Source organism: Mustela nigripes, chromosome 6 (genome assembly GCF_022355385.1).
Source record: "Mustela nigripes isolate SB6536 chromosome 6, MUSNIG.SB6536, whole genome shotgun sequence".
Taxonomy (NCBI): Eukaryota; Metazoa; Chordata; class Mammalia; order Carnivora; family Mustelidae; genus Mustela; species Mustela nigripes.
The window spans coordinates 83,490,526-83,562,614 of NC_081562.1; the positions used below are offsets into that span (position 1 = coordinate 83,490,526).

At 38.5% G+C, this 72,089-nt stretch overlaps 2 protein-coding genes and 1 pseudogene across 2 annotated transcripts; all 3 read right to left on the bottom strand.

Annotated features, from left to right (window-relative positions):
* Positions 1-10,212: 10,212 nt before the first annotated feature.
* On the bottom strand, positions 10,213-48,840 carry LOC132020324 (olfactory receptor 8S1-like; annotated as a pseudogene).
* Positions 48,841-49,404: 564 nt separating this feature from the next.
* On the bottom strand, positions 49,405-50,317 carry LOC132020325 (olfactory receptor 8S1-like). The gene is given in 2 exon segments (XM_059404506.1): positions 49,405-50,142; positions 50,144-50,317. Coding segments are annotated over 2 exon segments (912 nt in total).
* An 8,411-nt stretch (positions 50,318-58,728) lies between these two features.
* Positions 58,729-59,633, bottom strand: LOC132020671 (olfactory receptor 8S1-like). The gene is given in 2 exon segments (XM_059404814.1): positions 58,729-59,237; positions 59,240-59,633. Coding segments are annotated over 2 exon segments (903 nt in total).
* Positions 59,634-72,089: the final 12,456 nt, after the last annotated feature.

Consider the following 72,089-nt stretch of genomic DNA (forward strand, 5'->3'; position numbering starts at 1 on the left):
AAACCCATTAGCAGATTGAAGAGAAGAAGAACAGCAATTCTAGAAACAGAAAAACAACCACTTTCTGAAAGGTAGGACTGGCAGAGAAGTGAATCCAAAGCGACGTGAGGATAGACCTCTGGGGGAGGGGCCAGCTCCAGGCAAGCAGCGGAGCAACGGAGCACAAAATCAGGATTTTAAAAGTCTTTTCCGCTGAGGGACATCGCTCCAGAGGCTAAACCAGGTTGAAGCCCACGCGGGGTCGGCGTGGCCTCAGGTTCCGCAGGGTCACAGAAGGATTGGGGGTGTCTGAGTGTCACAGAGCTCGTGGGTATTGGAACGGGAAAGCTGGCTACAGAGACAGAGCCGACAGTAAGCTCACAGCTCGGTGTTACCTTGAACCGGCCACAGCCTCGGTGAGCTCGGAGTACAGCCGGAAGTCAGGCAGACGGGAGTAACTGGGCCCTGTTCTCTGAGGGCGCACTGAGGAGTGGGGTCCCGGGCTCTCGGCTCCTCTGGGCCGGAGATCAGGAGGCCACCATTTGTATTCCTGTCCTTCGGAACTCTACGGAAAGCGCTCAGGGAACAAAAGCTCCTGAAAGCAAACCCGAGGGGATTACTCAGCCCAGCCTCGGGTAAGGGCGGTGCAATTCCGCCTGGGAGAAAGACACTTGAGAATCACTACAACAGGGCCCTCCCCAAGAAGATCAACAAGAAATCCAGCCAAAATCAAGTTCACCTACCAAGGAGTGCAGTTTCAATACCAGGAGAGCAGCAGAATTCCAGAGGAGAAGAAAGCAAAGCACCGAACTCATGGATTTCTCCCTGTGATTTTTTTAGTCTTGCAGTAAATTTAATTTTTTTCTTTTTCATTTTTTTTCTCTTCTTCTGCTAAAATTTTTTTTAACTTTTACCCTTTTCTTTTTTTAACGTTTCTTAACTAGTTTATCTATAATATATATATATATATCTTTTTTATACTTTTCTTTATTCATTTTCTTTTTAAAATTCTTTATTTTTTTTCTTTTTCTTTATTTTGGAACCTCTTATCCCCTTTCTCCCCCCTCACGATTTGGGATCTCTTCTGATTTGGTTAAAGCATATTTTCCTGGGGGTTTTGCCACACTTTTAGTATTTTATTGCTCCTTCATATACTCTTATCAGGACAAAATGACAAGACGGAAAAATTCAACACAAAAATAAGAACAAGAGGCAGTACCGAAGGCTAGGGACCTAATCAATACAGACATTGGTAATATGTCAGATCTAGAGTTCAGAATGACAATTCTCAAGGTTCTAGCCGGGCTCGAAAAAGGCATGGAAGATATTAGAGAAACCCTCTCGAGAGATATAAAAGCCCTTTCTGGAGAAATAAAAGAACTAAAATCTAACCAAGTTGAAATCAAAAAAACTATTAATGAGGTGCAATAAAAAATGGAGGCTCTCACTGCTAGGATAAATGAGGCAGAAGAAAGAATTAGCGATATAGAAGACCAAATGACAGAGAATAAAGAAGCTGAGCAAAAGAGGGACAAACAGCACCTGGACCATGAGGGGAGAATTCGAGAGATAAGTGACACCATAAGACGGAACAACATTAGAATAATTGGGATTCCAGAATAAGAAGAAAGAGAGAGGGGAGCAGAAGGTATACTGGAGAGAATTGTTGGGGAGAATTTCCCCAATATGGCAAAGGGAATGAGTATCAAAATTCAGGAGGTTCAGAGAACGCCCCTCAAAATCAATAAGAATAGGCCCACACCCCGTCACCTAATAGTAAAATTTACAAGTCTCAGTGACAAAGAGAAAATCCTGAAAGCAGCCCGGGAAAAGAAGTCTGTAACATACAATGGTAAAAATATTAGATTGGCAGCTGACTTATCCACAGAGACCTGGCAGGCCAGAAAGAGCTGGCATGATATATTCAGAGCACTAAACGAGAAAAACATGCAGCCAAGAATACTATACCCAGCTAGGCTATCATTGAAAATAGAAGGAGAGATTAAAAGCTTCCAGGACAAACAAAAACTGAAAGAATTTGCAAACACCAAACCAGCTCTACAGGAAATATTGAAAGGGGTCCTCTAAGCAAAGAGAGAGACTACAAGTGGTAGATCAGAAAGGAACAGAAACCATATACAGTAATAGTCACCTTACAGGCAATACAATGGCACTAAATTCATATCTCTCAATAGTTACCCTGAATGTTAATGGGCTAAAATGCCCCTGTCAAAAGACACAGGGTATCAGAATGGATAAAAAAACAAAACCCATCTATATGTTGCCTCCAAGAAACTCATTTTAACCCCAAGGACACCTCCAGATTTAAAGTGAGGGAGTGGAAAAGAATTTACCATGCTAATGGACATCAGAAGAAAGCAGGAGTGGCAATCCTTATATCAGATCAATTAGATTTTAAGCCAAAGACTATAAGAGATGAGGAAGGACACTATATCATACACAAAGGGTCTGTCAAACAAGAAGATTTAACAATTTTAAATATCTATGCCCCCAACGTGGGAGCAGCCAACTATATAAACCAATTAATAACAAAATCAAAGAAACACATCAACAATAATACAATAATAGTAGGGGACTTTAACACTCCCCTCACTGAAATGGACAGATCATCCAAACAAAAGATCAGCAAGGAAACAAAGGCCTTAAACGACACACTGGACCAGATAGACATCACAGATGTATTCAGAACATTTCATCCCAAAGCACAGAATACAAATTCTTCTCTAGTGCACATGGAACTTTCTCCAGAATAGATCACATCCTCGGTCCTAAATCAAGACTCAACCGGTATCAAAAGATTGGGATCATTCCCTGCATATTTTCAGACCACAATGCTCAGAAGCTAGAACTCAACCACAAGAGGAAGTTTGGAAAGAACCCAAATACATGGAGACTAAAGAGCATCCTTCTAAAGAATGAATGGGTCAACCAGGAAATTAAGGAAGAATTGAAAAAAATCATGGAAACAAATGATAATGAAAACACAATGATTCATAATCTGTGGGACACAACAAAGGCAGTCCTGAGAGGAAAATATATAGCGGTACAAGCCTTTCTCAAGAAACAAGAAAGGTCTTAGTTACACAACCTAACCCTACACCTAAAGGAGCTAGAGAAAGAACAAGAAAGAAACCCTAAGCCCAGCAGGAGAAGAGAAATCATAAAGATCAGAGCAGAAATCAATGAAATAGAAACCAAAAAGACAATAGAGCAAATCAACGAAACTAGGAGCTGGTTCTTTGAAAGAATTAATAAAATTGATAAACCCCTGGCCAGACTTATCAAAAAGAAAAGAGAAAGGACCGAAATAAATAAAATCATGAATGAAAGAGGAGAGATCATAACTAACACTAAAGAAATACAAACTATTATAAGAACATACTATGAGCAACTCTACGCCAACAAATTTGACAATCTGGAAAAATGGATGCATTCCGAGAAACATATAAACTACCACAACTGAACCAGGAAGAAGTAGAAAGCCTGAACAGACCCATAACCAGTAAGGAGATTGAAACAGTCATTAAAAATCTCCAAACTAACAAAAGTCCAGGGCCAGACGGCTTCCCGGGGGAATTCTACCAAACATTTAAAGAAGAGCTAATTCCGATTCTCCTGAAACTGTTCCAAAAAATAGAAATGGAAGGAAAACTTCCAAACTCATTTTATGAGGCCAGCATCACCTTGATCCCCAAACCAGACTAGGATCCCAACAAGAAAGAGTGCTATAGACCAATATCTTTGATGAACACAGATGCGACAATTCTCACCAAAATACTAACCAATATGATTCTACAGTACATTAAAAGGGTTATTCACCACGACCAAGTGGGATTTATTCCAGGGCTGCAAGGTTGGTTCAACATCCACAAATCAGTCAATGTGATACAACACATCAATAAAAGAAAGAACAAGAACCATATGATACTCTCAATAGATGCTGGAAAAGCATTCGACAAAGTACAGCATCCCTTTCCTGATCAAAACTCTTCAAAGTGTAGGGATAGAGGGCACATACCTCAATATTATCAAAGCCATCTATGAAAAACCCACTGCAAATATCATTCTCAATGGAGAAAAACTGAAAGCTTTTCCACTAAGGTCAGGAACACGGCAGGGATGTCCATTATCACCACTGCTATTCAAGATAGTACTAGAAGTCCTAGCCTCAGCAATCAGACAACAAAAGGAAATTAAAGGCATCCAAATCGGCAAAGAAGAAGTCAAACTATCACTCTTCGCAGATGATATGATACTATATGTGGAAAACCCAAAAGACTCCACTCCAAAACTGCTAGAACTTGTAGAGGAATTCCGTAAAGTGTCAGGATATAAAATCAATGCACAGAAATCAGTTGCATTTCTCTACACCAACAGCAAGACAGAAGAAAGAGAAATTAAGGAGTCAATCCCATTTACAATTGCACCCAAAACCATAAGATACCTAGGAATAAACCTAACTGAAGAGGCAAAGAATCTATACTCAGAAAACTATAAAGTACTCATGAAAGAAATTGAGGAAGACACAAAGAAATGGAAAAATGTTCCATGCTCCTAGATTGGAAGAATAAATACTGTGAAAATGTCTATGCTGCCTAAAGCAATCTACACATTTAATGCAATTTCTATCAAAGTACCATCCATCTTTTTCAAAGAAATGGAACAAATAATTCTAAAATTTATATGGAACCAGAAAAGACCTTGAACAGCCAAAGGAATATTGAAAAAGAAAGCCAACGTTGGTGGCATCACAATTCCGGACTTCAAGCTCTATTACAAAGCTGTCATCATCAAGACAGCATGGTACTGGCACAAAAACAGACACATAGATCAATGGAACAGAATAGAGAGCCCAGAAATAGACCCTTAACTCTATGGCCAACAAATCTTCGACAAAGCAGCAAAGAATGTCCAATGGAAAAAAGACAGCCTCTTTAATAAATGGTGATTGGAAAATTGGACAGCCACATGAAGAAAAATGAAATTGGACCATTTCCTTACACCACACACAAAAATAGACTCAAAATGGATGAAGGACCTCAATGTGCGAAAGGAATCCATCAAAATCCTTGAGGAGAACACAGGCAGCAACCTCTTCGACCTCAGCCGCAGCAACATCTTCCGAGGAACAACGCCAAAGGCAAGGGAAGCAAGGGCAAAAATGAACTATTGGGATTTCATCAAGATCAAAAGCTTTTGCACAGCAAAGGAAACAGTTAACAAAATCAAAAGACAACTGATAGAATGGGAGAAGATATTTGCAAACGACATATCAGATAAAGGACTAGTGTCCAAAATCTATAAAGAACTTAGCAAACTCAACACCCAAAAAACAAATAATCCAATCAAGGAATGGTCAGAGGACATGAACAGACATTTCTGCAAAGAAGACATCCAGATGGCCAACAAATACATGAAAAAGTGCTCCATATCACTCGGCATCAGGGAAATACAAATCAAAACCACAATGAGATATCACCTCACACCAGTCACAATGGCTAAAATCAACAAGTCAGGAAATGACAGATGCTGGCGAGGATGCGGAGAAAGGGGAACCCTCCTACACTGTTGGTGGGAATGCAAGCTGGTGCAGCCACTCTGGAAAACAGCATGGAGGTTCCTCAAAATGTTGAAAATAGAACTTCCCTATGACCCAGCAATTGCTCTACTGGGTATTTACCCTAAAGATACAAACCTAGTCATCCGAAGGGGCACGTACACCCGAATGTTTATAGTAGCAATGTCCACAATAGCCAAACTGTGGAAAGAATCTAGATATCCATCAACAGATGAATGGATCAAGAAGATGTGGTATATATACACAATGGAATACTATGCAGCCATCAAAAGAAATGAAATCTTGCCATTTGAGACAACATGGATGGAACTAGAGCGTATCATGCTTAGCGAAATAAGTCAAGCTGAGAAAGACAACTATCATATGATCTCCCTGTTATGAGGAAGTGTTGATGCAACATGTGGGCTTAAGTGGGTAGGAGAAGAATCAATGAAACAAGATGGGATTGGGATGGTGACAAACCATAAGTGACTTTTAATCTCACAAAACAAACTGAGGGTTGCGGGGGGAGGGGGATTGGGAGAAGGGGGGTGGGGTTATGGACATTGGGGAGGATATGTGCTTTGGTGAGTGCTGTGAAGTGTGTAAACCTGGTGATTCACAGACCTGTACCCCTGGGGATAAAAATATATGTTTATAGAAAATAAAAATTAAAAAAAAATACCTGCCCCCAAACAAGAGTCCAGGACCTGACGGATTCCCTGGGGAATTCTACCAAACCTTCAAAGAAGAAATAACACCTATCCTTCTGAAGCTGTTTCAAAAAATTGAAGCAGAATGAAAACTTCCAGACTCTTTCTATGAAACCAGCATTACCCTGCTCCCCAAACCAGGCAAAGACCCTACCATAAAGGAGAATTAGTCCAATATCACTGATGCATATGGATGCTAAGATTCTCAGCAAGATCCTAGCCAATAGGATCCAACAGCACATTAAAAAGATTATCCACCATGACCAGGTGGGATTCATCCCTGGGCTACAAGGATGGTTCAACATTCACAAATCAATCAATGTGATACAACAAATTAATATGAGAAGAGAGAAGAACCACATGGTCCTCTCAATTGATGCAGAAAAAGCATTTGACAAAATCCAGCATCCGTCCCTGATTAAAACCCTTCAAAGTATAGGGATAGAGGGAGCATTCCTGAACCTCATCAAATCTATCTATGAAAGACCCACAGCAAATATCATCCTCAATGGGAAAAAGCTTGCAGCCTTCTCATTGAGATCAGGAACAAAACAAGGATGCCCACTTTCACCACTCTTGTTCAACATAGTATTAGAAGTCCTAGCAACAACAATCAGACAACAAAGAGAAAAGGTATCCAAATTGGTAATGAAGAAGTCAAACTCTCTCTCTCGCAGATGACATGATTCTTTATATGGAAAACCCAAAAGACTCCACCCCCAAACTACTAGAACTCGTGCAGCAATTCAGCAATGTGGCAGGATACAAAGTCAATGTGCAGAAATCGGTGGCTTTGTTATACACTAACAATGAAAATAGAGAAGGGGAAATTAGAGAATCGATTCCATTTACTATTGCACCAAGAACCATAAGATACCTGGGAATAAACCTAACCAAAGAGGTAAAGAATCTGTACTCGAGGACCTACAGAACACTCATGAAAGAAACTGAAGAAGACACAAAAAGATGGAAGACCATTCCATGCTCTTGGATCGGAAGAATAAATATTGTTAAAATGTCTATACTGCCTAGAGCAATCTATACTTTTAATGTCATTCCGATCAATATTCCACCGGTATTCTTCAAAGAGCTGGAGCAAATAATCCAAAAATTTTATGGAATCAGAAGAGACCCCGAATCGCTAAGGAAATGTTGAAAAACAAAAATAAAATGGGGGGCATCACGTTACCTGATTTCAAGCTTTATTACAAAGCTGTGATCACCAAGACAGCATGGTACTGGCATAAAAACAGACACATAGACCAGTGGAACAGAGTAGAGAGCCCAGATATGGACCCTCAACTCTATGGTCAAATAATCTTCGACAAAACAGGAAAAAATATACAGTGGAAAAAAGACAGTCTCTTCAATACATGGTGCTGGGAAAACTGGGTAGCTATATGTAGAAGAATGAAAGTCGACCATTCTCTTACACCGTACACAAAAATAAACTCAAAATGGATAAAAGACCTCAATGTGAGACAGAAATCCATCAGAATCCTAGAGGAGAACATAGGCAGTAATCTCTTCGATATCAGCCATAGCAACTTCTTTCAAGAAATGTCTCCAAAGGCAAAGGAAACAAAAGCGAAGATGAACTTCTGGGACTTCATCAAAATCAAAAGCTTCTGCACAGCAAAGGAAACAGTCAAGAAAACAAAGAAGCAACCCACGGAATCGGAGAAGATATTTGCAAATGACAATACAGACAAAAGGTTTATATCCAGCATCTATAAAGAACTCCTCAAACTCAACACACACGAAACAGGCAAACATATCAAAAAATGGGAAGAAGATATGAACAGACACTTCTCCAATAAAGACATACAAATGGCTATCAGACACATGAAAAAATGTTCATCATCACTAGCCCTCAGGGAGATTAAAATTAAAACCACATTGAGATATCACCTTACACCAGTTAGAATGGCCAAAATTAGCAAGACAGGAAACAACATGTGTTGGAGGGGATGTGGAGAAAGGGGAACCCTCTTCCACTGTTGGTGGGAATGCAAGTTGGTGCAGCCTCTTTGGAGAACAGTGTGGAGATTCCTCAAGAAATTAAAAATAGAACTTCCCTATGACCCTGCCATTGCACTCCTGGGTATTTACGCCAAAGATATAGATGTCGTGAAAAGAAGGGCCATGTGTACCCCAATGTTTATAGCAGCAATAGCCACGGTCGCCAAACTATGGAAAGAACCAAGATGCCCTTCAATGGACGAAGGGATAAGGAAGATGTGGTCCATATATACTATGGAGTATTATACCTCCATCAGAAAGGATGAATACCCAACTTTTGTAACAACATGGACGGGACTGCAAGAGATTATGCTGAGTGAAATAAGTCAAGCAGAGAGAGTCAATTATCATATGGTTTCACTTATTTATGGAGCATAACAAATAGCATGGAGGACAAGGGGTGTTAGAGAGGAGAAGGGAGTTGGGGTAAGTTGGAAGGGGATGTGAATCATGAGAGACTATGGACTCTGAAAAACAATCTGAGGGGTTTGAAGTGGCAGGGGGGTGGGAGGTTGGGGTACCAGGTGGTGGGTATTATAGAGGGCATGGTTTGCATGGAGCACTGTGTGTGGTGAAAAAATAATGAATACTGTTTTTCTTAAAATAAATAAATTAATTTTAAAAAATTTAAAAAAAAAGAGTGTCTTACGGTTTGCCTCCCTCTCTGTCTTTATCATCTTCTTTCCATTCCTTCCCCTATATTCATCTTACATTCCACATAAGAATGAAATCATATGGCATTATCTTTCTCTGACTGGCTTATTTTGCTTAGCATAATACACTCTAATTCCAGCCACATCACAGCAAATTGCAAGTTTTCATTCTTTTTGATGGCTGAATAATATTCCAGTGTGTGTGTGTGTGTGTGTGTGTTTGTGTGTGTGTACATATCACATCGTCTTTATGCATTCATCAGTTGATGGACATTTGGGCTCTTCCCATGTTTTGGCTATTGTGGATAGTGCTACTATAAGCAGTTGCACTACTAAATATCTATTCACAGGATACAAAAATAGTGACTCACAGAAGCACATGCACATACTATATTTTTATATGTAATCCCCCAGGCAGGAGAGTTTAGGGAAAATAAAATAGGCACAATATACTGACTTTTAGTCTTACAGTCTATTAATTTTTATTTTTTAATTTTCTGTGCTGTATTGGTCATGCTTTTCCAGAAAACAGAGTGAATAGAATAGAATAGAATAGAATAGAATAGAATAGAATAGAATAGAACAATAGAATAGAATAAGAGATTTGTTATGATAGATTGTCTGTCATGATTAGGGAGGCTGAGAAGTCTCATGCTCTACTGTCTGCAAGCTGGGCACCCAGAAAATCCAGTGATGTAATTCTAGTCCAAACCTAAAAGCCTAAGAACCAGAGGAGCCAGTGGTGTAAGTTCCAATCTAAGTCTGAAGGCCCAAGAACAGGAGCACCAATGTCTGAGGGCAGGAGATGGATGTCAAGCAGAGAATGCAAATTCACCCTGCCAATGCAGTTTGTTGTATTTGGGCCCTCACCAGATTGGATGATAACCACCCACATTGGTGAGGGCACTCTTCTTTACTCACACCATTGATTCAAATTCTTCTAGAAATACCCTCAAAGACACACCCAGAAATAATCATTTTGGCCAGACACCTGCTCTGCTCCAAATACACTTCACTTGCTATCTTCTCAGATGAAACCAAGATCCCTCTCAGAATATTTTTCAAAGAGCTGATAAGTAGGAGCCTGTGCATCAAACTCTTTTCCCCCAGCTTCCATTTTTGTGATCCTTTATTTGCTTTGAAGTCCAGGCAAATACTTGAATTTAACTGAAATGCAATTTCTCTAAGTGCTCTAGGCCTATCAAAATCTATCTGCTTTAGAGATAATTTTCTTCTATTTCCTGAGCAGAATCACACAGCTTTTTTTCTACCCTAAGGCACTCTTTTGTTGCTTCAGTATCCTCTGCAGAGCTGCCTTCCACTCCTGGTTCTTGAGGCTGTAGATGGGGGGGGGGTTCAGCAAGGATGTGATCACACTGTACTGGATGGAGATCACTCAGTCCAATACTGAGCCTGAGGTGGGACTGATGTGCCTGAATAGAGCTGTCGCATAGAACAAGAGCACCACAGTGAGGTGGGAGGAATGGGTAGAGAAGGCTTTGGCTCGGCCATTAGGGGAGCGGATGTTCAAAATGGCAGAAATGATTCTGAGGTAAGAGAAGAGGATCAGAGGAAGTGTCATCAGTCCTAGAAATACACATGACACTGCTAGAAGAATCTGATTGACAATGGGATCAGTACAAGACAGAGGAAAGAGTGGAGGTAGCTCACAGCTAAAATGGGGGATGATGTTGGACTCACAGAAACATAACTTATGGATGAAGAGACTATTCATCAAGGAAATCAGAAATCCCACTGTCCAAGCTATGCTCACAATCACCATACAGAGAGGTCTGTTTATGACCATGGTATAGACCAGAGGGTGGCAGATGGCATCGTAGGCCATGGCAGAAGGCAGATAAAATTCTGTTCCCCCAGAGAGAGTGAAAAAGAAGTTCTTTTCTTTTCCAATATTCTTTTCTTCTGAGATAGGAAGTTCTGCAGCATTTTGGGCCCAGTGACTGAGGAGAAACTGAGATCCAGGAAGGATAGGTGTCTGAGGAAGAAGTTCATGAGTGTGTGGAGGCAAGAATCAACCATGATCTTCAGGATCATCACCAGATTCCCCAGCAAAGTCAAGAAAGTAAATCCCCAGGAACAGCACAAAGAGCATGGTCTGGATCTGGGGGGTCAATAGATAATCCCAGAAGGACAAACTCAGTAATTATAATGACATTTTTCAAGGTTGCTTAGAGATTCAGTCCCTTTAAAGAAATGAATGATTTTTCTACTGGGAAGATATTGATCTGAGTCTTTCTCAGTGAACAGGAGTTTTCTACTCACAGACAATATACCTCCTCACCTATGGACCAAAGCGGGAAACTCAGGATAAGGAAGTATCTTCTCAAATACAATTTCTTCACTTGCCCTTCTTTTCGAACTAGTAGCACTGTTTTGTCATGATCTCTATACCTTCATCACTCTTTTAATAAAAATACCATGCATGTGTAAGTCAGGTATGTCCTGGAATCAAAAGGGAAAAGAGCCCCAGTGGTTAAGCCTGGAAAACCTTTTATGGTTAAAGACTAGGAGGTCCATGGACAAGTGATTCCTCTTCAGAATAGTAAGGTCACAGTAAGGGAGGGTGGTGTCATAGTGGACTTTAAAGCCTTTATTTTACACATGGGCAGAACGCATTGCCTAAGGTCTCATAACAAAATGATGTTGGGTTGGTACTAGACCAGATATTTCGACTAGTGTGGTATTCTCCCAATGCACTACACTTGGTGTTGTCAATTGAATGTTACAAGTTGAGTTTTGTGTGATTCTGGGGTCATAAGAAAATTTTCAAGTAGGGAGTTCACCTAAAATATATTTCAATATTTCTTGGCTCTAGTACTTAGACAGTGGTCTCTACAGTTGTATGACAGCTGCTGTTGAAGTGGAAAAAGAACTAGTCTTAAAGTAGTAATCTTAGTTTGAGTCTCAGCTCTAACATCTAATAGCATCATCAGGTTAAAAATTTTTATTTATTTATTTTTTTTTAAAGATTTTATTTATTTATTTGACAGAGAGAAATTACAAGTACACTGAGAGGCAGGCAGAGAGAGAGAGAAGGAAGCAGGCTCCCTGCTGAGCAGAGAGCCCGATGCGGGACTCGATCCCAGGACCCTGAGATCATGACCTGAGCCGAAGGCAGCGGCTTAACCCACTGAGCCACCCAGGCGCCCCTCATCAGGTTAAAAATTACTGTTTCTTTAAGTCTTACTGTATTCATCTGTGATATTGAGTAAATGAAACAAATACTTTTGTAAACCATATAGCTTATAACATGATGTGCAAAAATCAAACTTTTGTTTGTAAGAATAAAGATTGATACAGAGTACTGAGAAATAGTAAAGATGTCCTTATTGGGTAGTATGCTTATGGCCTTTTTTCTCTTCTTTTTTAAAATTTAATTTTATTTTACCAGAGTTCCAAGATTCATTGTTTATGCACCACACCCAGTGCTCCATGCAATATGTGCCCTCCTTAATACCAACCACCCAGGCTCACCCATCCCCTCACCTCCTTCCCTTCCAAAACCCTCAGTTTGTTTCTCAGAGTCCACAGTCTGTCATGGTTCATCTCCCCCTCCGAGTTCCCGCAATTCACTTTCCCTTTCCTTCTCCTAATATCCTCCATGTTATTCCCTATGGCCTTTTTTCTTTTAAGATGTTTTTCTAATGTTGTAAAATTATTTTTCCACTGCATATTTCTCTTTTTGTAAAGAAATGACTTGGAGAATTTCAGGAAACTCCCAGCCTAACTTTGTTATCTCCAGGGAGGATGGCAGAGAGAAAACTGGATTGAAGTGAGAGAGAAGACCTAGGGCAAAGGAAGCTGAACTCCTAAAGAGCAAATTGTTTTGCGGTCTCTTCCCCATCACTGCTGGGCATCTCGGTAGTTTGGTTTTGCTTGGGTAAATGGACTGAAACGGTACCCCCTTGAAATCCCTCATACCTTGGATCCCAGAACACTACCAGGGCTGTGTTTTCAAAGTCTGTTGAATGGAACTCTATATATTCCATTGTAATGCCTGAGGGGCCACTCTTAAGTGTTGTGGTGGTAAGGAATTAGAGGCATCTTTAGGCCCTTGCATCTGTCTCAATTGCCTCATTTCTCCTTTCATTTATTTATCATACTTGATTTGGTAGTAGGATTTCACTGAAGCAAAGGGTTCTATTACAAAAAGCTGTCTAAAACACAGTGAACTAGGGATTCCATTGCCAGAAGCACTAGGAATCTCTCACTCTCTATTCTTTACCTTTTTCATTTTTAATCCCCTGGGGAAACTTTCCTACTCTTCATCTGGCTTTGTAGCCAGTAACACATTCCCATTTAAAATAAAAGCCTAATGTTGTGTGTGTGTGTGTGTGTGTGTGTGTGTGTGTCCAGAACCTGATACATAAAGAAAGAGAACAGAAAGACCCCACATGGACAAAAGGGCAGAAGACTTAAACTTACAGCTCAGCTCTAATGAGAAGTAGCTATGTCTTATTTTGAGAAGGATACTACCCTAATCTAGGTCCTGTGTAAACTAGAGGGGGTTGGGCCCCTACTAGATCTGTCTACTAGATCTTCCCCAGATACATATACCAACGTGCCTCTAAGGCTTTCACCAACCTTACTGAGCAGGACTGCTTTTGGTCCGATGTAACATCTGGTTTTCCAGCCAGGCTGCCTTGCCACAGGACACTGTTGCTGGAAGGAGATGTGGTTCCAACAGCTTGAGATGAGAGACCTCAAGCCAGGTCCCATGAAAAGTAGACTTTGTTTTCCAGCCAATAATATGAGCAGAGACAGATACAGACAGGTGTGGTTAAAAGTCAAAGTATTCTGGTGCAGGTCTTTCTGGAGGTGACTCTTAAGACTTGGATTTTTCTCTTCTTTTTTCTCTGAGTACTCAGAAGAGCTCCTGGCCAGTTTGTGTGAGTTGTATTTCTTCTTTCTTTTATTTATTTATTTGTCATATAGAGAGAGATCACAGTTAGGCAAATAGGCAGGCAGGGGTGGTGGGGGGACGCAGGCTCTCCACTGAGCAGAGAGCCTGATGCGGGTCTCGATCCCAGAACCCTGAGATCATGACCTGAGCCAAAGGCAGAGACCTAACCCACTGAGCCACTCAGGCACCCTGTATTTCTTCTTTCATTAAATCTCTGGGATCTTGTGCCAGGCAGGCCTTGGGAAGGTAATGAGAAGAGCTTCTGGAGAGTCAGGAATTGTTCACTGCTCATGGGGAAGGGAACAGTAACCAGAGCCAAAGGTGTCACCAATCATAGGACAAAGTGGCTACTAACATGGCTATTACCAAAAGAAGTCTGGCCGAAAGTATAGAAGTGCAGAAAGTTTCTGGTCACAAATTGCTTTACTAACTAAGAAGCAGGGGATCAGGAGGCTCTGTAAAGGATTTGTCTTTTCTCCGACAGCTTTTGGATTTTGAATGTGAAAATGTGCACAACACAAATAACCAGGTCTATACAATTTAAAAGTTCATTACTCCTACAAAGACACTCCTTTCTCAACCCTTGCTTCTCCAGCTTTCAGCTTAGGGTCTTGCCTCCTACTTCATTGAGAAAATGTTCCTTTCTCTAATTTTATTGTATTGCTCTCTATGGGGCTTTAGCACTGTTATTGCTAAAGTCATTCCCATTTGAAAACATAGTGGGCAGAATTAATATCCCTTACTACTCCAGAGGGAGTCAGCTTCCTTAGGGCCAGTGCTGTAGCAGGAAAGGACCTACTCTGCTAAGGAAACAAGTAGTGAGTATAGTCAGAAGAAAAGATGAAATGAAAACTTTGGCTTACCTCTACAAACTAGATTTTACTCCTCTGTATCAGGGAATGAAAGAGAAGGTAATTGGAATATATAAGAACGCATATGAGACATCAGACTGGTGGAGTTCCCAAGAACTTCTTTATTTTTTTTTCTCTTTATTGCCAATTTTTCTTTTTGGGGGGGTAGGAGTACACTTTACACTGTAGTCTCCTCGTTATTCACTTCTCAGCCCACCAGCATACCTTTTTTTCTGTTACCTCTATTGGGTAACTTTTTTTCTGTTACCTACTGTATTCAGAAGCCCACAAGAGAAATAAAGACTGTGGTTGATTGGTGAACACTGGTGGACTCAGTGAAGGGTTTGCCTTGACCCCCAGAAAACTGGGTGCCCAGGATATTCTGGACTAGGAAAAGAGGCTTAGGGATACTTTATGAGCCCCACATATGGAAATGGCCTCACAAAAATTACCTGTTAACAGTAAGCTCCATATTGGGTGAAGGAGGAGTGGAGGCAGCTCAGAATTGAAGAGAGGCTAATGGACCTACAGAAGGGGAAGTTGAATGTAGCAGTCAGCCTAGGCCAAGTTATGCTATGATAACAAGTGACCCCAAATTTCAGTGGCTAACAACAATAATGATTCACTTCTGATGCTACATGTCTATTAAGATGGCAGTGCTTTTGTTAGTACAGTCTTTACTCCAGGATTTAGCCTTATGGAGCAGCCTTTATTTTATTTTTTATCTTTTGGATTTTGTGGTTATATTTAATATGATTTATGGGATGTTCAAAAAGAAGTACGTGAAATCTATGCAACTGTTTGATAAACAACTATAAAATCTCGAGGGGTTGTTTCATATATCTTTTTTTTTTTTAAGATTTTATTTATTTATTTGACAGAGAGAGATCACAGTAGACAGAGAGGCAGGCAGAGAGAGAAAGAGAGGGAAGCAGGCTCCCTGCCGAGCAGAGAGCCCGATGCGGGCCTCGATCCCAGCACCCTGAGATCATGACCTGAGCTGAAGGCAGCGGCTTAACCCACTGAGCCACCCAGGTGCCCTGTTTCATATATCTTTATAAGAATAGCTAAGTTACTCTTTTTTAAAGATTTATTTATTTATTTGACAGAAAGAGACAGAGCGAGAGAGGGAACACAAGCTGGTGGAGTGGGAGAGGTAGAAGCAGACTTCCCACTGAGCAGGAAGCCTGATGCAGGGCTCGATCCCAGGACCCTGGGATTGTGACCTGAGTCAAAGGTAGATGCTTAATGACTGAGCCACCCAGGTGCCCCTTTTTTTAAACTTTTTATTTAAATTCCAGTTAGTCAACATAATATCAGTTTCAGGTGTACAATATAGTGATTCAACACTTCCATACAACACCTGGCACTCATCACAACTATACTGCTATACTATATACTATACTGCTTGAAGCAATCTACACATTTAATGCAACCCCTAACAAAATACGAACAGCATTTTTTTTAAAAGATTTTATTTATTTATTTGAGAGAGAATTATTGAGAGAGAGCATGAGGGAGGAGAAGGTCAGAGGGATAAGCAGACTCCCCAAGGAGCTGGGAGCCCAATGCAGGACTCGATCCGGGAAGTCCAGGATCATGACCTGAGCCGAAGGCAATTGTTCAACCAACTGAGCTACCCAGGCACCCCGACCAACAACATTTTTCACAGAGCTAGAACAAACAATCCTAAAATTTGTATGGAACCACAAAAGAGCCCCTGAAAAGCCAAAGCAAACTTGAAAAAGAAAAGCAAAGCCAGAGGCATCACAATAATTTATTTTTGCTTTTGTTTTCTTTGCCTTGGGAGACATGTTGAAAGAAGTTGCTATGGCTGTTGTCAAAGAAGTTACTGCCTGTGTTCTTCTCTAGGATTCTTATGGTTTCAGGTCTCACATTTAGGTGTGATTCATTTTGAATTTATTTTGTGTATGGTGTAAGAAAGTGATCCAGTTTCATTATTTTGCATTTAGTTGTCCAGTTTTCCCAACACCATTTGTTGAAGATCTTTTCCCACTGGATATTCTTTCCTGCTTTGTCTAAGATTAATCGACCATATAGTTGTGGGTTCATTTCTGGGTTTTTTATTCTGTTGCACTGATCAATGTGTCTATTTTTGTGCCAGTATCATACTATTTTATCACTTCAGCTTTGTAATATAATTTGGAGTCCAGAATTGTGATGTCTCCAGCCATGCTTTTCTTTTTCAAGATTGCTTTGGTTAATGGGGTTTTTGGTGGTTCCATATAATTTTTAGGACTTTTTGTTCTAGTTCTGTGAAAAATCCTTCAGTATTTTGATAGGAATTGCATTAAATGTTTAGATTACTTTGGGTAGTATAGACATTCTAACAATATCTGTTCTTCCAACCCATGAGCATGGAATAATTTTCCATTTCCTGTGTCACCTTCAATTTCTTTCATCAGTGTTTTTCTTTTAAACAATTTAAAAAAGATTTTATGTATTTGTCAGTGAGAGGGAGAGATAACAGGGGAGCAGCAGGCAGAGGGAAAGGGAGATGCAGGCTCTTTGCTGAGCAGGAAGCATGATGCAGGTCTTGATCTCAGGACCCCAGGATCATGACCTGAGCCAAAGGCAGATGCTTAATGGATGAGCTACCCAGGCACGCTTTCGTCAGTGTTTCATAGTTTTCAGAGTAGAGAACTTTCACCTCTTTGGTTAGGTTTATTCCTAGGTATCTTATGGATTTTGATACCATTGTAAATGGGATAGATTCCTCATTTTCTCTTTCTACTGCTTCATTATTGGTGTACAGAAATGCAACAGACTTTTTATGTTGATTTTGTATTCTGCAAATTCACTGAATTAGTTTATTGGTTCTAGCAGTTTTTTGGTGGTCTTTCAGGTTTTCTGTATAGAGTATCACATCATCTGCAAATAGTAGAAGTTTGACTTCTTCCTTGTCAATTTGGATACCTTTTCTTTCTTTCCTTTTTTTTTTTTTTTTTTTTTTTTTGGTCTGATTGCTGTGACTAGTACCTCCAGTATTATGTTAAACAACAGTGGTGAGAGTGTACATCCCTGTCTTTTTCCTGACTGTAGAGAAAAAGCTCTTAGTTTTCCCCCATTGAGAATGGTATTAGCTGTGGGTTTTTCAAATATGGCCTTTATTATGTTGAGGTATGTTCCTCTAAACCTATTTTGTTCAGGATTTTTATCGTGAAAGAATGTTGTACTATGTCAAATGTTTTTCTGCATCTATTGAAATAATCATATGGTTCTTATCCTTTCTTATATTAATGTGGTCTATCATGTCAATTGATTTGCAAATATTGAGCCACACTTGCAACCCAGGAACAAACTATGGAAAGAACCAAGATGCCCTTCAACGGACGAATGGATAAGGAAGATGTGGTCCATATACACTATGGAGTATTATGCCTCCATCAGAAAGGACGAATACCCAACTTTTGTAGCAACATGGACGGGACTGGAAGAGATTATGCTGAGTGAAATAAGTCAAGCAGAGAGAGTCAATTATCATATGGTTTCACTTATTTGTGGAGCATAACAAATAGCATGGAGGACAAGGGGTGTTAGAGAGGAGAAGGGAGTTGGGGTAAATTGGAAGGGGAGGTGAATCATGAGAGACTATGGACTCTGAAAAACAATCTGAGGGGTTTGAAGTGTCGGGGGGGGGGGTGGAAGGTTGGGGTACCAAGTGGTGGGTATTATAGAGGGCACGGATTGCATGGAGCACTGTGTGTGGTGAAAAAATAATGAATACTGTTTTTCTGAAAATAAATAAATTAATTAAAAAAATCCCAGTTGATTGTGGTGAATGATTTTTTAAAATGTCTTGTTGGATTCAGTTTGATAGTATTTAATAGAGAATTTTTACATACAAGTTCCTCAGATATATTGGTCTGTAGTTCTCTTTTTTGGTGGAGTCTTTAACTAGTTTTTGTAACAGAGTAATGCTGACCTCATAAAATGAATTTGGAAGTTACCCTTCCTTTCCTATTTTTTTTATTTGGTAGAATTCACCTGTGAAGCCATCTGGCTCTGGACTTTTATTTGTTGGAAGTTTTTGATTACTGATTCAATCTCTTTGTTGGTTATCAGTCTGTTCAAGTTTTCTATTTCTTCATGTTTCTGTTTTGGTGGTTTACATGTTTCCAGAAATTTATCCATTTCTTCCTGATTGAGCAATTTGTTTTGGTGTATAATTTTTCATAATCTTCTCTTATAATTGCATTTCTCTGATTTGTGATTTTATTTATTTGGGTCATTTTTCTTTTTGAAAGTCTGGTTAGAGGTTTATCAATTTTATTGATAAATTTTATTAATCTTTTCAAAGAACCAGATTGATCTGTTCTATTGTTGTTTTATTTTTTTTTTTATTTTTTTTTTTTAGTTTGTCATTTATTTCTGCCCTGATCTTTATTATTTCCTTCCTTCTGCTAGCTTAAGGCTTTGTTTGTTGTCCTTTTTAGTTCCTTTAGCTGTAAGGTTAGGTTGTTTATTTGAGGTATTTCCTGCTTCTTGAGGTAGGCCTGTATTGCTATATACTTCCTTCTCAGGACACCTTTTGCTACATCCCAAAGGTTTTCATTTTCGTTTGTTTCCATATATACTTTTAATTTCTTCTTTGATTTCTTGGTTGACCCATACATTCTTTAGTAGCATGTTGTTTAACATCCATCTATTTGTGGTCTTTCCAAGTGTTTTCTTGTGGCTGATTTCAAGTTTCATAACATTGTGGTCAAAAAAGGTGCATGGTATGATTTCAATCTTTCTGTATTGTTGAGGTCTGATTTGTAACCTCATACATGATCTATTCTGGAGAATGTCCCAAGTGCAGTTGAAAAGAATGTATATTCTTCTGTTTTAGGATGGAATGTATTGAATATACCTGTTAAGTCCATTTGGCCCCATATATCATTCAAAAACATTGTTCTGTGCATATTTTCTGTTTAGGTGATATATCCATTTGGTGTAAGTGGGGGTTAATATCCCCTAACATTGTATTATTATCAATGAGTTCCTTTATATTTGTTATAACTTTTTAAATATATTTGGGTGCTCCCATGTTGGGTGCATAAATATTTACAATTGTATGTTCTTGCTGGATTGTCCTTTTTAATATGATATAGTGACCTTCTTTGCAAGAGACTCATTTTAGACCTAAAGACACCTGCAGATTGAAAATGAGGAGGTAGGGAAACATTTATCAAGAAAATGGATGTCAGGGTGCCTGGGTGGCTCAGTGGGTTAAAGCCTCTGCCTTCAGCTCAGGTCATGATCCAAGCATCCTGGGATCAAGCCCTCATTGGGCTTTCTGCTCATCAGGGAGCCTGATTCCCCCTCTATATTTCTGCCTGCCTCTCTGCCTACTTGTGATCTCTGTCTGTCAAATAAATAAATAAAATCTTTGGCAAAAAAGAAAGAAAATTGGATGTCAAAAAAAGCTGGAGTAGCAATACTTATATCGGACAAACTAGACTTTTAAAAAGTTTTTACTTATTTAAGTAATCTCTACACCCAACAAAGGACTCGAATTCATGATCCTGAGATCAAAAGGTGCATACTCCTCTGACTGAGTAGGCCAGATGCCCCAAACAAGATTAAAACAAAGATGATAACAAGAGACAAAAATTTTATATCTTGTCATCATTGGTTTAAATTAAGTGTCTTCTCACAAGGAAAACTCCAGGCTCAATGGCTTTACCAGTGAATATTCAAAACTTTTAAAGAAGTAGTGATACCAGTATTACCAAACTCTTCTGGAGACTGAAAATAAGGAACACTTCCCAACTTGTCTTATGAGGCCAAAATAACTTCGCCAAAACTGACAAAATCATTATAAGAAAGGAATATTACAGTGGTGCCTGGGTGGTTCCATCAGTTAAACGTCTGCCTTTGGGTCAGGTCATGATCCTAGGGTTCTGGGATTGAGCCCCTCATTGGGCTCCCTGCTCAGTGGGGAGTCTACCTCTCCCTCTCCCTCTTCTCTGTCCCCCTACCTTATGCCCACTCTCTCCCTCTTTCTGGCAAATAAATAAATTTTTTTAAAAAAGGAATATTACAGGCCAGTCTCTCTAATGATCCTAGATGTAAAATCCCTAAAGCAAAATGTTAACAAATCTAATCCAGTAATATAAAAATTATAATTCAGTATTACTAAGTTGAATTTGTAAAGAAATTGGTTTAACATCTGAAAAATCAATCAGAATAAAGGAAAAAATAATAAGATAGTATCAATAGTTGCAGAAAAATTATTTGATAAAGTATATCACCCTCTCACTTCTGTCAGAAAACTAAAGATAGGGAATTTTCTCACTCTGATATGAATGTCCTCAAAATCTACAGCAATCAAACTTAATGATGAAATATTCAGAACTTTTTCTCTTAGACTGGGAATGAGACATGGATGTCTGCTGTTACAGCTTCAACATTATATCAGAGATACTAGCCAGTGCAATAGGCAAGAAAAAGAAATAAAAGGTGTAAGTGCTGTAAGCAACAAAAACTGCCATTTCTCAAGATAATGTGATTTTTTATATAAGAAGTCAAAAGAAGCTATAGATAAATTATTAGATTAGTAAGTTATTTAGAAAGTTTGGCACTAATAGTATCAATATATAAAAATTAAATTTTTGTATTTTTATAAATAAGCAAACTTTCCAAAATGAAATAAAAATGCCATTTTTAATCACATCAGCAAACACCGAATACTTAAAATGTATCTAACATAATACTCCATAGTGTATATGGACCACATCTTCCTTATCCATTGAAGGGCATCTTGGTTCTTTCCATAGTTTGGCGACCGTGGCCATTGCTGCTATAAACATTGGGGTACACATGGCCCTTCTTTTCACTACATCTGTATCTTTGGGGTGAATACCCAGGAGTGCAATGGCAGGGTCATAGGGAAGTTCTATTTTTAATTTCTTGAGGAATCTCCACACTGTTCTCCAAAGAGGCTGCACCAACTTGCATTCCCACCAACAGTGTAGGAGGGTTCCCCTCTCTCCACATTCCCTCCAACACATGTTGTTTCCTGTCTTGCTAATTTTGGCCATTCTAACTGGTGTAAGGTGATATCTCAATGTAGTTTTAATTTGAATCTCCCTGCTGGCTAGTGATGATGAACATTTTTTCATGTGTCTGATAACTATTTGTATGTCTTCATTGGAGAAGTGTCTGTCCATATCTTCTGCCCATTGTTTGATATGATCGTCTGTTTTGTGTGTGTTGAGTTTGAGAAGTTCTTTATAGATCCTGGATATCAACCTTTTGTCTGTACTGTCATTAGCAAATATCTTCTCCCATTCCGTGGGTTGCCTCTTTGTTTTCTTGACTGTTTCCTTTGTTGTGCAGAAGCTTTCGATCTTGATGAAGTCCCAAAAGTTCATCTTTGCTTTTGTTTCCTTTGCCTTTGGAGACATATCTTGAAAGAAGTTGCTGTGGCTGATATCGAAGAGATTACTGCCTATGTTCTCCTCTAGGGTTCTGATGGATTCCTGTCTCACGTTGAAGTCTGTTATCTATTTTGAGTTTATCTTTGTGTACGGTGTAAGAAAATGGTCGAGTTTCATTCTTCTACATATAGCTGCCCAGTTTTCCCAGCACCATTTATTGAAGAGACTGTCTTTTTTCCACTGTATGGTGTATTATGCCTCCATCAGAAAGGACGAATACCCAACTTTTGTAGCAACATGGACGGGACTGGAAGAGATTATGCTGAGTGAAATAAGTCAAGCAGAGAGAGTCAATTATCACATGGTTTCACTTATTTGTGGAGTGTAACAAATAGCATGGAGGACATGGGGAGTTAGAGAGCAGAAGGGAGCTGGGGGAAATTGGAAGGGGAGGTGAACCATGAGAGACTATGGACTCTGAAAAACAATCTGAGGGTTTTGAAGGGGCAGGGGGTGGGAAGCTGGGGTACCAGGTGGTGGGTATTATAGAGGGCATGGATTGCATGGAGCACTTGGTGTGGTGTAAAAATAATGAATACTGTTATGCTGAAAATAAAAAACAAATTAAAAAATGTATCTAACAAAGTACATTTAGCATCTTCACACAGAACATGACTTATACAAGTTCACATAGCTAGATGGTCTCAGAACTAAGACCAGCCCAGGTGTTCTGCTTTTACATTCAATTCTCTTTCCAGTGCTTCACACAAGACAATAAATATATGTGGATTTAAGGAGTTTTGGGTTGAGACTGGTGTGAATGAGTGACCCCAATATTCCTTGATCCTATGAGTTTTCAATATGTCCTAAGGTTCTAAAACAGCTTCTGTGATAGTAAAATGAGCACTAGATTCAGTCAGAAAGTTCTTGCTGATTACAGCTGTGAAACCTAGTCAAGACCTAACCTTCTCAAACACAAAATGGGAATAAAAATGAAGTAATATGTGAGAATAGTTTTCATAATCTAGGAAATGCTTTATAAAAGTTTTAAAAACTCTATTATGCAGAACACTGAAATGAAAAATGACAAATAAAATAATGTAATCTGTTGAGTGTCAAGGTTGTATGTACTTTTCCCATTAAATATTTTACCTATGCTGTTAAATTATGTTTTTACCAAATGCATTTTTTTTTTAAATAGGAAAAGTACTTTCTGGTTCCCAGTCCCTCCCAGCCTGATTTCTAAGACTTTTTCATCTTTTTTTCTCTTCAGACGTTCTCCCTCTCCTGCCAGGATACACTAACTTACCACTTGCATTTTATATTGTACCCCATTGAGAAAAGCCTTAATTCCCTTCCTTTTTTCCTTCCTTCCCCCAAAGTCATTTCATACATTCTCCTTCCTACCCACACTTACTTAAGCCTACTCCTAGGATAATAACTCTTATTTATTTAATGCATAATTTATGCCAAGTACTGTAACAAGCTCTATATGTGCTCTTGATATCATTTAATCCTTACAAAGCCTTGTAACATAGGTATTACTGACCCCGTTTCTGTGGGTCAGAAATATTAAGTGATGCAGTCATGGGCCTTACAAAGTAAGTAGAGTTGGGACTCACTCAAGGTCCTCTGAGTCCAATTCCTACATGTTTCCTACTTTGCAACACTGCAGCAGTTTGCTTATAGGTAAGTCTTTCCTAATTTGGAGACTGTGCTTTCTCCTGGGGGAACATGGCAACTCAGACAGGAATTAGGTGGTCTCGGAGTTTGGGCCATTGACTATGTCTGGAATTTCTCTTTACCCAGAATGTCTCAATACTCAATACAGGTATCAGTGGTATGACTCTTGAAACAGAAATGGGGACTTCTGGGCCAGGTAAAATTCCAAGAAGATTAAACTAAAGGAAAAGCTAAACTGAGCACTAAGAATAATTAAGGCTGAAAGAAGCAGAAATCTACAGAGGTGGGGCAATTAGTGTATCAGAGATGGCTCTTCTGGTTTTCCCTCATTTCCCTACCTGAAGCATCTGAAGATGTCTTGATGGTGACACATCAACTTACTGTTGACATGACAGATTAGGATTTACTCATTCAAAGAGGAATTCTCTTGTTCTCTTTCCTAAAAACAGCAGACAAAAAATCTTCCACACCCTTCATTACACTTGTCCAACAGCTACTTTTGCTGTTTTGATCCCATCTGAAGGCAGGCACTGACCTCAAGGAACCTTAGAAATCCCTAGGATCCTAGACTCTACTACAAGTTTTCTGGAGTCTTTTCTGGAGGCTAGTCAAGTATGTGGCATTTTCCCATCCCCACCCACCTGTTCTATAGTCACTACAGCTCTTCATTTACTGTTTACTTTTTTCTTCAGTGAAAAAAAAATTTAACTAATAAAATAGCTTTGAAAACAAGTGACTTATGGAGTCTTTGAACAGAAGTAGGGAGAAAGACTCCCTCTTTGGTTTCTGTATTCATGATTGATTGATTGTCCAGATCCTGTGCATGAAGAAATAGAACACAAAATCCAAAATCTGAGGTAAAGACCTCAGAGTTGCAGGACAATTACTACTTCATTTTGTGACTTGAGCCATAATCTTCCCCATCTTGGGTTCAATTTCTATTTCTAATAAGAAATTTAAAACTAGTCCCTATTCACATCCTTCTGGTTCAGTGTTTTTCTGACTCACTAAACTTCCCACTGAGCCGACCTGTCCTGGGCCCAAAATATACCCTGCACTTTGAACCAAACTGTCTAAAACCTCCAAAGTAGGGCTCCAACATGTGAAAGAAACTCTAGCAGTAGGGGTCTTCTGCAGAGGGCTCCAGATGGATTCAGCACAAAGCAGGCTTAGTTCCCAATCAATGCTAGGTCCAGAGTCAAATTCAAACTCAAAACAGCTCACTTCAAGATCACTTCTAGGAAAAGATCAAGTGTTCAGTCATCTAACTGATGCTTTTTTGAGTCCTTTGGTTTCAGCTATAAGAATATGGTACCCCTCTATCATTTTAGTCTTCTTTTGTCTCCTCAGTGTTGAGGAGAGCTTAGGCCCAATTCTCATGACATATTTTTTCAACACCTTGTTGGCAATCTTGTGTCAGGTAGTCCCTGGAGAGGGATGTTGAGTAGGCACTCCTGGGAGCCAGGAACTGTTCACTGTTCACTGCTCAAAGGAGAAGCAGCAGTAGCCAGAATCAAAGAAGTCCTCTGTCCAGAGATTGATAAGCTAAAAATGTTGTGGCTGGAGGAGGACACAGGAGTGCAGAAGGCTCCTGGCTACAAACTGCTTTGCTGATAGGGGAACAGAGGATACATACATACATACATACTGGTCAACTCCGGTGTATGAGACTCTACTGAGAGCCTCTTTAGTCTCTAATAGTCCCCACCCCCTCACTCTTTCTGCCCAAGCATATATAATCTTTCCCAGTGTGACTAGTTCAATGATTTCATTACTTTCCTGAAGTTACCTACTCCTTTAACCTGACACTCTTAACTTTCAGCTGATAATTCCCAGAGGAAATGTTCTATTCTTGCTACAGGTGATCTCTGACTTTCTAATCCCCACATATGGAGTTCCTCTTTTTTTCTCCCCTTCAGTCTGAGGAAAAGTCCCTCTTTCATCTATGGTCAGTGCCTCTCTCTGCTCTGGATCACAGCCTGACCCTTCTCTTTGAGCATCTCCCTGAATTAACCATGATCTTTCTCTACTGTTGTCTCTCCTGTCCATGAAGACTTTGCACTCAATATATACATAAAAACTACATATGTTTATTCTATATATGTTATTTAAAATAAAACAAGGACAATTAGAAACCCTCTCTTCCATAAGTAGTCTTAAAGATTTAAAGAAATTTACAGCCCTCCCATGAATAAAGAAGTCAATTCCTTTTAAAGGCTTCTATATGTAAACACACAGATTTAGATGCTTTCCCATTTGAGAAAGGAAAGTAAAAGTTAGTGAAAATTTTACTCTCAACCATCTATGTTTTTTTTCAAGGCGGATATTAATTATTATTATTAATTATTATTAATATGTTATGTTAGACACCATACAGTACATCATTAGTTTTAAAGTAGTGTTCCATGATTCATTTCCTAAAACACCCAAGCTCCATTCAATCCATACACTCCTTAATACCCATCACTAGGCTCACCATCCCTTTACTCTCTCCCTTCTGAAACCCTCAGTTTATATCCTTGAGTCCATAGTCTAGTCTCTCATGATTCTTGCCCTCATCCTATTTCTCCCTCTTCATTTTCCCCTTCCTTCTCCTAATGCCCTCCATGCTATTTCTTATTTTCCAAAAATAAGTGAAACCATGTGATAATTGATTTTTTTATGCTTGACTTATTTCACTCAGCATAATCCCCTCTAGTCCCATCCATGTGAATGCAAATATTGGGCATTCATCCTTTCTGATGATTAATATTCCATTATGTATATGGATGACATCTTCTTTATCCATTCCTCTGTTGAAGGGAATCTTGGCTCTTCTTTTCACTACATCTGTACCCTTGGGGTAAACACCCAGTAGTGCAACTGCAGGGTCACAGAGAAGTTCTATCTTTAATTTCCTGAGGAATCTCCACACTGCTCTCCAAAGTGGCCGCACCATCTATGTTTTAATACAATGCTAAGATTGTGCCAATCCTTCAGAAAAGATATATATGGAACATAAAACAGAGGTGCTATATTCTATGTAACATAGTATATACAACATAGTATATAACACCTCTGTTGTATCCCATAGTTAAGTACATTACTATTTCTATAATGAAATTTCTGAGTACTCCTTCTATGTGGGATTAAAAAGAGGTTACACATAGTCCCTTTTACATTTTTCCAGAGTTTGGTTTTTGGAAGAGAGACTGCATTATGTACTTAACAAACCCTTTAAAATCAGGTTGAAATTTTTATTTTTCAATTCAGCAGAGGTGATTAAAAAAAGAGATTTTAATCTCACAAAACAAACTGAGGGTTGCTGGGGGAAGGGGGATTGGGAGAAGGGGGGTGGGGTTATGGACATTGGGGAGGGTATGTGCTTTGGTGAGTGCTGTGAAGTGTGTAAACCTGGTGATTCACCGACCTGTACCCCTGGGGATAAAAATATATGTTTATAAAAACTAAAAAATAAAAAATTTTAAAAAATCAAAAATAAATAAATAAATAAATAAATAAAAATAAAAGTGAAGGAACTAAAAAAAAAAGAGAGAGAGAGAGAGAAGGGTAGAGAGAGGGAGAGAGAGAGAATGAGAGAGAGGGAGAGGGAGGGAAACACAATGGTCATGAATTTGGGCTCATAGTGCACAATTCCTGAGTATCAATCCTGACTTCATCACAGTAAGTGAGTAACCTTAGGTAAGTTCATTCTGTGCAACCCTCAGTTTCTTCATTTATAAAAAGGGACTACCCCTTTTACCTTACAAGATTGCTGTAATGAATAAATAAGATTGCTTTAAAGTATACCAGAACTGTCCTGGCTAACAGCTTGATAAATGTTAGCTCTCACGTCCGTTTTTATGGCAAAAATAAAAGTAGAGAAGAAAGCGCGCAACAAAAATTATTGCAAAAGACATTAAAAATAAAGTAAACCATAATTTATGACCATAAGTGTAAAAATTACAGTAGTATTAAATATGAAGTTTTAAGTATTCTCATTAAAAGGCACAGGTTTAAGAAACAAAAATCTAATGATATCCTGCTTAAAGATAAACTACATACAACAATATAATACAGAATTGTTAAAACTAAAGTGATAGACAAAGATATATATATAGTGAAAATACATAAAAAGAAAGAATGAGTGTTTGCAAGCCAGGTTGTCTTGGGGCTCTCCACACTGAGAGTGGAAGCTGAAGTGCAAGCCAGTGTGTCTCAAGGAGTGCCTTGGCTAGGTTGAAGCTGAGGCTGGTACAAGCAGGAGCGTTCCAGGGCACTCTGCATGGGGGGTGCCCTTGTAGGTTGGCTGAAAGTGATGAAAGCATGGACTTGAGTTTCCCAGAGTGCTCCAAGCAGGGGACATCCTGATGAGGCAGCGGGATCTGAAGCAATCAGCCAAGAATTTCCTGAGTGCTTGCACTGGAGGGTGGAATGTTTTGGGGGTGGAGGAAGTGTTCTGGCAAACTTTCTGAAGCTAAAGTGGTGGTACCTTGTGCTAAGTGAAATAAATCAGACTGAGAAAGACGAATACCATATGGGGAATCTAAAAAAACACAAATGAATAAACAAAAAGCAGAATCAGAGAACAAGCAGATGGTTTCCAGAGGGAGGTGGGTGGGGAAATGCACAAAATGGATGAAAGGGAGTGGGAAATGCAGGTTTCCAGTTATGGAAGGAAAAAGTCACAGGATGAAAGACACAGCATAAGTGTAGTCAATGATACTGTAATAACTATGTACTGGGACAGATGGCTACACATGGTGAACACACGTGGTGAACATAGTATAATGTATAAACTTGTTGAATCACTATGTTGTACACCTGAAACAAATGTAACATTGTGTGTCAACTATGTCCAAATAAAAAAAGTTAAAATGAAAGAATAAGTGGAAATACTTATATCACAGAAACTGAAATTCAAATAAAAACCATTAAGCCAAAAAAGAGTTCCATTTTATAACAGGTATAATCCATAATAAAGACAAAGCTACCTTTTTATGCTACATAGTATAATTTCAAAATGAATGAAGCAAAAATGTGGAAATATAGCCAGAAGCACAATTATGATGACATATACATATATATCATAACTATATAACAAATACATATCTATATCAAATACATATAACTATATATCAAAGTATACATAAAAATATGTACATATGTAGTTTTTAGTCTTTGATGGATGACATGGAGAGAAAATCAACAATACTGCAGAAGATTTGAACATATAATCAGTAAGATAACACAAACTTGATCCTGAAACCCAAATAACAATCACTATTAATTATAATATATATGATCCATTCCCAAATACAAGTTAATTTGATTTAATTTTATGTTATTTGAAAAGATGTATTATCCTTCAATAGGTTTTTGTATAAATGTAATGATCATTTAATTTTAGAAAATTTTATAATTTCTCCAATAAAAAGACATATGATAATCTCAGTAAGTGTTGGAAGTCTACTTTATAAAATTTGATACCTATTTTGATAGTATTTCTTTATTTTTTTAAAATATTTTGTTTATTTATTTGACAATGATCACAAGTAGGCATAGAGGCAGGCAGAGAGAAAGAGGGGCAAGCAGGCTTCCTAGTGAGCAGAGAGCCCAATGTGGGGCTTGATCCCAGGACCCTGAGATCATGACCTGAGCCAAAGGCAGAGGCTTAACCCACTGAGCCACCCAAGTGCCCCGACAGTATTTCTTTAAAACAAAAACAGATAGCTAGCTAATGTGAAAAAATATGGGTCACAAACTGATATCTAATATACCACTTATTGTGATTTGCCAGATACATTTTTATTTTTCAAAAGATTTTATTTATTTATTTATTTATGTATTTATTTATTTATTTGGGGGAGAGAGAGGGAGAGAGAGAGAGAAAGGAGAAGCAGAGGGAAAGGGACAAGCAGATTTCCTGCTGAGCAGGGAGACTGATATAGGGTTCCATCCCAGGACTCTGAGATCATGACCTGAACCGAAGTCAGATGCTTAACTAACTGAACCACCCAGGCACATGACAAGATGCATTTTTATTAAAATTAGGAACAAAACAAAAATGCCTGCTCAAACTATTACTTTTTTTACTATTATGGAATTATTGGCTTATGTTAAAATATATGGATAATAAATAAAAATTTTAAGGATGAGAAAGAAGGATATTCAACTTGCATTTTTATAAAAACATATATCATATTAGGATTATTTAGGAGCAAAGAGAATCTCAGATCAGCTTAAGAAAATAAAAGAGGGGTTGTTGAATTGGAATTGGAGTACTTTCAGATTGAAGGCAATCTTCATCCACTTTTTCTCATGTACATTATCCCTTTAATATTAAGTCTCTGGCTTACCTCTTCTCTTTAGTCTCCTCAAGCTAAGAGAACCTGATTACCTTATTTAATTGCCATTTCAAATGGAGTATTACTATCAGTAGCTCCCAAATGTGGCATTCTTCTCTGGTCTAGTGGTCATGTCTGTATTTCCTTATGACAATTTTAGTAGCACGTTTTCACTCCAAAGACAGTGTAAAAAAAAAACAAACTTGAATTCTATATCCTTGGATAAGGATAGGAGAGCTGATACTGGCATTTGATTTTAGCCCCTGAATTTGCATTCTAATCTATCATTGTGAAGATGCCAAGTTATCACCTAACATGAAAGCAATGAAATTTGATGTCTTATTTGGTAATGGTAAAGCAGTGTTGTTGCAGACCAAATCTTTCCAAAAGTCAAAAAATTAAACAAAATGTAAATATATATATAAGCATACAGTTTTTTGAATATTGGAGTTAAAATCAGAGATTTAGCAAAACAGCTGAAATTTGAAGGGTTAATATAATCAAAGGAAGGGAAATATTTGGTACTGCTTTCTGCTTTAAGGGATCTGTTGATTTTGAAAGCAAAAACAGAAGCAGAATGGCTAAGAAGCTGAGTAGTAAGCAGCATCTGAGAAGCTGACCAGAACTGCTTGTAGTTCTATAGGTCTGGGGAGACAAAAACTGGAACTCAGGACCACCAAAAAAGAGGGGATCTGATAAACACTTGAAATTTTTAGTTGGGACCTCCAAGGATCTATATACCCTAGGGGTAAGTGTAAACTGAAAATAGACCAGTTCTCATGAAAGATTGTCAGGATTAAGGTTATCTTTCATCTTCTTCACTACATCCTCTCTGAAGGAAGAAGACACCAATAGGTTAAAATGATTTCTATAGTTTGTTACACAAAATCAATTCATATATTTTTATATCTCTCTCAATATATGCCAAAGGCAATACCACATGATTGGAAAGCAGGATCCAGATATTGAAGTGATCAGAATGGATTCCCATGTTGCTAACTAAGAAGTTTAAGAAATTTGATGACAGGAGTACCTGGATGGCTCAGTAGGTTAAGCTGCTGCCTTTGGCACAGGTCGTGATCTCAGGGTCCTGGCATCGAGCTCTGCATCAGGCTCCTGCTCAGGGAAGAGTCTGCTCTTCTCTTTCCCTCTCCCTCTGTGCATTTTGTCTCTCTCTCTCTCTCTCAAATAAGTAAATAAGTAAATAAAATATTTTTAAATAAATAAATAAATAAATTTTTTTAAAAAGGAGTTTGAGGACAAAGTATGTAGACCTTTTCAGGATAAACTGGAACCTATTTAAAAAAGAATCATAGGAGATTTTTAGAAGTGAAAAACAAAAATATTTCAACTTAAGAACTTAATGGATGTATGTAACAACATATCAAGCATAACAGAAGTTTGAAGAAGATGGGTCAGAAGAAAGCATCCAGACTGATGCACTGAGAAAAATAGGATAGAAGATATAAAGAAGAGCATAAAAAGCATGTAGGTAATGGTGAAAATATAATGCACAAGTAATTGAAACCACAGGAGAGGGAAGAGAGAATAGATGAAGACAATATTTGAAGAAAATTATCCCAAACTGACCAAAGCTGCCATCGAGCTCCTGATTGAAGTATAGCTCCAAGGTCCAAGCATGATAAAACCAAAGAATTCCACAACAAGACCTATCATAATGAAATAGCTTTTAAAGAGAAAAATAATAGGAAAACCTAGGGGAAAATATATATATATATATAACCTTCTAATTAGCAATATTAAATTTACAGCTAACTTCTTAATGGAAGCTGAAAGACAAAATCATGAGGAACTGTCAAGAGCTCTACGGCTGGTGGGGAGCTTGGGTGGCTCAGTTGGTTAAGCGTGTGACTCTTGATCTTGGCTCAGGTCTTGATCTCAAGGTTGTGAGTTCAAGCCCCATGTTTGGCTCCACACAGGGCATGGAGCCTACTTTAAAAAAAAAAAAGAATTCTATAGTAAAAACAGAAGTTAATATGTAGAAGAATGAAACTCGACCATTCTCTTACACCGTACACAAAGATAAACTCGAAATGGATAAAAGACCTCAATGTGAGACAGGAATCCATCAGAACCCTAGAAGAGAATATAGGCAGTAACCTCTTCGATATCAGCCACAGGAACTTCTTTCAAGATATGTCTCCAAAGGCAAAGGAAACAAAAGCAAAGATGAACTTTTGGGACTTCATCAAGATCAAAAGCTTCTGCACAGCAAAACAAACAGTCAAGAAAACAAAGAGGCAACCCACGGAATGGGAGAAGATATTTGCAAATGACAGTACAGACAAAAGGTTGATATCCAGGATCTATAAAGAACTCCTCAAACTCAACACACACAAAACAGACAATCATATCAAAAAATTAGCAGAAGATATGAACAGACACACTTCTCCAATGAAGACATACAAATGGCTATCAGACATATGAAAAAATGTTCATTATCACTAGACATCAGGGAGATTCAAATTAAAACTACATTGAGATACCACCTTATACCAGTTAGAATGGGCAAAATTAGCAAGACAGGAATCAACATGTGTTGGAGGGGATGTGGAGAAAGGGGAACCCTCCTACACTGTTGGTGGGAATGCAAGTTGGTGCAGCCACTTTGGAGAACAGTGTGGAGATTCCTTAAGGAATTAAAAATAGAGCTTCCCTATGACCCTGCCATTGCACTCCTGGGTATTTACTCCAAAGATACAGATGTAGTGAAAAGAAGGGCCATGTGTACCCCAATGTTTATAGCAGCAATGGCCATGGTTGCCAAACTGTGGAAAGAACCAAGATGCTCTTCAATGGATGAATGAATAAAGAAGATGTGGTCCATATACACTATGGAGTATTATGCCTCCATCAGAAAGGATGAATAGCCAACTTTTGTAGCAACATGGATGGGACTGGAAGAGATTATGCTGAGTGAAATAAGTCAAGCATAGAGAGTCAATTATCATATGGTTTCACTTATTTGTGGAGCATAACAAATAGCATGGAGGACATGGGGAGTTAGAAAGAAGAAGGGAGTTGGGGGAAATAGGAAGGGGAGGTGAACCATGAGAGACTATGGACTCTGAAAAACAATCTGAGGGGTTTGAAGGGACGGGGGGTGGGAGGTTGGGGGAGCCAGGTGGTGGGTATTAAGGAGGGCACAGATTGCATGGAGCACTGGGTGTGGGGCATAAAGAATGAATTCTGTTATGCTGAAAAGAAATAAAAAGTTAAAAGAAAACAGTAGTTAAATTTAAAGAGGTTAAATATACTTTTAGACCAAAAAATTCCCCCCAAAACAAACAAACAAACAAAAAATAGAGAATTCATTACCAGCACATTTAATGAGAGTCCTTCAGGAAAAAGGGAAATAAATGATTTGGAGTTGGAAGCAGAGAAGCAAGAAGAAATGAAGATCAACAAGAAAATGTATATGTCTGGGTAAGTCCAAAAGAATATTGATTGTATAGAATAATGAAAACAATGTCTTTTATGAATAATGTGTGTGTCTATATAATACATATCAGCCATAGCACAAAAGATAGGAATGGAAAATAGAGTTAAATGGTTCTAGGGTCTTTGCACTGCTTAGAAAGCAGCCAAAATACTGTTTATATTTGACTTCAATAAAACAAGAATGCATGTTGTAATCTCTAGGGCCACCACTAAAAATATTTTTAAAAATATAAAACAAGTTAGTGGAAGGGAAAAATAGAATAATAATTCTTAGTAAATTCAAAAGAAAGCAGGAAAGGAGAAAAAAGGGAACAGAACAGATGGAACTTAAAAAACAGTCAGATGGTAAATGTAAACCAGAATATATAAATAATTGTATTAAATGTAAATCAACTCAACACAATTAAAAGGTAAAGATAATCATATTGGATTAAAAAACAAAAACTGGGGTTCCTGGAAGATTCAGTTGTTAAGCATCTGCCTTTAGCTCAGGTTATGATCCCAGCGTCCTGGGATCGAACCCCATATCTGGCTCCCTGGTCAGGGAGGAAGAAGGGGGGAGCCTGCTTTTTCCCTCTCCAGCTCCCCTGTGCTTGTGTTCCCTCTCTCGCTCTCTCTCTCTCTGTCATAAATAAATAAAAATCTTTAAAAAGAAACCCAATTGTATGCTACCTATAAGAGACATATCTGAAATATAAAGACACTTAAGGATGACACTAGGATGGAAAATGATATGCAAATCAACATTAACCAAAAGAAAGTTTGTGAAACTGTATTAATACCAAAGTTTGAACAAAAACAAAAAACAAACCAAAAAAACTGGACATAAGGCACATTTAATAATGACAGAAAAATTGATCCAACAAGAACATAACAATTTTAAATTTGTAAGCACTTGTAGATTAGATCACTGTTTAACAAATGTCCACTAAATCCCTCTCCCACCACCATCACCTTCATGGAGAAATGCACTTCATTCCACTGAAGTTAGGAATGCTATGGCTGTGTGAATGGACTGCTTTGGCCAATGAAATATAAGCACAAGTAGCAGACTGCCAGCTTTGAGCCTAGGCTTTAGGAGGCATTGCATGTTCATGTTCCTGTTTGTCTTTTGAAGAGTTTCTAACTTCCATGACGAGAATAATGACCCTGGGTAGGCTTTGCCTACTTAGAATGAGACATGTGGAACACTGCAGCTGGGAAGTAAGTCTATCCAATCTGCAGACCTCAGCCCAACACTTAGCTATCTCAATTGATTTGTGTGCCTGTAAATGATACAACTAGTTACTGCTATCACAAAGATTTTGAGGTTGTTTATTGTGCAATGGTAGTTGACTGATAGAGCTTCTAACAAAGCCTCAATATATATAAAGTAAAAAATTAAACTAAAAGAAATGGACAAAATACACCCTTGATAACCATCTAATATATAAAAAGTAGACCAAAAATCAGTAAATATATGAAAGATTAGAAAAACATGAGTAATATCTTGACTTTACATATGCATACATAAATCATTGTATCCTATGACTGCAGAAGGCTCACTGTATTCATATGTACCTGAAACATTTTCTAAAGTTCATTACATCCTAGGACATTAAAAAATCTCAGTGTATTTTAAAGAACTGAAATCAGACAGAACATGGTACTTTCTAAGTAGAAATAGTTCAATATTTCAATATTTCAATTAAAAAAAGGCTAGGAAATCCTTAAATGTTTGCAAAATAAGCAATACTTTCATATACTCACAGATCAGAGAAGAAATAACAATGGAAGTTAAATTTGATGCATTAAGCTGTCTGGCCGCAATTAGGTTGGCAGTTCTAATGTAGAAATCCTACAATTATCTTCTATTGTTTTATTCATGCTTAATTATTTTAATAGTTACTAGTTAGAATTAATTTCTCTTTTGCAGTGATAATTTACAGTTAAAAGATCTTTCCACGGGGTTGGGCCATTTTAATTGCTATAGGCAAAAGACAAAATTTTGAAGACTAATCAGTTCTTGGGCTAAGTGGAGGGTAAAAGATATCAAAATACAGTGAAAGAGAGGGCGGAGTCAAGATGGCGGAGAAGTAGCAGGCTGAGACTACTTCAGCTAGCCGGAGATCAGCTAGAGAGCTTATCTAAAGATTGCAAACACCTGAAAATCCATTGGCAGATTGAAGAGAAGAAGAACAGCAATTCTGGAAACAGAAAAACAACCACTTTCTGAAAGGTAGGACCGGCAGAGAAGTGAATTCAAAGTGATGGGAAGATAGACCCCGGGGGGAGGGGCCGGCTCCCGGCAAGCGGCGGAGCAACGGCGCACAAAATCAGGACTTTTAAAAGTCTGTTCCGCTGAGGGACTTCGCTTCAGAGGCTAAACAGGGGCGAAGCCCACGCGGGGTCAGCGTGGCCTCAAGTCCCGCAGGGTCACAGAAGGATCGGGGGTGTCTGAGTGTCGCAGAGCTCGCGGGTATTGGAACAGGAAAGCCGGCTACAGAGACAGAGCCAACAGTAAGATCACAGCTCAGGGTTACCTTGAACCGGTCGCAGGCTCGGTGACACAGAGTGCGGCCGGAGGTCAGGCAGACGGGAGCAACTGGGCGCTGTTCTCTGAGGGCACACTGAGAGTGGGGCTCTGGGCTCTTAGCTCCTCCAGGCCGGAGACCAGGAGGCCGCCATTTGTATTCCCGTCCTCCAGAAATCTACAGAAAGCGCTCAGGGAACAAAAGCTCCTGAAAGCAAACCCGAGCGGATTACTCACGCCGGCCCCTGTTAAGGGTGGTGCAATTCCACCTGGGGCAAAGACACTTGAGAATCACTACAACAGGCCCCTCCCCCAGAAAATCAACAAGAGGGGCGTTCTCTGAACCTCCTGAATTTTGATACTCGTTCCCTTTGCCATATTGGGGAAACTCTCCCCAACAATTCTCTCCAGTATACCTTCTGCTCCCCTTCTACATTAGAACTGCAGAAATCCAGCCGAGACCAAGTTCACCTACCAAGGAGTGTGGTTTCAATACCAAGGAGAGCAGCAGAATTCCAGAGGAGGAGAAAGCAAAGCATGGAACTCATGGCTTTTTCCCTGTGTTTTTTTTAGTCTTGCAGTTAATTTGATTTTTTTCTTTTTCATTTTTTGTTGTTTTTTATCGCCTTCTGGTAATTTTTTTTTTAACTTTTACCTTTTTCTTTTTTAACGTTTTTAAACTAGTTTATCCAATATATATATATTTTCTTTTTTATATTTTTCTTATTTGTTTTCTTTTTTTTAATTCTTTTCTTTTTTTTTCTTCCTTCCTTTTTGAACCTCTTTTTATCCCCTTACTACCCCCTCACGATTTGGGATCTCTTCTAATTTGGATAAAGCATATTTTCCTGGGGTTGTTGCCACCCTTTCAGTATTTTACTTGCTCCTTCATATACTCTTCTCTGGACAAAATGACAAGACGGAAAAATTCAACACAAAAATAAGAACAAGAGGCAGTACCGAAGGCTAGGGACCTAATCAATACAGACATTGGTAATATGTCAGATCTAGAGTTCAGAATGACAATTCTCAAGGTTCTAGCCAGGCTCGAAAAAGGCATGGAAGATATTAGAGAAACCCTCTCGAGAGATATAAAAGCCCTTTCTGGAGAAATAAAAGAACAAAATCTAACCAAGTTGAAATAAAAAAAACTATTAATGAGGTGCAATAAAAAATGGAGGCTCTCACTGCTAGGATAAATGAGGCAGAAGAAAGAATTAGCGATATAGAAGACCAAATGACAGAGAATAAAGAAGCTGAGCAAAAGAGAGACAAACAGCACCTGGACCACGAGGGGAGAATTCGAGAGATAAGTGACACCATAAGACGAAATAACATTAGAATAATTGGGATTCCAGAATAAGAAGAGAGAGGGGAGCAGAAGGTATACTGGAGAGAATTGTTGGGGAGAGTTTCCCCAATATGGCAAAGGGAACGAGTATCAAAATTCAGGAGGTTCAGAGAACGCCCCTCAAAATAAATATGAATAGGCCCACACCCCGTCACCTAATAGTAAAATTTACAAGTCTCAGTGACAAAGAGAAAATCCTGAAAGCAGCCTGGGAAAAGAAGTCTGTAACATACAATGGTAAAAATATTAGGTTGGCAGCTGACTTATCCACAGAGACCTGGCAGGCCAGAAAGAGCTGGCATGATATATTCAGAGCACTAAACGAGAAAAACATGCAGCCAAGAATACTATACCCAGCTAGGCTATCATTGAAAATAGAAGGAGAGATTAAAAGCTTCCAGGACAAACAAAAACTGAAAGAATTTGCAAACACCAAACCAGCTCTACAGGAAATATTGAAAGGGGTCCTCTAAGCAAAGAGAGAGACTACAAGTGGTAGATCAGAAAGGAACAGAAACCATATACAGTAATAGTCACCTTACAGGCAATACAATGGCACTAAATTCATATCTCTCAATAGTTACCCTGAATGTTAATGGGCTAAAATGCCCCTGTCAAAAGACACAGGGTATCAGAATGGATAAAAAAACAAAACCCATCTATATGTTGCTTCCAAGAAACTCATTTTAACCCCAAGGACACCTCCAGATTTAAAGTGAGGGAGTGGAAAAGAATTTACCATGCTAATGGACATCAGAAGAAAGCAGGAGTGGCAATCCTTATATCAGATCAATTAGATTTTAAGCCAAAGACTATAAGAGATGAGGAAGGACACTATATCATACCCAAAGGGTCTGTCAAACAAGAAGATTTAACAATTTTAAATATCTATGCCCCCAACGTGGGAGCAGCCAACTATATAAACCAATTAATAACAAAATCAAAGAAACACATCAACAATAATACAATAATAGTAGGGGACTTTAACACTCCCCTCACTGAAATGGACAGATCATCCAAGCAAAAGATCAGCAAGGAAATAAAGGCCTTAAACGACACACTGGACCAGATGGACATCACAGATATATTCAGAACGTTTCATCCCAAAGCAACAGAATACACATTCTTCTCTAGTGCACATGGAACATTCTCCAGAATAGATCACATCCTCGGTCCTAAATCAGGACTCAACCGGTATCAAAAGATTGGGATCATTCCCTGCATATTTTCAGACCACAATGCTCTAAAGCTGGAACTCAACCACAAAAGGAAGTTTGAAAAGAACCCAAATACATGGAGACTAAACTGCATCCTTCTAAAGAATGAATGGGTCAACTGGGAAATTAAAGAAGAATTGAAAAAAATCATGGAAACAAATGATAATGAAAACACAAGGATTCAAAATCTGTGGGACACAACAAAGGGAGTCCTGAGAGGAAAATATATAGCGGTACAGGCCTTTCTCAAGAAACAAGAAAGGTCTCAGGTACACAACCTAACCCTACACCTAAAGGAGCTGGAGAAAGAACAAGAAAGAAACCCTAAGCCCAGCAGGAGAAGAGAAATCATAAAGATCAGAGCAGAAATCAATGAAATAGAAACCAAAAAGACAATAGAGCAAATCAACGAAACTAGGAGCTGGTTCTTTGAAAGAATTAATAAAATTGATAAACCCCAGGCTAGACTTATCAAAAAGAAAAGAGAAAGCACCCAAATAAATAAAATCATGAATGAAAGAGGAGAGATCACAACTAACACCAAGGAAATACAAACTATTATAAGAACATACTATGAGCAACTCTACGCCAACAAATTTGACAATCTGGAAGAAATGGATGCATTCCTAGAAACATATAAACTACCACAACTGAACCAGGAAGAAATAGAAAGCCTGAACAGACCCATAACCAGTAAGGAGATTGAAACAGTCATTGAAAATCTCCAAACAAACAAAAGCCCAGGGCCAGACGGCTTCCCGGGGGAATTCTACCACACATTTAAAGAAGAATTAATTCTGATTCTCCTGAAACTGTTCCAAAAAATAGAAATGGAAGGAAAACTTCCAAACTCATTTTATGAGGCCAGCATCACCTTGATCCCAAAACCAGACAAGGATCCCATCAAAAAAGAGAGCTATAGACCAATATCCTTGATGAACACAGATGCGAAGATACTCAACAAAATATTATCCAATAGGATTCAACAGTACATTAAAAGGGTTATTCACCACGACCAACTGGGATTTATTCCAGGGCTGCAAGGTTGGTTCAACATCCGCAGATCAGTCAATGTGATACAACACATCAATAAAAGAAAGAACAAGAACCATATGATATTCTCAATAGATGCTGAAAAAGCATTTGACAAAGTACAGCATCCCTTCCTGATCAAAACTCTTCAAAGTGTAGGGATAGAGGGCACATACCTCAATATCATCAAAGCCATCTATGAAAAACCCACCGCAAATATCATTCTCAATGGAGAAAAACTGAAAGCTTTTCCTTTTTTGGAGGAACATGGCATTATCACCACTGCTATTCAACATAGTACTAGAGGTCCTAGCCTCAGCAATCAGACAACAAAAGGAAATTAAAGGCATTCAAATCGGCAAAGAAGAAGTCAAATTATCACTCTTCGCAGATGATATGATACTATATGTGGAAAACTCAAAAGACTCCACTCCAAAACTGCTAGAACTGATACAGGAATTCAGTAAAGTGTCAGGATATAAAATCAATGCACAGAAATCAGTTGCATTTCTCTACACCAACAGCAAGACAGAAGAAAGAGAAATTAAGGAGTCAATCCCATTTATAATTGCACCCCAAACCATAAGATACCTAGGAATAAACCTAACCAAAGAGGCACAGAATCTATACTCAGAAAACTATAAAGTACTCATGAAAGAAATTGAGGAAGACACAAAGAAATGGAAAAATGTTCCATGCTCCTGGATTGAAAAAATAAATATTGTGAAAATGTCTATGCTACCTAAAGCAATCTACAGATTTAATGCAATTTCTATCAAACTACCATCCATCTTTTTCAAAGAAATGGAACAAATAATTTTAAAATTTATATGGAACCAGAAAAGACCTTAGTCTGGCCCCCTTCCACAATTTCAGAAACCAATCACAAGTCTAGTTGTTACCTGTGCTTCTGACAAAGCAGCTATAAATCAGAGGTTTCCACAATCCCTCCTTGGGTTTAGTAATTTGCAAGAGCAGCTCAGAGTGCTCAGGAAAACAATTTATTGACTAGATTAGCAGTTTATTATAAAGGAACAAAACTCAGGAAGAGGCAGATTAAAGAGATGCATGGGGAAAAGTATGCGAGAAGAGTTACTGAGCTTCCATTTGCATTCTAGGGCCACACTCCTGGCATCCCCACAAGTCTGGTAACCTGGAAGCTCTCCGAACACCATCCATTAGAGATTTTTTTTTCAAGATTTTATTTACTTATTTGACAGAGAGAAATTACAAGTACATCATAATTTTCATTATTATATATTCTCTTTGCCAGTAATACTTTAAAAGATATAATAGGAAAAGATATTTCATTTACATTATCTGTTAAAAAAAAAAAGATTAATCCTGAAGAAGGAACATAATCAGTGTGAAGAAAAGTCACATGTTTCCCAAGTAGAAAATCTCAGCGAATAGAGGTTTCATTTTCCTAGATCCAAATCCTGACTGTTGCAAAATGTTGCAAAAATATCTGTTCTTTTTTTTTCAGTTTTCCAAGATTCATTGTTTATACACCACACCCAATTCTTTCCAGTCACAGCCATCAGTGATATTGTTTAGGGCCATTCAGTATTTCCCTTGCATGTGCTCTTGGCAGTTCATGGAAATTGAGAAGATATGATTAAAAAACAAAGAAATACCCCTGGGGTTTCCCCACAAATAAAGGCGGGTCATGAGGAAGGGAACAAACATCCAATAGTAGCTGATGAAAGTGAGTCTCCTTCTACAGATATTTTTGGTTATGACTCCATCTTTCAAGCCCTGGAATGGCCAGGAGCAGTAAGGATGGCACATTAATACAGTTTGAACAGGTGAATCTACTTTCCTAATGAAACAACTGAAAATGAAGACCAGTGTTTAGGCACAAAGATGTTGGTTACAATTACTTATAATTGAAAAACCTTACAAAAATTCTAATTGTTCGATAATTTTGAAATAATTCATATTAACCCAAATCAAATGAAATCATATTCTTGCTTTTCCTTTGTTCATGAGATTTAATAGGTCACCAAGTATCTTAATTCAGCAGAGAGCCCGACGTGGGACTCGATCCCAGGACCCTGAGATCATGACCTGAGCCGAAGGCTGCGACTTAACCCACTGAGCCACCCAGGCGCCCCTGAGATGTTAACTTCTTAAAGATGAAGTTCTAGGGAAACCAGATATTCTAAATGAGACCTGTGGCTGGTTGTGTTCTTTACCAAGACCCTTTTTCTCTGAAGTAATCAGACAGTTTGCTACTTCCAAAATAAACCAGGAGCTTACTCCAAAGTACATTTTTGTGTTTTTTTTTTTAACTTTTTTAGAAAAGATTTTTTTCCATTTATTTATTTTCAGCATAACAGTATCATTATTTTTTCACCACACCCAGTGCTCCATGCAATCTGTGCCCTCTATAATACCCACCACCTGGTACCCCGACCTCCCACCCCCCCGCCACTTCAAACCCCTCAGATTGTTTTTCAGAGTCCCTAGTCTCTCATGATTCACCTCCCCTTCCAATTTACCCCAACCCCCTTCTCTCTAACTCCCCATGTCCTCCATACTATTTGTTATGCTCCACAAATAAGTGAAACCATATGATAATTGACTCTCTCTGCTTGACTGATTTCACTCAGCATAATCTCTTCCAGTCCCGTCCATGTTGCTACAAAAGTTGGGTATTCGTCCTTTCTGATGGAGGCACAATACTCCATAGTGTATATGGACCACATCTTCCTTATCCATTCATCCGTTGAAGGGCATCTTGGTTCTTTCCACAGTTTGGCGACCATGGCCATTGCTGCTATGAACATTGGGGTACAGATGGCCCTTCTTTTCACTACATCTGTATCTTTGGGGTGAATACCCAGTAGTGCAATGGCAGGGTCATAGGGAAGTTCTATTTTTTTTTTCAAAGATTTTATTTATTTATTTGACAGAGAGAGATCACAAGTAGGCAGAGACACAGGCAGAGAGAGAGAGAGAGAGGAGGAAGCAGGCTCCCTGCTGAGCAAAGAGCCCGATGCGGGACTCTATCCCAGGACCCTGAGATCATGACCTGAGCCGAAGGCAGCGGCTTAACCCACTGAGCCACCCAGGTGCCTGGAAGTTCTATTTTTAATTTCTTGAGAAATCTCCACACTGTTCTCCAAAGTGGCTGCACCAACTTGCATTCCCACCAACAGTGGAAGAGGGATCCCCTTTCTCCACATCCTCTCCAACACATGTTGTTTCCTGTCTTGCTAATTTTGGCCCTTCTAACTGGTGTAAGGTGATATCTCAATGTGGTTTTAATTAGAATATCCCTGATGGCTAGTGATGATGAACATTTTTTCATGTGTCTGATAGCCATTTGTATGTCTTCTTTGGAGAAGTATCTGTCCATATCTTCTGCCCATTTTTTGATATGATTGTCTGTTTTGTGTGTGTTAAGTTTGAGAAGTTCTTTATAGATCCTTGATATCAACCTTTTGTCTGTACTGTCATATGCAAATATCTTCTCCCATTCTGTGGGTTTCCTCTTTGTTTTCTTGACTGTTTCCTTGGCTGTGCAGAAGCTTTTGATCTTGATGAAGTCCCAAAAGTTCATCTTTGCTTTTGTTTCCTTTGCCTTTGGAGACATATCTTGAAAGAAGTTGCTGTGGCTGATATCGAAGAGATTACTCCCTATATTCTCCTCTAGGATTATGATGGATTCCTGTCTCACATTGAGGTCTTTTATCCATTTTGAGTTTATCTTTGTGTATGGTGTAAGAGAATGGTCGACTTTCATTCTTCTACATATAGCTGCCCAGTTTTCCCTGCACCATTTATTGAAGAGACTGTCTTTTTTCCACTGTATATTTTTTCCTGTTTTGTCGAAGATTATTTGACCATAGAGTTGAGGGTCCATATCTGGGCTCTCTACTCTGTTCCACTGGTCTATGTGTCTGTTTTTATGCCAGTACCATGCTGTTTTGGTGATCACAGCTTTGTAGTAAAGCTTGAAATCAGGTAACGTGATGCCCCCAGTTTTATTTTTGTTTTTCAATATTTCCTTAGCGATTCGGGGTCTCTTCTAATTCCATACAAATTTTAGGATTATTTGCTCCAGCTCTTTGAAGAATACCGGTGGAATTTTGATCGTAATAGCATTAAAAGTATAGATTGTTAAAATGTCTATACTGCCTAGAGCAATCTATACTTTTAATGCTATTACGATCAAAATTCCACCATTATTCTTCAAAGAAGATTTTATTTATTTATTTATTTGACAGAGAAATAGTGAGAGATGAAACACAAGCAAGAGAGTAGGAGAGGGAGAAGCAGGCTTTCCACCCAGCACGGAGCCTGATGCAGGGCTTCATCCCAGGACCCTGAGATCATGACCTGAGCCAAACAAAGGCAGCCACTTAACCAACTGAGCCACCCAGGCAACCCCATTCTTTATTTTTTAAATCATTATTATGAGCATCATGTCTCAATATAATGCAGTTATTAACTTCTACATTATATTGAAAAAAACTTTTTGAAAACACAATGATATATCTTAATAAAGCATAAAATACTCAAGATGTTGATAGCAAGTTTGGAAATTAGGAGAGGCTTGGATCAGAAATTGGGTTGGCCTGGTGGACACGAAAGTTATCAAGATCTGTTGACTAAGGAGGTGACTTCTACTTCTGACCATTATAACTGATTAATTGTCTCACAGTATTCTTTGCTTGAATAATTAACATACTAAATTTAAAAAACTTAATGGGTTATCAAGATGACAGTTTTGGCTCTTCAGAGCTCACAAATGAAGTGAAAAAAGAAATCCTAGGAGTTAAACAAGTACTCTAACCAGCTTGATACAGAGAGTAAGAGTTAAATCTAGAAACCAGCGAGGCTAGGGAGTTTAATAGGAGAATCCTAATAGAAATAATTCCAGTAAGAGAACTCCAATAGTAAATTTGACAAACATTCATTGGAATAAATCCTAGAAGCAACATTGCCTAGCATGTGAGCATGGACTCTGTACCTAAACTACCTGGGTTTAAATCCCAGCTCTCCCACTCACTTTGGGAAAGTCACTTTTCCTCTTGGTGTATAAGTTTCTAAGTTTGTAAGATGAGGAAAATAACAGTATCTATGAAAATAATAGTATCTGTCTCATAGAGTTGTTCAGAGCATTAAATTAGTTAATATACATAAAGTTCTTAGAATGCCTGGTACATAGCAAGAATTATATAATTGTTAGAAATAAGGGGCTAAAATATCAGTGTGAACATAAATAAGAAATAATCTGCCATGGGGATGGAGCCATGAGAAAATTGGCCCTTTTGACATTGGAGTTGGGTAAAGAGGGAAAGGGATATTTCCTGCAAATTCATAACTACAGCTGGTGCTCAGACAAGTGTGAAGTCTGAGTTCATGCTGTCTGTGTGTGTGGTCTGAAACACCTCAAGCAGAGAATTTAATTTAAAGTGGGGCTAACTCAAAGGTAACTGAAGGAAATAGATAACCTTTCTACGAAAATAGAACTTAACTTAGGCTACAATTTAGAGTTTCATGGCCAGAAAAATTACCTTCCAAGAAATAAAGTAATTTTCATGCAAACAAAAACAATTCATCACAAAAAGACTGACACAGAGAATTCTAAAGGATCAGATATGGACATGAGAAAATGATCACAATGAAAGATGCAAAAAGACATGGTAAACTTGCCTGCATTTCATTAAGGTTTCAAGAGCAAGTGGGCTGGTGGGTACACCAATGGAATCAATTATTAATGTGTAATTTGTTACTGATACTCAAAATGATATTCAATATTTGTAAAATATTTTCAGTCCCTTCTATAAAAGATTCCAAGTATTATGGTTTAATAAAAGATCCCAAGTGCTATAGTTTAATAAAACAATCCTCAAAGTCATGATAAATTTTATCAGAGAATTCAATATTTGTAGTTGGTAATTCTATTATAAGATGTTTTGTTGGCATGCAAGGGCAATATTGATATAAATAACCTCTAATTTTACACTGTAATACAAAGTTTTCTGTAATTTAGTAAAGTATAGTGATCTATAGAATGTATAGGGAAAATACAAAACATTTGAAATTTTCTGTATTTGTCCTATAAGTTATGAAATATCATTATAATGCTATATATAATCTTGCATTTTGTCTATAATTATACCTTCATAAATATACTTTCCATAAATCAAGTTTCCTCAGCATACTGTAAATACTATATAAATAACAACCATATTATTTTTTTAAAAAAGACATGATGAGCCAATGTCTCACCTGGGTAAATCTAAAAATTGATTGATTAAATAATATAGTAATGATAATGTCTAATTTGTGGGGGAAAAGGAAAGAACTAAAATACTGGATTTAAGTGGCATATAAATTTGGGATGTTGTTTCTTAAAGTATTTTATGATCTTTATATTGTTTTGGAAGAGGATAAAGATAATAACTTTAGATAATTAGATGGAAACTTTAGTTAGAAATGTACTAACTTTAGGATAGCATCAAAAATAGACAAGCAAGAATGCCTGGGTTACTCAGTTGGTTAAAAATCTGCCTTTGGCTCAGGTCACGATCCTAGGGTCCTGGGATTGAATCCCTTATCAGGCACTTTGCTCAGCAGAAAGCCTGCTTTTCTTTTTCTCTCTGCCTGCCACTTCCCCTGCTTGTGCGCGTGCAAGTTCTCTCTCTCTCTTCCTCTCTCTCTCTCTTTTTCACTCTCTCTCAGGTAAATAAAGAATAAGTAAAATCTTAAAAAAAACAGATAAGCAGAGGAAAAAATGGAAAGGGAAAATTAGTGAGAAATAAGAGGAAGGAAGTTACAGTTCTATGGGGCACATAGAAATGGATCTGAACGGAAGAATAAACATTGTTAAAATGTCTATACTGCCTAGAGCAATCTATACCTTTAATGCCATTCCGATCAAAATTCCACGGGTATTTTTCAAAGAGCTGGAGCAAATAATCCTAAAATTTGTATGGAATCAGAAGAGACCCTGAATCGCTATGGAAATGTTGAAAAAGAAAAACAAAACTGGGGGTATCACATTACCTGATTTCAAGCTTTACTACAAAGCTGTGATCATCAAGACAGCATGGTACTAACATAAAAACAGACACATAGACCAGTGGAACACAGTAGAGAACCCAGATATGGACCCTCAACTCTATGGTCAAATAATCTTTGACAAAGCAGGAAAAAATATACAGTGGAAAAAAGACAGTTTCTTCAATAAATGGTGCTGGGAAAACTGGACAGTTATATGTAGAAAAATGAAACTCGACCATTCTCTTACACCGTACACAAAGATAAACTCAAAATGGATAAAAGAACTCAACGTGAGACAGGAATCCGTCAGAATATAGAGGAGAACATAGGCAGTAACCTCCTCAATATCAGCCACAGCAACTTCTTTCAAGAAATGTCTCCAACAGCAAAGGAAACAAAAGCAAAGATGAACTTTTGGGACTTCATCAAGATCAAAAGCTTCTGCACAGCCAAGGAAACAGTCAAGAAAACAAAGAGGAAACCCACAGAATGGGAGAAGATATTTGCAAATGACAGTACAGACAAAAGGTTGATATCCAGGATCTATAAAGAACTTCTCAAACTCAACACACACAAAACAGATAATCATGTCAAAAAATGGGCAGAAGACATGAACAGACACTTCTCCAATGAAGACATACAAATGGCTATCAGACACATGAAAAAATGTTCATCATCACTAGCCATTAGGGAGATTCAAATTAAAACCACATTGAGATACCAGCTTACACCAGTTAGAATGGCCAAAATTAGCAAGACAGGAAACAACATGTGTTGGATAGGATGTGGAGAAAGGGGAACCCTCCTACACTGTTGGTGGGAATGCAAGTTGGTGCAGCCACTTTGGAGAACAGTGTGGAGATTGCTTAAGAAATTAAAAATAGAGCTTCCCTATGACCCTGCAGTTGCACTCCTGGGTATTTACCCCAAAGATACAGATGTAGTGAGAAGGGCCATCTATACCCCAATGTTTATAGCAGCAATGGCCATGGTCACCAAACTGTGGAAAGAACCAAGATGCCCTTCAACAGACGAATAGATAAGGAAGATGTGGTCCATATACACTATGGAATATTATGCCTCCATCAGAAAGGATGAATACCCAACTTTTGTAGCAACATGGACGGGACTGGAAGAGATTATGCTGAGTGAAATAAGTCAAGCAGAGAGAGTCAATTATCATATGGTTTCACTTATTTGTGGAGCATAACAAATAACATGGAGGACATGGGGAGATGGAGAGAAGGGAGTTGAGGGAAATTGCAAGGGGGAGGTGAATCATGAGAGACTATGGACTCTGAAAAAGAATCTGAGGGTTTTGAAGGGCTGGGGGGTGGGAGGGTGCAGGAGCAAGGTGGAGGGTATTATGGAGGGTACGTATTGCATGGGGCATTGGGTGGGGTGTGGTGCATAAACAGTGAATTCTGTTATGTTGAAAAGAAAAAAAAGAAAGAAATGGATCTGAACACATGAATAATTAGTGTAATAATTGTTGATTAAACTCTTTTAATCAACAATTAAAGAGACCGAATAAAATAATCAAAATGCAGCCCTGTGCTGCTTACAAAGACATACCTAAAAACACAGAATAAATAATGTTAAGTGAAAGAAGCAAGTCATAGAAAAAAGCTTACAGTATGATTCTACTCATACAAATTTCAAGAACAGGTAAAACTAAAAAAATTATTTAGGGATAAAAGCAGTGGAATGAGTATTGTGCAATTCAGTACAGGGGTTACACCTGGAGAGAGAAAAAGGGTGAGATGATGGGGCTACATATGGAGCTTCTAAGGTTCTGGGAATGCTCTATTTCTTAGGTGAAAGATAAAAATAAAAGTAGTCTTGTGACAAAACATACAGAAGCAAGAACTCAGCCCCCGGGCTCCTGACAGCATAGCCCAGGCAACCAGGTGAGGAAGCAGAGGCTCTTAGAGAAAGTGCTTGCACAGGAACTGCTATCTCATCCTGTCTGTTACTCCTGCCATTAGCCTCAGGCTATCTTTACTTCCGAAGACAAACTAGTGACCACTACCCAGGCACACTGGCTGTTTGATGGCCTCAAGTGCTCTCAGGTAAGGTGAAGGAAGCTTGGGAGCCACTGTTCTGGAACGTCTGTCCCTTGGCTTCATGCCGTGCTGGCTTCCTGAGAATCTTTTAGCTTCCAAATGGCAATAGGAGGAATGGGCTGGTCAGCCTTCAGTAGACAGTCCAGCACTTTCCCTCTTTTCAATGTCTTAAAATAATGTAGGTTTTTATTTTTCTCTTTTACAGTCTTGCAGAGGATGTGATCATATCACACAGTCAAATATTCTCATCTTGACTACCTGACAGATCAACTCTCTCATTTAAGAGATTCTTCATTTTGAGATGTCAGAACTGTATCTTTCACCAAACACAGTTTTATCAAACATTAGTTGCCCTAGAACATTTTTTCTCACACTCACCTGGCTGACTAATTGAAACATAGGTTGTGAGCTCTACTGTTGATTCAGTAGATTAGTGATTGGGCCCAAGAATCTGCCTTTCTTGCCAGCTCACAGATAATGTTGATTCTGCTGGTTTGTAGATGACAGTTTGAGAACCACTGACCTCAAATGTTTTATCCTCTCAAGGTATTTCTGAAGATCTATCTTCCCCATTCTCTGACTGAATACTACACATAGAACCCCTCCCCCCCCATCTGAGGAGCACATTCACTGCCTCAGCATCCTCTGCAGAGCTGCTTTCACCTTCTGGTTCTTGAGGCTGTAGATGAGGGGGTTCAGCAAGGATGTGATCACACTATACTGAATGGAGACCACTCGTTCCAACACTGAGCCTGAGGCAGGGCTGATGTACCTGAATAGAGCTGTCCCATAGAACAAGAGCACCACAGTGAGGTGGGAGGAGCAGGTAGAGAAGGCTTTGGCTTGGCCCTCAGAGGAGCGGATGTTCAGAATGGCAGAAATGATTTTGGAGTAAGAAAAGAGGATCAGGGGAAGTGTCAGCAGTCCCAGAAATGCACTGGACCCTGACAGAAGGAATTTGTTGGCAGTGGGATCAGTACATGACAGAGGGAAGAGTGAGGGTAGCTCACAACAGAAATGGGAGATAATGTTGGACCCACAGAAACGTAACTTGTGGACGAAAAGATTATTTACTAGTGAGTTCAGAAAACCCATTACCCATGCTGCACTAACCATTACCATGCAGAGAGGCTTGTTCATGACCATGGTGTAGAGCAGGGGATGGCAGATGGCAGCATAGCGGTCATAGGCCATGGCAGAGAGAAGACTGGCTTCAGCACACCCAGAGAGAAGAAAAAAGAAACTCTGGGTGATACAGCCCCACACTGAGATGCTTTTCTTCTGAGATAGGAAGTTCTGTAGCATTTTGGGCATAGTAACTGAAGAGAAGCAGATATCTAGGAAGGACAGGTGTCCAAGGAAAAAAATACATGGGGATGTGGAGGTGAGAATCCCCTCTGATCACCAGGATCATCACCAGATTCCCCATCAGGGTCAGGAGGTAAATGCCCAGGAACAGCACAAAGAGCAGAGTCTGGATGTGGTAGTTAGCAGACAGCCCAAGGAGGATGAACTCAGTGAAGAAAGTGAAGTTGTTCATGGTCGTTTATAAATTCCATTCCTAGAAAGGAATCAACTGTATTACAGAATCCGAGTAGTTTCTAATAATCAGAATATCACTCCCACACCCTAAAACTTTTCAAGAAATACTCCTTTCAGCTTAAAAATATAAAAAGTAAACAAGTTGAGTGTTTCCAGTTGTGACTGCTATGGGTTGAACTGTATCCCTTCCTCTCCAAGAAAGAGGAGAGCACCATGTGAAAACACACACACAAAGGGAAGACAGTCATGTGACAAAACAAGCACAGATTGGAGTGATGCAGCTGCAAGCCAAGGAATGCCAATGATTAACAGCCACCACCATAAGCGAGGAAGAGTTTCAGGAGGAAGTAGTCCTACTGACACCTTGATTTCAGAGTAACAGCCTCTAGAACTGTGAGACAATAAAATTCTATTGTTTTAAGCCAGTGTTTGGTACTTTGTTAGAACAGCTCTAGGCAACTATTAACAGTAATGTTAAAGATTTCTGCCCCTTGGCCCTTCCTAACTGATCTCATTAATTTTGTCAGTGAATATAGCAAACATCTGGGAACCTAAATCAAATTACATTATTTGACCCTTGAGAGTATGCTTATGAAAACAAATAAACAGCATGCTTCAAATGCAACTGTTCCAGAAAACAGACATTTAGTTGCAAGTCTTTTTATATTTAGGTTTGGATTACAAAGCCAAAAACTACAGAACTGACTATCTATTGTAGACAGTCTGAGTTTTGGATAAAGATGTGGAAAGGGACTTGGAAAATGCTAGTAGGGGTTGTATGGGACTTTCCAAACATTTCAAGATCCTTCAGGGGTACCCTGCCTATTCAAGTCCGTACTGGCAAAGCTGGAGAAATGTTTGTGGGAATGGGTGGACATGCCCCAGGAAAGCTTTCTCTGTCCTCAAGCCCAGGAGGTCAAGTTCTCATAGCATCTCAGAGTAGGGATATGAAGGCTCACAAAGATGAGGTGACTTTCTCTGCTTTGCAATTTATCAGCAGAACAAGAATTAAACAGAACACTCTGTTCTTAGTCTTGTGCTCTTTCCAACACAACACAGCCAGCAGAGGGATGACATATTTTTTGAGTCATTTAAAGTACTCTTGACATATTTTTTGAGTCATTTAAAATATGCTTAGAGGACTATATAGCTGTGTCTTAAATATAGCACTATGCTTAAAATTAAAAAGCTGGACCTGAGAGCTATGTGAACTTGAGCAAGTCATTTAACCCTTCTGAAGGACAATTTTTCACATGTTCAAAATGGAACAATTTGATCTGTCTCATGTGGTTGACATGAACTTATTAAAAAGGTTTTTCAGTAGTTAAAGACAAATTTCTGAAGAAACCATTCTGAGGAGCTTTCATGGAAAGGAACTGACTACTAAAAGAAGGGATAGAAAGAAGTGGGTGAGCCTTGCCCTTTTTTGGGAATATTAATGGCTAGTGGCATTGGTATTAAGATCAAGAAAACTTCTCAATCATAAAACTTTTTAATCATAGCAATGGCATTATTGGTAGAAATCTACCTCTGAAACTTTCTAAGAGACTGAACTACCAGTCTGTCCTCTCTGCCCATTATTCTTGTTTAGAGACAAGGAATATAGCTTAATGATCTCTTGCTATCCCTAAAGCCATAAGATCTTGGAACTCTAGTGAAAGGTAAGAGGGAAGGAGAAGGACTCCTTCTGTTTCCTTTACTCCTGCCATTTTTTTTAAATTGTATTATGTTAGTCACCATACATCATTAGTTTTTGATATAGTGCTATAAGATTCATTGTTTACATATAACACCCATGTGGGAGAATGCCGTCCTGTTTTCCATCTAAATGCCCCCTTGACAGCTCCTCCATGCCAAAAGAAGGCCTGCTTTAGTGTCAGGAACCAGGAACATGAATAGAGGAGACAGATCCCATATGAACAGAAGTGCACATAAATCAACATCTCACAAGATTCTACACCCAGGGGGGAATAAATTGGTCTACTTATTTACTTTAGACAAGATATTTCTCTTATGCTTGATTTTGCTTCTTTTTCAATACCATGAGGTCAGGATTCCTCCCACTTATGCAAACCTATGAAAATTGGGATTTCACACAGTTAGGCAAGTGGGACGAGACAGTGCTTTATCTAGGTCTTGGGCAAAGTCAATTTTATAACCTGATATTTTCTAGGATCAGACACCTAAAGGGCTGGCATTCTCTGCACTGGGACTTTCTGGGCCTTGCTAAAAGCCACCAGTTCCTGTCAGTCTTTCTGTAGTAACCTACCTGAGTCCTGAGAAAAGCTCCTGACCAGTATGTAGGAGTCTTATATTTCTCCAGCCCGATTTTCTTTGGCTATCTCTTTGCCAAGATAACCCTGGGAGGTGAACATGAGGAAATACACCAGGGAACCTGTTCACTGCCCATGGGGCAGTATCAGAGTCATTTGAGATCTTGTGCTGACTTTGAAAGGTTGGCTGTAATTTGGATGTAAGGGTACAGAAACATTTCCAGGAGGAGCACAAGGCATGATGCAGAATCTGACAAATAAAATTCAGTTTAGGTTTTCTCAACCTTAGCTATATGAGTAGGTGCACAGAGAGGCATGAGTGTGCCTGCTAGCATGCACGCACACACACATACACACACATATACACACACAGACACACACATATACACACACAGACACACACATATACACACACAGACACACACATACACCCCTACATACTCATGTAAAGTCTAACTTTCCCTTTTCTCTTTTGGATATATTCCAAACTCTATTGTCTTCAGATGTGTAATGTTTTTTTCCATCACATTCTCCTCACATGGCCTTGCAAGAGCAATTAGAGCTATGAGGCAGGAACTCTTAATTTTCTTGATTTCCCATTTACAAATGTATTTCTCTGACCTTTCTTTAGTAGATGTATCTGCCTTGGATCCAAGACTAACACCTGTATGTGTATTTTAACACCCATTTCATCCTGAGCCTCTGGGTTCTTCTCCTTCAACTATGCCAATTATCTGTTTTTGTCATTTGTTTCTTTCTCTTTCTTTCTTTCTCTTTCCTTTTTTAAGATTATTTATTTATTTGAGATATATATAGAGGGAGTGGATGCAAACTGGGGGAGGAGTAGTGGGAGAGGGACAAGCAGACTCCACACTGAACTCAGAGCCTGACATGGGGCTCGATCCCAGGACCCTGAGATCATGACCTGAGCCAAAATCAAGAGTTGGTTGCTCAACCAACTGAGCCACCCTATCATCAGTTTCTTTCTATTACTCATTTGTACTAAGAATACAAACATATTAAAATATGCCTCATATTTAAAAGTATCCAGTTGACCCTCATTTTTCACTGGGGGTGAACTGATTTTACATCTCATTACTTACTACTCTACTTCTCCCACAGCCACTTCTACTGCAAGTCTAACTTCACTATATTACCTGCCAAGCATTTTTACTTTTCATTCCACAACATTCCGAATTCTGTATCCACCTTTCCTTTTCTCTCATGTTGCTAGTGACTTCTACAACCAATATGAATTTTTCTACTGATACTGGGATGTAAGAGACATTATATTTCAGTCCTCATTTTCTAGAGTTTACTAAACATGTCATCTCTGGACTGTGCATAGTTAAGAAAAAGTTGGGGAGAAGAAGTGATTTTTTTTTTTTTGAGCCATCAAGAAAACAACCTTTTATTAAGGCCTTACTTTAGAAGGAGTCTGGAATTCTTCCTCAATAGGATAAGATTAGGAGGAAGAGTGGTTTCCATTAGTGATGGATACCTTTCTTATAAGCTGTAGGGCACCAGTTGATAATGGATGACTACAAGTAATCACATTGCATAAACATAGCATAAACATGTAAATATCAATTCACTTTGTTTAGGGATATCAGGTTTAGAAGTATTACATATAGCATTACAATTTACTTATTTGTTTATTAATACATAAACTAACTTTTCACAAAATAAATTTGATATGGCTATATTAAATTTAGTATTGCTAGATTAAAAAGTACAAGTATTTGAAGGAAAGTGACTGAGGGACACTTGGATGTCTCAGATGGTTAAGCGTCTGCCTTTGCCCAGGCCATGATCTCCAGGTCCAGGGATGATGATGATGATGATGATGATAGTGGCAATGATGATTAGGATGATTTTAGAGAGAAAGCAAGCAAGCAGGGGGAGGGGGAGAGGGACAAACAATCTTAAGCAGACTATGCATGGAGCATAGAACCAGATGTGGGACCCTGAGATCATGACCTGAACTGCAATCAAGAGTAGAACACTTAACCAACTGAGCCACCCATACAACCCCCCTTAAGTTTTTCTATGTACATCATTATGTCATCTGGAAATGAACATAGTTTTACTTCCTCCTTTCCTTTCTGGATTCCTTTTATTCCTTATTCTTGCATAGTAATCTCAGCCAAACCCTCCAGGACAATGTTGAATAAATGTGGCAAGAATGGACATTCTTTTCTTGTTCTTTATTTTAGAGGCAAAGTATTTAATCTTTCACCATTAAGTTTAACATTACCTAAGCATTTTCCCTAGGTGTCTGCAGTTTTCTTGTGATGTCTTTGTCTGGTTTTGGTATCAAGGTAATACTGGCCTAATAAAATCAGATAGGAAGTGTTCCCTCTTGTTCTGCTTCTTAGAAGAGTTTGGGAAGAATTAGTATTAATTCTTGTGCAGACTAGGAGAACCCTACTTCTAAAGTGTGACCTTTTTATGGGCCCTTATATTCTCAAGTGTTTGATGTGGTTCTTGGACTCTGGATGGTCATTACTTAGTAGCTCTCAGTCATGTGGAATCTCCTACTAGAGTTGTTTTCACAGCCTCCTGCAGTAGTGGTGCTTACTTCACCTACTTCAATTTCATTAATGATTCATGCACAGCATGATATGAAACAAAGGCTCATGGAGATTTATATTCAAATTTCTGGAATTCTTCATCTATGTATCTCTTCTTTCTAGCTCTACCCCACAAATCCCACTCTTTGTTCTTCTTGAACTCAATCTGTGTCTCCTAAACTCAGCAACACTGCCATTGTCTGTTTTTTTTTTTTTCTTCTCTTGTATCATGGTTTAAAAAGTGCCTCCAGTGGGAAAGGTAGGACTCACCTTATCTGTTTCCTGTATCTCAGGACTCAAAGTCCTAAGCTTTCTGTTTTCCAGTAAGGGATCTTTTTTTTCCCCCGGATATTTTGTTCATTTTTCTTGTTATTTATGGGTAGAAGGACAAAGCTGGCATCAGTTACTCCATACAGTTAGTCATGGAAATCCCATGAAGTAGTTTTGATTGTCTCCTATGTGGTAGATATTGTTTCAGATGCATAAAGTACAAATGAAATCTCTGCTCTCAAGGTGCTTACATTATATTGGGGAGGACAGAATGTAAATACAAATGTACATAAATATTGTTAGTTGGTGATGCATGGTAGAATGGGGGAGGGTAGAATATTTAATATAGCGTATTCAGGAAATAATTCTGTGAGAAGAATACTCTTGAGGAAGACCTACATAAAGAGAAGGAATAAGCCGTGTGAATATACAGAGAAAAATGTGTCAGTAGAGGAAAGAGCAAGTGCAAAACTCTTGGATGGGGAGAAATCTGGAGTCTTTGAGAAACAGTAAGAGGGTCAGTGTGATTGGAGTATAGTAAAGGAGGGAGAAATGAGAGAAATTAGGTCACCAAGCCCACAAAAGCCAAATTTGGTAAGTCTTGTAGATCAAGGAAGTGTGAATTTTAAATGTGGTAGGAAGCTATAGATTTTTCTTCTTTACCTCTAATGGGAATGATATAATCTGTTTTATGATTTTTCTAAAAAGTTGATCTGTCTGGTTTCTTTGTAGCTTTAAGGGACAGTAATAGAAGCAGTGAGACTAGTTAGGAAGTTATTGCCTTATTACTAGCTAATATTCAGCTAGTATTCATGACAGACAACAAAACCAAAATCCATTTTTATCTGTTGGGAATCCATGTTAATTGTTCTGTACTCTTACCTTCTGGTTATTAACTATTTTGAATACCAGTCCTGAATCTAGGTGGGAGAAAATGATGGCTTAAGCTAGGTTGGTAGAGGTGGAGGTGATGAGATGTGTCCAGATTCAGGATATATTTGAAAACAGAACAAATGGGATCTGTTTATGTGTTGAGGAGAAAGAGAAAAAAGGAATCAAAAGATGATTCTCAGGTTTTGGATGAATTATGGTGCCATTAGCTTAAATAATGAGTTCAATCTGAACTTATTTAAATACACCATTCAAATAAAAAAATACTATGAATGCAGTAACAAACAGAAAAATGGTATGCTAATAATAAAAAAGAGGAAATACCAATGTTTAACAATTGTTTGAGAAATGTTAAATATTATTTATGATGAAAAATAAATGCAAATATATGAAAGAAGTAGCATTTTATGCCAACAAATTGATAAAGATTAAAATATAATTTAAAAAATGTTCTCAGGCCTGGCAAATAAACATTGTCAGACACTATAATATTCTGTTGGTTTGGCTGTAAATTAATGCAAATATTTATGCAAGCGTATGGGTAATATAAATCAAGATCATAAAGTACTTATAGCACAAAGATAGGAGTGGAAATGTGAGAAGATAAGGGATTACAGCTTGAGTGTAAGCCATGCTTTCACCAACACAATTCATACATATAAAGTATATATGGGAGGTGAGTGGAGAAGTCCACTCTGGATTTTATTCCACTATGGATCTATAAGGGTCTGCAGTAAGAATTGAAAATAAAGGAGCAGGAGGCAAGCACACATGTACATGAATGCCAATAACTATCTCAGTCTTCTAAGGGAAGGGAGATTGAGCATAGATTGGTCTGTGAATCCATCTCTCAAAGATGCAGGCCAGGAAGAGAATGGTTGCATCATGTTTACATCAGTTTATGTGACTTCACTTTATCTTTTATTAGGGTTTGAACTGGATAAGGATGCCCTTCCTGTTATGCCCATAAACTATATCCAAATATGTACACTTTGGAAAGTTTCTCTTAAGAATATTTAAAAAGTCAGGGTGGGGGAGCACAATGATGTTATTACTAACTATTTCTTTATTTAAAAAGTCATTAAGTCATGTTCATTCTATTCCTACCATATCTCAAATTTAGATCACTTAAGGAGAACCGTGTTCCACATGAGGTACCTGGTAGACTACATAAGCTCTGTACTAAACACTGTTTTCCTTGACAAAATCAGATTATATCAATCTTTAGAATAACTGATGCAAGGGGTAATAATTATTGATATAAACCATTATCCATAATATACTTCATTTTGAAGTATATTTTTCTTAAAAATGATTTTTACATATTTACATCTCTAAAAATTATAAAATACTTCTCTTGTTCATCTGCTATACATTTCTCCTAATTTTTATAGAATTTATTATATATTTAAGATTAAAAGTTAATAATGAAAATGTGAAACAAACCAACAATATTTGTTATTTTGATTTGTAAGAAGTTAAGAAAATGCCAAAAAAAAAAAACTCACCTTAGTTTTGGTTGATTCTTATAAGGGCAGAAACACAATGTTTCATATTAAACATTTCATTAAAGAGGTCATATGAGTCAGCCTGCACTTTGGGTTGTGAGCCCTCCACCCCATGAATCTTTTGTGACAAGAAGATAGTTTATTTGCTTGAATATATGTCAAAGGAACAATGAGAAGTAGACTCAGATCGGGTTTGGCTGAGTGAGACCATCAGATACTGAATGAATTAACTGGCTTGATATCCTCAGGGTTGAGTGAAAACATCATTTTGAGCAGCATAGACATTTACCAGTTTGAATTCCAACAAGGTCTCTCTATTCTAGTTGCCAAACATCTTGATCTCATTCCAGACATTGGTCACCACCAGCAAACCTGAACAATTTTTTTTCTTTTGAATGGTCTAGGGCAGGTCCTCATCAATCTCTATCTTTGCTTTCTGGCAACTAGGCATATCAATCTTTTAGATTACTCCGGGTTAGGTGGACAAAAAGCTTCATTCAATATCATCTTTAATTAGCAACTAGTTTCCACTTTAAAATGTGTTTCACACTCTTATCTTTAAACACACACACATACACACACACACACATGCACGACTTTGAGCTCTATAATACTAAAACTCTTTAACAAAACAAACAGATTTGGACCTAGTCTGTCTACACTACTCCATCCTAATACTTATTTCTCAGTCTTCACTAAATTTTCTTGCCAAATACAATAAAATAAGCAATCACACACTTAAATCTCTATTACCAAGACCCAAGAGGTTATTTCATCAAATGAAAAAATTTTTGAAGTGATCAGGTTAGCCATTATCAATATATTTCATCACCCATTTTTTCATTGTCTTCAAACCAAATACAGTATGAATCTTTTATATAAAGAGAGACACAGTTATTGCTTAAACATTTTATGTAGAGCTGCTTTCACCTCCTGGTTCTTGAGGCTGTAGATGAGGGAGTTCAGCAAAGATGTGATCACATTGTATGGAACAGAGACCACTTGTTCCAACTTGGAGCCTGAGAGGAGGGTTATGTATCTGAATAAGGCTGTGGCATAATACAAAAGCACCACAGTGAGGTGGGAAGAACAGGTAGAGAAGGCTTTGCCTTGAGCCCCAGAAGAATGGATGACTAGGATGGAAGAGATGATTCTAGAATAAGAGAAGAGTATCAGGGGAAGTGTCACAAATCCGAACAAAGCACATGACCCAGCAAGGGCTTCGTTGGCAGTAGGATCACTGCAGGACAGAGGGAAGAGTGAAGGAAGATCACAACAAAAGTGAGGTATGACACTGGGGCCACAGAAATGTAAACTGTAGGTTAAAAGAGTGTTTGGCAAGGAGTTTAGGAACCCCACTGCCCATGCTACAATTATCATTCCAACACACAGAGGCGTATTATAACCACACTGTAGAGGAGAGGGTGGCAAATGACTGCATAGTGGTCACAGGCCATAGACAACAGGCAGGCCTCTGTGCTCCCAGAGAATATGAGAAAGAAGCTCAGGGTCACACAGCCCCATGTAGATAAGGGTTTTCTTTGAGTTAATAAATTCTGCAACATCTTGGGCATGGTTACTGAAGAAAGGCAAAGATCTAGAAAAGACAGGTGACCTAGGAAGAAATACATGGGTGTTTTAAGATGAGAATCATTTCTGATCACCAGGATCATCATCAGGCTTCCCATCAGGGTCAAGAGGTAAATCACCAGGAACACTGCAAAAAACATGGTCTGGATCTGAGGATTTCTGGACCATCTTATGAGGACAAACTTGGTAATGATGGTGACATTTTTCATGATTAAAGATGCTGGCCCTGGAAAGAAACATAATGCAATTGTCCTCTCAGATGAATAAGACTGTCTCTCTAATTTAAAAAAAAAAAATGTGACTTCCAGCTTAAAGGTATAATAAAAAAACTATGAGGTCAAGAAGTTTCCCTTTGGATAACCCCCATTACTACTTCAATTCTCTTGGCATGCAGCATTCCAAAGTACTTCCTCTGTAATTACTTCTTTGAATTTTAATACCCATTTATTCAGGAAATATTTAATAAGCATCCAAGTGCTGGGCACTGTACCAGATCCTGAAGATACAAAGTTGCTTGAAACATGATTCCTGCCCTCAAAGGGCTTAAAATTTAATAGGGGCAGAGAGACATGTAAAGAAGCAGAATAAAGCTGTAAAACATAATGTATAGGACAGAGTTATGGCACAAATATAATCAATTATCTCTGGATGACCTGGTGAACAAAGAGGGGGTAAAGTTTAAGCCTGTTTTTTTTTTCTTTTGCCAGAAACATTCAAATATTTAATAATTTTTAAAAACTTTTTTTTGGGGGGGGGGAGAAGTGTGGGGAGACAAGGAGACAGAGGCCATCTTTAGTAAAAAAAAAAACAAAAAAACCAGGAAGCTTCACTGAACATTCAATTACATGCTGAGCTGTTCTCAATCATGTGGGTGGTGACAAGATGGTAGAGAGATTATTTAAAAAAAAAAAAAAAAAAAACACAGTCTTTACCACGAGTCTATTCACATCCTGGGTAATTTTTATGGAGGGAAGGAAATCCCATGAACTCCTCATTGCTTAAATAAGGAATATGCTCCATCAAGGTGAACTACATGAGAAGTGTGGGTTACTGTGAGGTCACACAGGCACTTGGGGGTCCATGTTGGTGGTCCATGAAGTCTTTATGGGCAACATGCTTTTTATTTTTTGCTCTGAAATAATTTTTTAAATTTAAATTCAATTATCCAACACATACTACATGATTAGTTTTATTTTTATTTATTTATTTTTTAAATTTCTTTTCAGTGTTCCAGAATTCATTGTTTATGCACCACACCCAGTGCTCCATGCAATATGTGCCCTCCATAATACCCACCACCGAGGTCACCCAACCTCCCACCCCCTTCCCCTCCAAAACCCTCAGTTTCTTCCTGTTGACTGTTTCCTTCACTGTGCAGAAGCTTTTGATCTTGATGATGTCCCAAAAGTTCATTTTCCCTTTTGTTTTCCTTTGCCTTTGGAGACATATCTTGAAAGAAGTTGCTGTGGTCGATGTAGAAGAGGTTACTGCCTATGTTCTCCTCTAGGATTCTGATGGACTCCTGCCTTACATTGAGGTCTTTTATCCATTTTGAATTTATCTTTGTGTATGGTATATGAGAATGGTTGAGTTTCATTCTTTTACACATAGCTGTCCAATTTTCCTAGCACCATTTATTCCTGTCTTTTTTACACTGTTAGAATGAGACTGTCTTTTTTCCACTTTTAGAATGGCCAAAATTAACAAGACAGTAAACAACATGTGCTGGAGAGGATGTGGAGAGAGGGGAGCTCTCTTATGCTGCTGGTGGGAATGCTTAGTGCAGCCACTTTGGAAAACAGTATGGAGATTCCTTAAGAAATTAAAAATAGAGCTTCCCTATGACCCTGCATTGCACTATTGGGTATTCATCCAAAAGATAAAGATGTAGTGAAAAGAAGGGCCATATGTACCCCAATGTTCATAGCAGCAATGGCCACAGTCACCAAACTGTGGAAAGAACCAAGATGCCCTTCAACAGACAAACGGATAAAGAAGATATGGTCCATATATACAATGGAATGTTATGCCTCCTTCAGAAAGGATGAATACTTAACTATTGTATCAACATGGACAGGACTGGAGGAAATTATGCTGAGTGAAATAAGTCAAGCAGAGAGACTCAATTATCATATGGTTTCACTTATTTGTGGAGCAAAAGGAATAACATGGAGGACATGGGGAGATGGAGAGGAGAAGTGAGTTGGGGGAAATCAGAGGTGGATACAAACTGTGAGAGACAGTGGACTCTGAGAAACAAACTGAAGATTTTGGAAGGGGGGGCATGGGAGGTTGGGTGAACCTGGTGATGGACATTATAGAGGGTATGTATTGCATGGAGCACTGGGTGTGGTGCACAAACAATGAATTCTAAAACACTGAAAAGAAATTTTTTTTAAAGTCTATTGATTCTTCTGGTTTATTCTAAACATGATTCTGAGCACAGGGTGGTCTCCCAGATTTCTCCCTAACATGTTTTGTTACTCTTTTGTCTCCTCATTCTTATAAAATTTCCTTTTTTAATAACCTCCTACAGTATTTATGCGTTGGAGTCATCATCTAGCATTCAATGACTCCAGAGCCTTATTAGTGGCCTCTCTGTATGTAGTTTTCCCCATTCTGTGTTGACTTGCAGCTGCTATAATTCCTTGGGCAAAATTAAAGTGGTGCCAGGACTTTTGCTTCAACTAGGTTGGGACTGGAGGAGATTAGGCTAAGTGAAATAATTCAAACAGAGAAAGTCAACTATCATATGGTTTCACTTATTTGTGGAACATAAAGAATTGCGTGGAGAGTATTAGGAGAAGGGGAAAATGAAGGGGGGAAAATCTGAGTAGGAAATGAACCATGAGAGACTATCGACTCTGGGAAGCAAACAGAGAGTTTTAGAAGGGAAGAGAATGGGGGGATTGATGAGCGTGCTGATGGGTGTTAAGGAGGACATGGATTGCATGGAGCTCTGGGTGTTACACACAAACAATTAATCATGGTACAATACATCAAAAACTAATGATGTACTATATGGTGACTAACATAACAAATTAAAGGCAAATAAAAAAAATCAATTGGTGGCAGGAATAGCCTGAAATCTTATGCATGTAGGATAGAGAGGTAGACAGACAGTTAGATGATAGAGATGAAAAATCTCCACTCTACTTATAATCAAAGTCTTGCAAACTAAAACCAGATGATGATATGACTCTACACTTATTTATGTGGAGATAAACTATTTAAAACTAAAAATAGCCAGTGCTGGTAAGATTTGGTGAGACTTATATGCCCTTTTACATTGTTGGTAGCATTATATGTTGTATAATACTTTCGGCAATATGAAATATAAAATCTCTCTTTTGGGAAATTATCTTAAATACATGCTTCACAAGAAGAGAAAAAAAAAACTATGTATGAGAATGTATATTCCAGGGTTGTTTTCAAGACATTACCACTAGGACAAACCTAAAGATCTAATAATTGGAGAATAGCTGCTACATTTCAGTAGAAACACAAGACAATATTATCTAATGATGAAAATAATTACAGAGAGTCAGAAAAAAAATATCCATGACACATAGTTTAGTAAAAAGATCAGAATATACAATTACTATAAAACATTAGATTATGTGAAAATATGCACAGTAGGGCTTTATATGAAGTTAAAAACAGAAAAAAAACAGCTTTTAGGGTGGTAAGAGAATGGACAATTGCTTTGATTTTTACATTAAAAATATGCTTTTTATACTTTCAATTAAAAATATATTTTGGCGTGGATAATATATGAGCCACACTGCACTTTTTTGCTTCAAACTCAGCATTTAATTAAACCCCATTCCAATAAAGAATATACACCTCTTTCTTTTCCCGTTCTATTTCTGCCTTGCATGTTCTGCAACAAAATTGAATTTGGTCTAAAAAGCCATTTCTTTAAGAAGGAGTCTTAGTTACTCAGATGGAGAATGGAAATGACTCAAATAGTCTGATTTTTCCTATTAATTATTCTGCCTTTTGCCTGTCCTTTGTCTACTGGTTTTTCAATCCCAAATTCATGGTCTAGGAAACTTGGCTGGAAAAAGTGTTTCCTGAGGCCACTGGGAAGGTTGAGGGATAGAGTTTCTCTGGATTGAAAGTTCCCTGGTAGTGTATGCCTCCATCAGAAAGGACGAATACCCAACTTTTGTAGCAACATGGACAGGACTGGAAGAGATTATGCTGAGTGAAATAAGTCAAGCAGAAAGAGTCAATTATCATATGGTTTCACTTATTTGTGGAGCATAACAAAAAGCATGGAGGACATGGGGAGTTAGAGAGAAGGGGGTTGGGGTAAATTGGAAGGGGAGGTGAATCATGAGAGACTATGGACTCTGAAAAACAATCTGAGGGGTTTAAAGTGGTGGTGGGGGGTGGGAGGTCGGGGTACCAGGTGGTGGGTATTATAGAGGGCACAGATTGCATGGAGCACTGGGTGTGGCGAAAAAATAATGATACTGTTATGCTGAAAATAAATAAATGAAAAAACAAATGGAAAAAGAAAAAAAGAAACACAAAAAAAGGAAATTCCCTGGTAGAGAAACCTTCCACTCCCCACCACACTACCACCTCTCCCCCAAGAAAAGTGTTTTTTTTTTGGGGGGGGGGTAATTTTTTTCATTTTTTATTTTCAGCATAACAGTATTCATTATTTTTGCACCAACCCAGTGCTCCATGAAATCTGTGCCCTCTCTAATACCCACCACCTGGTTCCCCCAACCTCCCACTCTCCACCCCTTCAAAACCCTCAGATTGGTTTTTCAGAGTCCATAGTCTCTCATGCTTCACCTCCCCTTCCAATTTCCCCTAACTCCCTTCTCCTAACTCCCCTTGACCTCCATGGTATTTGTTGTTACACAAATAAGTGAAACCATATGATAATTGACTCTCTCTGCTTGACTTATTTCACTCAGCATAATCTCTTCCAGTCCCGTCCCTGTTGCTACAAAAGTTGGGTATTCATCCTTTCTGATGGAGGCATAATACTCCATAGTGTATATGGACCACATCTTCCTTATCCATTCATCCGTTGAAGGGCATCTTGGTTCTCTCCATAGTTTGGCGACCGTGGCCATTGCTGCTATAAACATTGGGGTACAGATGGCCCTTCTTTTCACTACATCTGTATCTTTGGGGTAAATACCCAGTAGTACAATTGCAGGGTCATAGGGAAGCTCTATGTTTTAAGGAAAGAGAGTGTCTTAAAGTAAAGGATGCTATGCTTTTGCAGAGTGGGAAGAAAGAAAGGAGTATCAAGGATATTCTCACTTCTTCATTTCTCACTCTAGTTGCAAACTTCGTGGTCTCCCTGAGTAAATCTTTGGAGACACAAGGTGATCAGTGTTTTAGGTAATGAAAACTTTTAAAAAAAATTTTCTTCTCCAACAAGAATGTAAAGGAAAGTTAGAGATTTTGCTTCATCTCTGAAAAGTTATACGCAAACAGCGAATCATGGAAAACTACATAAAAAACTAATGATGTACTGTGTGGTGACTAACATTAACATTATACAAAAAATTCTGAGGAACTGCACAATTAGACTGTGCTTTCTACATATTTGGTCTTGCTTGGAGATGAGGCCATGAGCTAAATGAACTCTCAAATTAACTTCAGCTTAAGATCCTGGCATTTAGCTAAGAAATTCCCCACCAGAGAAAATGAGACTACTCTGAACTCACTGCCACCCATAAAAAAAAAAAAAAAAAAAAAAAGCCTATCCAGCTACCCACTTGATAGCTAAACTGTCATCTCTCAATTTAATTCCATAGGAATCTCAGACTTTTGTCCTGAATCTGATAAAGGAGGATGACAGATTATGGATTAATAAAGTGACAAACTCCTCAACCTCCTAAATATTTCCTCTCAACCCAGTCATGACCTTCTTTTGTGAATTTGGGAAGGTACTTTTGCTTCTTCTTCCTGGGCTCAGTTCCCTCTGCTCTGCAATGAAAGATCTGGAACAGTTGCCTAGTAAGGTTTCTCGCATCTATAGGATAGAGAAGATTGAGAAGGCCTGTTGAGTCTAGCTTTTCCTTGGAGACATGAGTTGCTGCCTTCTGCCTTGTTTTGAGAGATGAATGATGAAGGATACTTAAATAACTCAGGTCTCAGGAAAAACTGGTTTGAAACAAGTTGAAAACTGTGTGTCTAAAGCAGTTAAGCAAGCCACCTTATGTTAAGCTTTGGATAAAGGCTTAAGTGTTGATGTACATGGGTTCTGGTTTGAGCCATTACCTGTTAAGGGGCTTTGGGCATCTTTTTTTCCTTCCTTTGTCTTCTTTCTTTATCTCTTTTGATTATGAGGAGAGCTTCTGGCCAGTTTGTATGAATTTTATCATTTTTTCTAATCTTTTCCTACTTGGTACCCATATGGCAGGTGGGCCATTAGAGAGGGAGAGTGAGTAATGAGGGCCCTAGGGAGCTAATCTGAATTCATGGGGCAAGTGGCAGTAGTCAGTTATCTGGCCCTCTGACACTCTTGCCACTACTATAGTTTGGGTAAGTGGGAATAAAGGGTGAGTACTGAGGGCCTGCAAATGCTTCTACTAGGCAAAGAGTAGCCTGGGCCTTCCTCAGGTTTGGCAGAACTTTATCTTAACTATATATTTTGCTTGCACACATAGTCCTACCTATGCTCTCTTACAAATGAGCCTCACTTCTAGAATCACGGAATTCGATGGAGTGAATTCGATGGATGGATCATTTTATTTCAGTCTCCAACCTGAAGCATGAACTCTACACAGCATCTTCCATAAGTGTTCACCCAGCTGTTTAGAACTTCTTCAGGAATTCTCTTCCACCAGCTAGCTATTTTAAAACTGATTTAAAGTTTTTTTGTGTTTATCCTGCCTAAAATCCTGATATTAAACTGCCTATGTTACCATTTCCACAAACACCTAAATGTTTTAGTATTTCCCACTATAAAAACAAAGCAAACCCAAAAGCAACAAGCAAAAACAAACAAAAACTCCCTTTACTCCATATTACCTACACCTATGGTTCTATTTTCTAAATCTCCTTCATAGCAAAACTTGTCAATGAAGTTATCTGTGGTTTCTCTTCATACATTCACTCCTCATCTTACTCTAGCTAGCTGAAACTTCTCTTGTTGGTATTATCAACTACTTCCAAAACCAAAGTTGCAAAATCCAATGTAGCTTTTCTGTTTCTTCTCACTTGAATTTTCAGTGGCATTCGACACAACTGACTTCTCTGTCCTCCTTGAAACACTTTTCTTGGCTTTTTGATTAAAAAAATTACCTGATTTTCTTCCTTACTCAGTAGCTGGTACTTCTGTTTCTCTTGCTGGATCATTTTCAACTTGAACTAGAAAAGCTAGAGTGCTCCAGAGCTTACTCCCAGGACCTCCTCTTCAGATTATTTTTCTTAGATGTTCTATGCCAATCATATAATATTTCTAAATACCACATATACCAAAAGCACTAGCCCTGTCTCTTCCCTAGAACTTCAAAATAATGAGGAACATTTTTCTTCACGTGCCTGTTAGCCATTTGTATGTCTTCTTTGGAGAAGTGTCTGTTCATGTCTTCTGCCCATTTTTTGAATTGATTATTTGGGTTTTGGGGGGGTGTTGAGTTTGAGGAGTGCTTTATAGATCTTGTATATCAGCCCTTTATCTACAGTGTCATATTTGCAATATCTCCTCCCATTCCATGGGTTGCCTCTTTGTTTTATTGACAGTTTTCTTTGCTGTGCTTTATCTTGATGAAGTCCTCAAATTTCTGCCTTTGTTTCCCTTGCCTTTGGAGACATGTCTTGAAAGAAGTTGCTGTGGCTGATGTTGAAGAGGTTACTGTTCTATGCTCTATGTTCTCTGTTCTCTGTTCTATGCGTAGGCAGGAAAGAACATCCAGTGGAAAAAAAGACAGTCTCTTCAACAAATGGTGTTGGAAAAATTGGACAGCCACATGCAGAAAAATGAAACCAGATATTTCCTTACACCATGCAAATAATTAGACTCAAAATGGATGAAAGACCTCAACAGGAATCCATCAAAATCCTTGAGGAAAACACAGGCAGCAAACTTTCAACCTCAGCCACAACAACTTCTTTGTAGAAACATCACCAAAGGCAAGAAAGCAATGGCAAAAAGTAACTATATGGACTTTGTTGAGATAAAAAGCTTTTGCACAGCAAAGAAAACAGTCAACAAAACCAAAAGACAACTGACAGAATGGGAGAAGATACTTGCAAGTGACATACCAGATAAAGGGCCAGTATCAAAAATATATAAAGAACCTATCAAACTCAACACTCAAAGAACAAATAATACAATCAAGAAATGAGAAGAAGAAAATGGTCCAATTTCATTTTTCTGCATGTGGCTGTCCAATTTTCCCAGCACCATTTATTGAAGAGGCTGTCTTTTTTCCACTGGACATTCTTTCCTGCTTTGTCGAAGATTAGTTGACCGTAGAGTTGAGGGTCTATTTCTGGGCTCTCTATTCTGTTCCATTGATCTATGTGTCTGTTTTTGTGCGAGTACCATGCTGTCTTGATGATGACAGCTTTGTAATAGAGCTTGAAGTCCGGAATTGTGATGCCACCAACGTTGGCTTTCTTTTTCAATATCCCCACATGCAGAAAAATGAAATTGGACCATTTCCTTACACCACACACGAAAATAGACTCAAAATGGATGAAGGACCTCAATGTGAGAAAGGAATTCATCAAAAGCCTTGAGGAGAACACAGGCAGCAACCTCTTCGACCTCAACCGCAGCAACATCTTCCTAGGAACAACGCAAAAGGCAAGGGAAGACAGGGCAAAAATGAACTATTGGGATTTCATCAAGATCAAAAGCTTTTGCACAGCAAAGGAAACAGTTAACAAAATCAAAAGACAACTAACAGAATGGGAGAAGATATTTGCAAACGACATATCAGATAAAGGACTAGTGTCCAGAATCTATGAAGAACTTAGCAAACTCAACACCCAAAGAATAAATAATCCAATCAAGAAATGGGCAGAGGACATGAACAGACATTTCTGCAAAGAAGACATCCAGATGGCCAACAGACACATGAAAAAGTGCTCCATATCACTCGGCATCAGGGAAACACAAATCAAAACCACAATGAGATATCACCTCACACCAGTCAGAATGGCTAAAATCAACACGTCAGTAAATGACAGATGCTGGCTATTGTGGACATTGCTGCTATAAACAAGATGGGATTGGGAGGGAGACAAACCATAAGTGACTCTTAATCTCACAAAACAAACTGAGGGTTGCTGGGGGGAGGGGGTTTGGGAGAAGGGGGTGCGATTATGGACATTGGGGAGGGTATGTGCTTTGGTGAGTGCTGTGAAGTGTGTAAACCTGGTGATTCACAGACCTGTACCCCTGGGGATAAAAATATTTATGTTTCTAAAAAATAAAAAATTAAAAAAAAAGAAAGAAAAAAATAGAAATGGGAAGAAGATATGAACAGACAGTTCTGCAAAGAAGACATCCAGATGGCCAATAGACACATGAAAAAGTGCTCCCCACCACTCGGCATCAGGGAAACACAAATCAAAACCAAAATGAGATACCACCTCACACCAGTCAGAATGGCTAAAGTTAACAAGTCAGGAAACAACAGATGTTGGCGAGGATGTGGAGAAAGGGGAACCCTCCTACATTGCTGGTGGGACTGTAAGCTGGTACAACCGCTCTGGAAAACAGCATGGAGGTTCCTCAAAGAAGAGTCTTTTTTTTTTTTTTTAACTCATTAGTTTTTGTTTTAGTTTTTAGATCCCATATATAAGTGAAGTCATATAATATTTGTGCTTTATTTAAAACTCGAGTGCCTTTTCTTTCAGTAGGATTCAGTCTCTCTCCCCTACTATAATTTTAAGTCTAGTATAAAAGTTGAAAGAAAAAAAAAAGCTATATATACAATAATTTGTTAATGGATACACAATATAAAAAGATGTTCCAGAGATGAGTTAAGAGGACCAAGGCATATGAAATGAAAATTGGCTTGGGTAAAGATTAACAATCCTATTTCTACTATGTTTTCAATGTGTGAATTTGGGAAAGGTTTTTATCCCTCTTTTTCCCCCCACATTTACCACAGGAGTAATGATATTCTTGGTCTATTGGATTTAGTTAGAACATGATGATTTAGTTAGGAATAATGTTCAGCACTAATTAAACACATCTTCAGTCATATATTTGAAATTTGTTCACCATTCTAAATTTAATTGCTCATTATCTCTACAGAGATATAGAGAACTAAGGGAACAGAGTCCTAAGAAGCAGGTAAGGAGCAAGAGTAGGGTTAATGATCTGCTCTGTGAGTCAACTGTCACTGCAAGTTAGATAATTATAGGACTTACAGAGGAAGAAAGTACCCTAGCCAGCAAGTGAAATATGCAGAGAGGAGGGAATTAAGAAAAATTAGCAACTTTGTGTTAAAAAATGAAAACTGCAGGCTAAAAATGGCTTCTCTTAGACTGAGTTTCCAAACCAGAGCTTAATACCCCATCTAGTTACAGTTTCAAATTCCCCAGAAATGTGGCATTAACCAGTTAGGAAAATTTTTCTTTCCCTTAGGGCCAGTGTGTCTCTCACTTGAGTCCTCTCCATCCCCCAAAGCATGAGGTCATCTGCATGATAAGACACCTTGCTTTTCCCCCTAGCCAATGTCCTCCTCTGGAACAATCCTTTTGCTAATAATTTTCATGTCTCCAGCCTCTGTCTATATAAACCTTCCATTGTGTACAAGTCTTCAGAGTGCCTCTACATGCTAGATGGGGTGCTGCCTGATTCATGAATCATTTATTGAAGCCAATTAGATCTTTTATTTTCCTTTTTATTATGTTATGTTAGTCACTATACAATACTTCATTAGTTTTTGATGTAATGTTCCATGATTCATTGTTTGCGTATAACACCCAGTACTCGTTGCAATACGTGCCCTCCTTAATACCCATCACCAGGCTAACACTTCCCCCCCCATTCCCTTCCCCTCTGAAACCCTCAGTTTGTTTTCCAGAGTCCATAGTCTCTCATGGTTCGTATCCCCCTCTAATTTCCCCCCACCTTCATTTTTTCCTTTCTTCTAATATCCTCCATGTTATTCCTTATGTTCCACATATATAAGTGAAACCATATGATAATTGTTTTTCTCTGTGTGGCTTATTTCACTTGGTGTAATTCCCTCCAGTTCCATCCATGTCAATACAAATGGTGGATATTTGTCCTTTCTGATGGCTGAGTAATATTCCATTATATATATGGACCACATCTTCTTTATCCATTTGTCCATTGAAGGGCATCTTGCTCCTTCCACAGTTTGACTATTGTGGACATTGCTGCTATGAACATTGGGGTACATATGGCCCTTCTTTTCACTACATCTGTATCTTTGGGGTAACATCCAGTAGTGCAATTGCTGAGTCATCGGGTAGCTCTATTTTTTATTTCTTGAGGAATCTCCACACTGTTTTCCAAAGTGGCTGCACTAACTTGTATCCCCACCAACCCGTGTAAGAGGTTTCCCCTTTCTCCACATCCTCTCCAGCACATGTTGTTTACTATCTTGTTAATTTTGGCCATTCTAACTGGTGTAAGGTAGTATCTCACTGCGGTTTTTATTTGAATTTCCCTGATAGCTAATGATGCTATTCAAGATGTATTACAAAGCTGTGATCACCAAGACAGCATGGTACTGGCATAAAAACAGACACATAGATCGATGGAACAGAACAGCAACCCCAGATATGGACCCTCAGCTCTATGGTCAACTAATCTTTGACAATGCAGGAAAAAATATCCAATGGAAATGGTGCTGGAAAAATTGGACAGCTATATACAGAAGAATGAAACTCGACCATTCTCTTACACCATACATAAGGATGAACTCTAAATGGATGAAAGACCTCAATGTGAGAGACAGAAATCCATCAGAATCCTAGAGGAAAACATAGGCAGTAATTTCTTCAACATTGGCCACAGCAACTTCTTTCAAGACATGTCTCCAAAGGCAAAGAAAACAAAAGTGAAAATGAACTTTTGGGACTTCATCAAGATAAAAAGCTTCTACACAGCAAAGGAAAACAGCCAACAAAACAAAGACGCAACCCACAGAATGGGAGAAGATATTTTGACAAAGGGATAATATCCAAGATCTATAAAGAACTTCTAGAACTCAACACCAAAAAACAAATAATCAAGTCAAAAACTGGGCAGAAGACATGAACAGACCCTTCTCCAAAGAAGATATACAAATGGCTAACCTTCACAAGAAAAAATGCTTATCATCATTAACCATCAGGGAGATTCAAATCCAAACCACAATGATACCACCTTACACCAGTTAGAATGGCCAAAATTAACAAGACAGTAAACAAAAAGTGTTGGAGAGGATGTGGAGAAAGGGGAGGTCTCTTAAGCTGTTGGTGGGAATGCAAGCTGGTGCAGCCACTTTGGAAAACAGTGTGGAGACTCCTTAAGAAATTAAAAATAGAGCTACCCTGTGACCCTGCAATTGCACTACTGGGTATTTACCCCAAAGATACAGATGTAGTGAAAAGAAGAGCCATATGTACCCCAATGTTCATAGCAGCAATGTCCACAATAGCCAAACTGTGGAAAGAGCCAAGATGCCCTTCAACAGACAAATGGATAA